Source organism: Mycena indigotica (assembly GCF_014461135.1).
Source record: "Mycena indigotica strain 171206Taipei chromosome Unknown Mind.scaff0013, whole genome shotgun sequence".
NCBI lineage: Eukaryota > Fungi > Basidiomycota > Agaricomycetes > Agaricales > Mycenaceae > Mycena > Mycena indigotica.
Window position 1 is genome coordinate 1,298,502 of NW_023503012.1, and position 55,614 is coordinate 1,354,115.

At 51.2% G+C, this 55,614-nt stretch overlaps 10 protein-coding genes across 10 annotated transcripts; 6 read left to right on the forward strand and 4 right to left on the reverse strand.

Moving 5' to 3' along the window:
• Nucleotides 1–15,532: 15,532 nt before the first annotated feature.
• MIND_01274300 (uncharacterized protein) lies at nucleotides 15,533–17,117 on the reverse strand (the record flags this gene model as incomplete). Its single annotated transcript, XM_037369219.1, has 7 exons — nucleotides 15,533–15,896; nucleotides 15,956–16,141; nucleotides 16,190–16,262; nucleotides 16,324–16,625; nucleotides 16,682–16,861; nucleotides 16,911–17,013; nucleotides 17,075–17,117. The coding sequence occupies 7 exons, from the start codon at nucleotides 17,115–17,117 to the stop codon at nucleotides 15,533–15,535; spliced, it is 1,251 nt and encodes a 416-aa protein (XP_037214425.1).
• Nucleotides 17,118–20,069: 2,952 nt separating this feature from the next.
• On the forward strand, nucleotides 20,070–21,553 carry MIND_01274400 (MYND-type domain-containing protein; the record flags this gene model as incomplete). The annotated part of the gene is made up of 2 exons (XM_037369220.1): nucleotides 20,070–20,072; nucleotides 20,117–21,553. The coding sequence occupies 2 exons, from the start codon at nucleotides 20,070–20,072 to the stop codon at nucleotides 21,551–21,553; spliced, it is 1,440 nt and encodes a 479-aa protein (XP_037214426.1).
• Nucleotides 21,554–21,732: 179 nt separating this feature from the next.
• On the reverse strand, nucleotides 21,733–23,188 carry MIND_01274500 (Serine/threonine-protein phosphatase; the record flags this gene model as incomplete). The annotated part of the gene is made up of 5 exons (XM_037369221.1): nucleotides 21,733–21,828; nucleotides 21,877–22,163; nucleotides 22,212–22,388; nucleotides 22,441–22,671; nucleotides 22,718–22,931. The coding sequence occupies 5 exons, from the start codon at nucleotides 22,929–22,931 to the stop codon at nucleotides 21,733–21,735; spliced, it is 1,005 nt and encodes a 334-aa protein (XP_037214427.1).
• A 345-nt stretch (nucleotides 23,189–23,533) lies between these two features.
• Nucleotides 23,534–24,780, forward strand: MIND_01274600 (uncharacterized protein; the record flags this gene model as incomplete). The annotated part of the gene is made up of 5 exons (XM_037369222.1): nucleotides 23,534–23,940; nucleotides 23,987–24,173; nucleotides 24,218–24,277; nucleotides 24,320–24,475; nucleotides 24,526–24,780. The coding sequence occupies 5 exons, from the start codon at nucleotides 23,534–23,536 to the stop codon at nucleotides 24,778–24,780; spliced, it is 1,065 nt and encodes a 354-aa protein (XP_037214428.1).
• A 2,743-nt stretch (nucleotides 24,781–27,523) lies between these two features.
• MIND_01274700 (uncharacterized protein) lies at nucleotides 27,524–30,278 on the reverse strand (the record flags this gene model as incomplete). Its single annotated transcript, XM_037369223.1, has 5 exons — nucleotides 27,524–27,698; nucleotides 27,746–27,860; nucleotides 27,912–28,200; nucleotides 28,256–29,478; nucleotides 29,525–30,278. The coding sequence occupies 5 exons, from the start codon at nucleotides 30,276–30,278 to the stop codon at nucleotides 27,524–27,526; spliced, it is 2,556 nt and encodes an 851-aa protein (XP_037214429.1).
• A 3,835-nt stretch (nucleotides 30,279–34,113) lies between these two features.
• MIND_01274900 (uncharacterized protein) lies at nucleotides 34,114–35,531 on the forward strand (the record flags this gene model as incomplete). The annotated part of the gene is made up of 3 exons (XM_037369224.1): nucleotides 34,114–34,525; nucleotides 34,569–34,714; nucleotides 34,761–35,531. The coding sequence occupies 3 exons, from the start codon at nucleotides 34,114–34,116 to the stop codon at nucleotides 35,529–35,531; spliced, it is 1,329 nt and encodes a 442-aa protein (XP_037214430.1).
• A 1,231-nt stretch (nucleotides 35,532–36,762) lies between these two features.
• MIND_01275000 (uncharacterized protein) lies at nucleotides 36,763–38,053 on the forward strand (the record flags this gene model as incomplete). The annotated part of the gene is made up of 2 exons (XM_037369225.1): nucleotides 36,763–37,543; nucleotides 37,599–38,053. 2 exons carry the CDS (start codon nucleotides 36,763–36,765, stop codon nucleotides 38,051–38,053), a joined length of 1,236 nt encoding a protein of 411 aa, XP_037214431.1.
• A 391-nt stretch (nucleotides 38,054–38,444) lies between these two features.
• Nucleotides 38,445–40,547, reverse strand: MIND_01275100 (Phosphotransferase; the record flags this gene model as incomplete). The annotated part of the gene is made up of 9 exons (XM_037369226.1): nucleotides 40,405–40,547; nucleotides 40,316–40,351; nucleotides 40,157–40,247; nucleotides 39,878–39,950; nucleotides 39,607–39,830; nucleotides 39,123–39,554; nucleotides 38,713–39,078; nucleotides 38,600–38,664; nucleotides 38,445–38,550 (listed from the first exon to the last, which is right to left on the reverse strand). The coding sequence occupies exons 1-9, from the start codon at nucleotides 40,512–40,514 to the stop codon at nucleotides 38,445–38,447; spliced, it is 1,503 nt and encodes a 500-aa protein (XP_037214432.1). The 5' UTR covers nucleotides 40,515–40,547.
• A 124-nt stretch (nucleotides 40,548–40,671) lies between these two features.
• Nucleotides 40,672–41,672, forward strand: MIND_01275200 (uncharacterized protein; the record flags this gene model as incomplete). The annotated part of the gene is made up of 6 exons (XM_037369227.1): nucleotides 40,672–40,880; nucleotides 40,932–41,207; nucleotides 41,258–41,350; nucleotides 41,416–41,462; nucleotides 41,535–41,554; nucleotides 41,613–41,672. 6 exons carry the CDS (start codon nucleotides 40,672–40,674, stop codon nucleotides 41,670–41,672), a joined length of 705 nt encoding a protein of 234 aa, XP_037214433.1.
• Nucleotides 41,673–42,634: 962 nt separating this feature from the next.
• MIND_01275300 (uncharacterized protein) lies at nucleotides 42,635–45,224 on the forward strand (the record flags this gene model as incomplete). Its single annotated transcript, XM_037369228.1, has 10 exons — nucleotides 42,635–42,773; nucleotides 42,838–42,910; nucleotides 42,988–43,106; nucleotides 43,153–43,511; nucleotides 43,558–43,743; nucleotides 43,789–43,899; nucleotides 43,952–44,055; nucleotides 44,102–44,622; nucleotides 44,673–44,803; nucleotides 44,850–45,224. The coding sequence occupies 10 exons, from the start codon at nucleotides 42,635–42,637 to the stop codon at nucleotides 45,222–45,224; spliced, it is 2,118 nt and encodes a 705-aa protein (XP_037214434.1).
• Between the last annotated feature and the right edge of the window lie 10,390 nt (nucleotides 45,225–55,614).

The window sequence follows — 55,614 nt, forward strand, 5'->3', positions numbered from 1 at the left end:
TCCGAGTTGCTCGTGGTCTTGGGTTTGGCGTACCAACAGGTCGGCCAGTACCGCGGAAAGCGCTGCGTTGCTGAGTGTCGGAATCGACGACTCCGCAGGCGTCTCCGCAGGTATTTCCTCCTCCTCCTCGACCGCTCTTGGCACCACTCGGACCTTCGATGGCCCCGCAGCCATCTTTTTCTTCACCTTCTCTTTTGTCATCCCGGCCTCCTTCTCGTCCTTGCGGAAACGTAGGGGCGGGGTGCCGTCTTCACAACGTGCTTTGAGCTTTCGGCACCTTTCACATGACATCTTGCCGTGCCAGGTGGTATTGGCCTTCGGCACGCGCCATACGCACGAGACGCCAGCCTTGACGCATTTGAGGCATTTCTCTGCCAAATCGGCTCAGGATTATATTTCAAAATCAATTTTGGCACTTACTTTCGCCTTCTTCATCTACTCCCGCAATCGACCCATCGGTCTGGGCTTCTTCGGGGTTCTCAGGATTCTCGCCTCGAGCCTCGACTTGGCTAATGATCTGGGCCTCGGCGGCCTCGCGATCACCACGTGTAAGTGGGCCTAGACCCGGCGTAGCCTAGCCTGTACTCGGCCTCGGGCTTGCTCGGCTCGGCGCCTCTGCTTCGCCGCTTTCGCTTCCTCTTTCTGTCTCCGCCTAGCCTCGGCCCGCTCCTGCTCCTCGGCTCGACGCTGATGCTCACGGTAACCCAGTGTTATCTGCTCGGCCATCTCTTCCTCGTTGTATTGCAACGGTGCCACGATTGATCCGCGCTCGGATGACGACTCCGATATACGCTCGTGGTTTGCAGGGTCTTTCGGGTCATACGCAAGCGACTCCCCGTCCTGTGTTGGTGGCACAGGGACTCTGTGTCTCGCGCGGTAACGAAGAACCTCGTTCTCTCTCCGGAGCGCATCCATCTGCTCCCGCATCTCTACCTGTGGGCCTAGCGTCCCATCAGGCAAGACGTCAGCCAGAGCCCGCCCAAACTCCACATCCACCCAAGCTCCTACCCTCTCTGTCTCCGAGATCGTCGATACCGCTTCGACATCTTCTTCGAATAGGTTATGGATCGAGGGAACGTCATCGCTGCTTTGCGACATGGTGGTGTAGGTAAAGATGAAGAGATTGATGTCAATGCGGTGACGTGCTTCTTGTCACCCCTTTCCTTTTCCGTCCATCTTGCTATTATCACGTTCTCACCGGCTTCCTCGGTGATCTCGGCCTTTCCGGCTTTCGACTCAAAATTTTCACAAGTCCAACTCTGACTCCGACTCTCTCTCTGATCAGCTCATATGGCTGCATCTATGCAAAAGATGTGGGTAGCATCCTAGGGGGGTAATGCAAAAGATGAGGGCAACTGCTTGGAAATTAAATTAAATAACACTGTTTTCTTGTTTGTGGCTGCTATATCAAGGTATCAGTGATGGGATCAATGGCAGCCAGGTATGTTGATCAATGTGGAACGATTTTTGATTGCCATCAGAGCTTTTGATGACTGCATCTTGCTACATCAACCTTACTTAATCGATTATTAATTTTTTGGTCCCTGGGCTTATAGGTCCCAAATATAATATTACGAATATTCGGCCCAAAGAAAAGGTGATTTATCTTCCTATATCTATTTTTATATTAGTCATATCTCTTGATTCCAGTGAGAAATTCATGAAATACATCTGTCATAACATCTTTTGCATTACCCCCTTGGGATGGTACCCACATCTTTTGCATAGATGCAGCTATATGTACTGCTCTGATTCCGACTTCTGCCTCTATGACCATTGCTCCTGTTTCTTGTGGGCGAGAAACGCAAGAGGGGGATACTGTTATATCCATGCCGACTCCGGCATCCGATTCCGATATCGACTCCGGTATTTGGTTTTTATGCAATGAAGATTTACTGAGCGTTTCCAATTACTCCGACTTATGATCTATGCAATCATCTATGCCTTGTTCCTCGTATGCAACTCCTCTTCTACTTTACTTGACTTTGTTCTAATCTTGTTACTTACTTTGTTATACCTTATTCCGTTTCCTTTACTTCTCGTACTATAAATACTTTGATGTATTATCACGTACTTCAGTTTGTAAATTAACGTTGCTGGTCTCTATCTTCCAGCGTCGTCTCGACTCCGCTCTTCTCTTCTTGTCTTGTCTTGGTCAACTGGAAGCCCCGGTCACCCAAACATCCTTCTGTGGTGTTCCGCCCCAAGTGCTCTACGATCTCGATTCCGTTTCCGACTTCGACTCCGTCTCCGTCTCCATCTCCGTCCCTTTGGTCGACACGGCACTGTAAGGGCAACCCCGGAGGCCTGAGATCAAGGTCCTAGCAGGGGAGGATCCAAAGAGTGAATAGAAGTAAGCAAATACAAGTGAGGCTGACCTAGCAGGGGAGGATCCAAAGAGAAGAAACTCTAAGGGTCCGCCTGCTAGGTAGCGGAACTATATACTGCGCTCTTGACGCGCCAAGGTTGATCGTTGCTCCGTGCAGTATGCCTGCGCCATGTCGCAGGCCAGGTCCCAGGGGGATCGCCAGGCGGGGGCGGCGATGCGCCTGACGGAGGCGGTGATGCGATCACCGGAGTCGGAACCGGAGTCGGACCGGAATCGGGATCGTCTCCGAGGGGCCGAAAGGGAGGTTCCCCTGACATCACCCCCCCCTTTGAATGCGGCGTCCCGACGCATAGACCGGAACGGAATCGAGTCGAAGGTTGCGGAGGCGATGTGCCGTGGTTTGCCAGGGTACTTACGGTAGAACTCCGCGATTTTGTCCGGGGCGAAGACGCGGTCGAAGCGGACCCACTGGTCGTGCGACGCGTCGTAGCCTTTCCATCTGACGAAGTAATTCAGCCGTTTATACCTCACCCTTGCGTCCAAGATCTCCTCTACTTCCCACTCCGGGACTCCGTCCTCGAGGTCCGGAGGGGGCTGGTCGTAGCCGGGGCGTCCGTCGAAGGGGTCGTCTTGGGCGAGCTCAAGCTTGACGACGGGGAAGACCGGGTGGAGCTTCGAGTAGCGCGGAGGGAGGTCGAGCTTGTAGGCACCTTTGCTGATCTCCGCGACTATCTTGAACGGACCGAGGCGGCGGTGGGAGAACTTCTCCGAGGGGCGAGTCGTCCTGATGTCAGAGGCATCCAGCCAAACACGGTCGCCAACCTTGAACTCCGGAGACGGAGTGCGTCTCCGGTCGTAGTAGCGCTTATACTCTTCCTTGGCCTTAGTGTGCGCGGCCTTGGCTTCGGCAACCCCAGTGGCAATTCGGTCGCGGAACTCGTTCACAGACTCCATAGCGGAACGGGCTCCGGGTTCAAAGCCCATGCGCGGAAGCCGTCCCGTGTCCGTCATGAAGGGGACTTGCTGCGTGGATGAGTGGATGTGGTTGTTGTAAGCGAACTCCGCGGCCGGAATCAGCTCATCCCAGTCGTCCTGCTGATAGTTGGTGAAGATCCGCAGGTACTGCTCCAACTCCTGGTTGACGCGCTCTGTCTGACCGTCCGTTTGCGGATGATACGCGGTGGACGTGGCTGGCTTGATGCCGATTAGACGCCAGAGTTCTCGGGTGAAGTCCGCGATGAACTGTGAGCCACGGTCGGAGACGTACTTCTCCGGAGTCCCGTGATGGCGCCAGACATTCCGGTAGTAGAGGCGGGCTGCTCCTACTGCGTCGACCGTGGTATGGCACTCGGAGAAGTGGGCTCGCTTCCCAAGGGTGTCCACGACGACCATGATCGCGTCGTACCCATGGGCCTCGGGGAGCTCGACAATGAAGTCGACGGAGACGGTATGCCAGCGCTCCGGGGGTGTTTCCGTCGGGTGTAGCTCTCCGTGGGGCAGTCTCCGGAGCGCCTTGGTGCGACAGCACAAGTCGCAGGTCGCGACGTACCGGCCGATATGGCGAGACATCTGAGGCCACCAGTAGTTCCGGGAGACCAACTCCAAGGTCTTGAAGTGACCGGCATGTCCGGCGACTCGAGTGTCATGGCAGAGCTCGATGATGCGCCTCCGGAGGTCCTTGTCCTTGGGCACGACAATCTTCCCACGAAAGTGGAGAAGACCACCGGAGACGGCCCACTCGTCGGAGCGTGAGGAGCGGGGGGGCCTCGAGCTTGACCTTGGACCTTTAGGAGTTGCCGGGCCGCTAGTGCGACGGGCTCCTCCAGGTCAGGCTCACCGGAGAGGGCATCGCGAATGTCGCGAAGAAGTTCGGAACCGGGACCGGAAACGGAAACACCCTCGAGTGCGCGGACGTGGAAGAGTTCGGGCCGCAGAAGGACGACGCCGGAGTTGTCGGAATCGATTCCGTGGTCGGGTCTCCGAGAGAGGGCGTCAGGTCGGCCCATGTCGCGACCGGGCTTGTGGTGCAGCGTGAAGTCGAACCGGGAGAGGTAGAGGGACCAGCGGGCCTGTCTCCGGTTGAGGTGCTGCGTCTTCCTGAAGTACTCCAAATTCTTATGGTCAGTCCAAATCTCGACGGGATGCGCGGCACCCTCGAGGAAGTGTCTATACTCCTCGAGTGCGCGGATGATCGCGAGCATCTCCTTGTCGTGGATTTCGTGAGTTGCGCTGGACATCATTTAAGCTTTTGGAATAGAATGCTACAGGGTGCCACTTCCCGTCCGGGGCGGATTGTGAAAGAACCGCCCCGTCGCATAATCAGAGCTGTCCGCCTCGAGTCGGAAAGGCCGTGCGTCGTCCGGAATTGCCAGGACCGGTTCCGAGGTGACCGCGTCCTTGATCGCTTGGAACGCGGAGGCCTCCGCGTCGCCCCAAGTCCATTGCTGGTCCTTCTTGGTGAGCGCAAAGAGAGGACGCGCGAGGGCCGAGAAGTCGCGAATGAACCTGCGGTAGAAATTAGCGAACCCAAGGAACTGCTGAACATCCTTCTTGTTTTCCGGAGTCGGCCAGGCGGAGACGCCTGCGACCTTGACGGGGTCCATTTCGACGTGGTTGTGGGAGATGATGACTCCGAGGTATTCGATTGACGATTTTTCAAGTCGCACTTCTCCGCTCGGAGGTACAACTTATGCTCTCGGAGTCGGCGCAAGACCTCCTGGACGATCTGTCGGTGTTTCCGGAGGTCGGAATGGGCGATCAGGATGTCGTCCAGGTAGATCAGACGTCTCCGGAAAGGATGAGGTCCTGGAAAATGTCATTCATCATCGTTTGGAACGTCGCGGGAGAGTTTGTCAGGCCGAAGTACATCACCAAGGGCTCGAACAGGCCTCGGTTAGTCCGGAAAGCTGCCTTCCACTCATCACCTTCTTTGATCCGGACGTTGTTGAAGCCCCAACGAACGCCGAGTTTGGTGAAGTAACGAGCGCCTTTGAGCCGGTTGATGAGGTCGTTGATCAGCGGAAGGGGGTACCGGTTTTTGACGGTCATCGCGTTGAGGGCCCGATAGTCCTGGACAAAGCGGAGTCCGCCGTCCTTCTTCTTGACGAAGAAGACCGGAGACGCCATCGGAGACTTGGGGGGCGAATCCGGCCCGTCGACAGCCCTTCCTCGATGAACGCGTCGAGCTCGCGTTGCTCAAGGGGCGAGATGGGGTACACCTTGCAGTTGGCCGGCTTAGCGTCGGGGACGAGTTCGATGGCGTGGTCCCAGGTTCTCCGTTCCGGGAGCGTGTCGAAAGACTCCTTGTTGAAGACGTCCTGGAACTCTTTAGCCCAGTCCGGGATCTCGGAGGGCGGGGAGCGGAGTTCCTGGCGAAGGCTTCAGCCAGGCGCTGCGAGACAGTACTGCCAGCCGCGTATCTCCTCCGAGGGACGGAACGAGGTGTAGAAGATGCGGTCACCATCTTCAAGCTGACCATCGTCATCGTCGTCGTCAGAGTCCGGCGTCAGATCAGGCAGGCCGGAGTCGTCGCCGGAGACGGAATCGTCTCCGTCATCAGACCCAGAAAGGTCCATGGCGCAGACCGAGGGGAACGGGCCGGAGCGGAGTCGCTTCTGGAGCAGCCGGAGTCGCCATAGCTCAGTCCGTTCAACGCGTTCTTCCTCGCGGCAAGTGGAGCAGCCGCGGGGGCACCGCGTCATCTTGACCTCCTTGGTTTCCCAATCGATCTCTGGGTTATGCTTCCGCAGCCAAGAGTACCCCAGGATGAGGTCTTGTTTACCGAGATGGGTGACGGCGAGTTGAACGCCCGGAATGGCCTTTGTAGCGTAGGACCAAGTCCGCGATCTGGTTGATGGAGCCAGCATCATTCGGAGTGCCATCGACGTTGAAGACCGGAATCGGCTGCGCCAGGGTGCGGACTGGAATGCCATTCCGAGCGCCGTAGTTCGTGTCGATGAAGTCGGAGGTGGCACCACAGTCAACAAGCCCAGAAAGGGAGAGCTTCAACGCACTGGTGGTGGACTCTAGCTCCAACGGGAGGTGGAGGGAGTTTACTCCAGGGGAGGCAGCGACAGTGTACTGCTTGGGCAATTTCTTTTCCCAGGCAGTGAGGCGGCGAAGGACGACAACCGGAGTCGGGCGGAGTCGGAGACGGAGTCGAAATGGGGGCAGGGGAGGGTATGTCTTTCGTTTCAGGCTCGTTGTAGGGCAAAGGAATTGATTTGTCATACAAACAAGCGAAACGATTTATGGACGCGAACGAGGGCACACCAGTCACTCGTCGCGGGGGACAAAATCCTCTCCGGCCATCGACTCCGCAGCCGTCTCCGGCAGCGCAGCTGTGTCCGAGTAGCGGGCGATCAACTCCGCTAACATCTCGTCACCGAGTTGTTGGATTACCTCGTCGAGGATGTCCATTGAGCGGACGTCCCAGGGGAGGGGGCAATCCCGGGCGAGATGGTTTGGGTCGCCGCACCTGAAGCAGGCGCGACGAGGGGCACCCCGAGCCCTAGTGCGATCCAACTCCATGGGGACGGGAGCTGGAGGCGCCGGAGCGGGGGCGCGGGCCGCGGGTGGCACGACCGGAGCCACCGGGCGGAAAGGGGCCGGAGCCGGGATGCGGTTGACCGGAAACGGAGTCCGAATCAAACCGCCAGGCGTCTTGGGGGCGGCTGACTTGATCAGCTTGGCCCGGACCAGGGCCTCGTATTGACGGAAGGCCCGGGTGCGCCAGCTAAGGTAGTCCCGGAGGTCCGGGGGGTTGTTCGAGGACGTGATTCCGTTGTTGATCAAGGGGTCAAGTCCGTGGCGGAACTTGGTCACCTTGACCAGGCGTCTTCGAATCCGGCGAGGTCCATCAGGTCCTCGAAGTCGTCGGTGTACTGGTAGACATCCTTCGTGCCCATGTGATAGGCGGAAGTCTCCAGCTTGGAGAGAGCGTGATCTTGCTCGTTCTCCTCGATGAACCGGAGTCGAAACTCGGAAACGAACGAGCCCCAGGACGGAAACGGAAACGGGGCTTTGCTTCCGTGGCGCTCCGCCCATTGCTGAGCGGGTCCTTCTGCCATAAACGACATGGCATAGCGGACGGCCTTTTCCTCACTCGCCTCTCCGTTGACCACAAAGGCCTCAGGGGCAAGGCGGGCGAGGTGCGGACCGCGTAAAGGAACGGCGGCCGCGTTTCCGATCGCCGTTGAAGGTGAACGGAGGGTTTGGTCGCAAGACCAATTTTGAGGCGAGGTTGATGTCGCCAAAGAGGGCTTCGGAATCGCCCTGAACCGGAGTCGGAGTCGGAATCGACGTCTCCGGGGGGTGGTGTTGTTTGGGGTCCGCCAGCAGTATTAGCGGCGGCAGCGGCAGCGGAAGCCTGGGTGGTGAGAAGAGTAAGGGCCTCAGTTAGGCGGTCGATTTTCGCCTCGAGTGCATCCAGCCGAGTGTCAGCGTCAGGAGTAGCTCCGGAAGGCATGACAGGTGCGGGGACGACAGGAGTGACAGAGGAGGAGGGGACAAGTGGTAGGGGCGGTGACGAGGGCGGAACGGACTCGTATTCCGAGCCTGAGTCAGCGCCGAACCTAGCAATCTTGTCCGGTTGATCCCGTAGAGAGTTTCTTCTGCTGTAAGGGCAACCCCGGAGGCCTGAGATCAAGGTCCTAGCAGGGGAGGATCCAAAGAGTGAATAGAAGTAAGCAAATACAAGTGAGGCTGACCTAGCAGGGGAGGATCCAAAGAGAAGAAACTCTAAGGGTCCGCCTGCTAGGTAGCGGAACTATATACTGCGCTCTTGACGCGCCAAGGTTGATCGTTGCTCCGTGCAGTATGCCTGCGCCATGTCGCAGGCCAGGTCCCAGGGGGATCGCCAGGCGGGGGCGGCGATGCGCCTGACGGAGGCGGTGATGCGATCACCGGAGTCGGAACCGGAGTCGGACCGGAATCGGGATCGTCTCCGAGGGGCCGAAAGGGAGGTTCCCCTGACAGGCACTTAACACCCAGTCTGCATCTGAGAATAAAGCTGGCTCAGAGAAGTTGGTGTGTAAGTCCATTTCGGCCAGAGAATTGGCTGAGTAAGTGATTCCCAGAGTTGGGGTCCCATGAAGATAGCAATAGACTTGCTTGACAGCAGTCAGATGTGCGGGTCCAGGGTTGGTGCTAAATTGGGAAAGAGTTTGGACAGCATATGCAATGTCAGGTCTGGTGGTGATGGCTGCATACATGAGTCCTCCAACCATTAACTGATAGGTTGGCTTGATGTCAGGGTGTGATTCATCAATAGAGAGCTTCTGAAGTTTCACATCTGGGTCCATAGGTGTGTGGACAATGTTGGCTGAGTCCATACTATGTTGGGTGATGATCTTGTTGATGTAGTTGGTCTGAGTGATCGTAATAGTGCCCTGTTCACAGTTCCGATGAACCTCCATTCCCAGAAGTTGAGTTGCATCACCAAGTCGAGTAATTTGGAAAGCGGATTCCAGCTGGTCCTCGGTTTCGGTGATCAACTCAGATTTAGAAGCATAGATGGACATGTCATCCACATGAACGGCTACAATGACAATACCATTGTCATCACGTTTAACAAAGACACAGCGGTCAGAGAGAAGACACTGAAATCCCATGTTGTTGAAGCGTGCATTGAGCTTCTCGTTCCAAACGCGGCCAGATTGTGGAAGTCCATACAGTGTCTTGCGCAGACGTAGGACACGATTAGTCCCATCAGAGAATCCTTCAGGCTGTTTCATGTAAACTTCCTCCTTTAATTCACCATTCAGGTAAGCACCCTTAACGTCGACAGTGCGAAATTCAAGATCATATTTCGATGCTAGGGCTAGTAGGAGTCGGTTTGTCTCGGCAAGGGCGACTGGAGATGAGATCTGGTCAGGGTCATAGTCAGTGCCAGGGATAGCATTGTTCCCTAAAATCACAAGCCTTGCTTTGTGATGTGTGATATCGCCTTCAGAATCAAATTTGTTGCGGTAAACCCATTTGCTGCCAAGTGCTCTACGGCCTGGAGGTAGACCTGTGAGTTCAAATGTTGCTAGGGAATCTAGCTGCTGAATTTCTTCCTCCATTGCCTTGCGCCAATCATCAGCACGTGGATGATTTACAGCTTGGCGATAATTTGCAGGCTCTGTGTGAAGTGCCATCTGTGCAAGATCGGGTTTAGCAGGGCGGCTAGCTGGGTTGTTGAGCAAACGCCAGTATCCAGAATTGGATGTGCCTTCAGTAGCTTTTGCGAGATTCACATTGTTCACGTGGTGGCATAGTGAGAATGTTTCGCTTAGCTGGTGCAGTAGGGGGTTCAGGTCCATCATTGGAGTTCAGATTTAAATCTGGAGTTTGGACCTTGGTTGAGGATGTTGGTGCTTTGGGAGTGCCTAGATTTGGCGGCTGAGCAGGCGCAGGCTTGCTATTCCCAGATGAATTACCAGAACTCTCCCCCTCGAGCTGCGACGGGTCAGGAGGTGTGTACTCCTCGAATGTACCATTTGACTTAATGAACACAACATTTTTCGAAGTGAGAATCTTGCGGGTTTGGCCAGTGTAGTAACGCCAGGCGCGTCCTTCCTCAGTGAGACCCATAAAGCGAAAAGGCTTTGAGCGTGGCTGCCATTTGGACATAATTTGTGCCTGGGTAAGCACCCAGCACTTGGTCCCAAATTCGTACATGTTGCTGACGTCAGGTTTACGTCCCCAGAAAGCTTCATACAGCATGACATGGGTTGCAAGAGAACGGGTAGGTGATCTGTTGATGATGTAGATTGCATAGTTGACAGCGGCGGGCCAGAGGAAAAGTGGGAGGTCTTGAGACATGAGCATGGCATGAGCACGCTTCTGAATAGTTCGATTAAGACGCTCCACAACACCATTCTGTTGTGGTGAATAACCAGCAGTTGGTTCCACAACAATTCCCTTTTCAGCTAACTTGTTGCGAAAGCTGGTGGAAAAATATTCACCTCCTAAGTCGAAGCGGAATGCCTTGCAGCGTTTTCCATGTTGGGTCATGATGAACTCGATATGGTTCATGACTTGCTGCTCAGCTTCGTCCTTTGTCTTGAGAAAGACAACACACTTGAATCGCTTTGCGCCATCCATAAATGTCATGAAATAGCGCTTGCCATTGATACCAGTAGTGTTCATTCAACTTCATTGGCCCACAAAGGTCTGTGTGTGTGATGTTCCCAATGTCTGTGTATTGCCTCTCTGCTTGTTTTGGAAAGGGCTCAACATGCTGTTTGGCCTGGATGCAGACCTCACATTGGGTATGGCTGGTGTCACCTGAGACTTTCAACCTATTGTGGTGGAGAAGCTCCTGCATTCCTGAGTGGCTGAGATGCCCATAGACCCTATGCCAGTCATCAAGACTGCGTGATGGTTCAGCTGTGAATGCAAGAAAGGTTTTGGCGGAAGTAGCGATGTTCGCTGCATGTGGTATGACCGGTGTGACGTTCCCTAGTGTATATACATCACCAATGTTATGACATATACCGAGTTGTTGGTTGTGAGAGTCACGGATACCAACGTCCAAAGAGTTGATTGGGAAGTCCAGATGATAGCCTGCACAATGGAGTTTACCCAGAGAAATCAGGTTGTGTGGGCTATTTGGGAGATAGAGCACCCTCTTGAGTGTGATGTAGTTGGAATGTGATCCAATTCCAAGTCTAAGTCTCACACTCCCTTCACCTTCAGCAGTTGAAGAACCAATTCCTATAACTGTATGGCTAGATAATGCCATGTAAGAGGTGAAATGGGATCTGTTGTTGGTGATGTGAACACTTGCTACACTGTCTAGAAGCCAAGAGTCTTTGGTGAGAGTAGGGGTAGCCATGAATGCAACATCATGGGCTTGCTCTGTAACTGTGTTTAACTTCATGACTTTGAGATTTAGGGGTTGAAACACCAAGGTTATATCAACTATCACTTGTAAGTTTGCATAACATGAATTAGTTACATATAATATGTACAATTTACTTATCAGCAGATTTTAGATCCCCTGTCATGAATCCTTTAAAACACTTAAAAATCATGATAACCTTGATAATAATTAATCTGTATGGTTAGTATAGTATAGTTACACAGCCAAGCTCCCAATACTTACTAGGATTAATCATGATCAATATGGCAATATTAGCTGAAAGTGGGTTGAGATCCTACTTGATAAGAAACAATATATTATAATAGACCTATAAGATATGATCAAACCTACTAGCAGTATATAAAAGCAATATTGGTGTAAAGTAAGTCTGGTTTGCTAGCTTCTTTCCTTTCTGGGCGCTTACTAATATAAAACCATAAAACAGGGGGTTTCCAGCCAGGCTGTTTATAAACATATAAAACAGGGGTGTTTATAAACCGGTTTACAAACACCCCTATATAAACCAAGCCCTACTGTGTGGGCCTTGGGTCCACTTGAAGATGTACCACCCTTGGTCTTGGATGAGAACTCGAAGTTGCGCTGCTTCTCCTTATCAGAGAATTCTTTGCCAGATTGCTTGGCTCTGCAGTCGTTAGCGCGATGGCCTAGCCGTCCACAATGGAAACAGGCGCCAGGTTGTGAGTTATCATGAGTGTGGGAGGATTTCGAACGATTGCCGAATTTGCCCTTGAATGCCGGAAGTGCTGTTGTGCTGGACTCAGCTTCAGGTTTGGCGGTGGGCTGCTTCGCATGCTGGATGATGCGAGCAATAAGGTCCTCAGGACTTGTGGGCTTGGTGAGATCGAAGTTCCCAGTCCAGTTGTCCCATGAATCAGGGAGTGATGTGAGGATAATGATGGCAAAGTCCGGATCCAAAATGACTGTCCCATAGGTTTCGAGATCAGTCCGAAGGGTAGTAAGAGTGTGGAGGTGCTCCTCAATAGGCTGCTCCTTGCCACATCGAAGTGCATACAACTTTGCGTCTCAAGTGTATGATCGTCATTGCGCCCTTGGGGGTATAGATGGAGTGTAGTTTGTCCCATGCTTCCTTTGCAGTCTTCGCGCCTTGAATATAAGCCATTGGTGTATCACCGAGGGAGTTGGATGATAGTGAGTGCCTTGGCTTGCTTTCGTTTCCAGTCCACATTGGCCTTGAACTCGGCACATTGGCGGGGTCGGTGACAGCCGGTTCAGCAGTGCTGGTTCCGAATACATAATCATCATAGTCCTGGTCAACGAGGATGTCTCGGACTTTCGTCTCCCATATTGGATAGCCAGCGGCGTCTTCCAAAAGCTTTACAGTAGTCCGGTAATGATCGGTCATTGTGTGCTTGTCCAGAGGAGGGATGATACAAAGAAGAAGAGAGAGAAGAGGAAGATCAAAGAAAAGAGGTGGAAGATCAGTGAGATCAACCAAAGATCAGAGGTTTGGGGTGAAGGATCAGAGGAATCGATCCAGAGATCAGAGAGATCAGGGAGAGAAGGCTCGATGTCAAGAGATGACAAAACAGGCGGAGGTTATGTAAGCGATATCCTAAGTTCAGTGACAGCCGGGGCCCATAACCTGTTGAAGAGTAAAAAGTGGGGGTAAAGGGGGTAAAGAGTCTATATCCTAAACTAGGTACATGAGCTTAATTTATAGTACTTGAGATGCGCAGCGCGCAGTCGGGCGCAGTCGGCGCAGTCCGCAGTGTGCAGCCGCAGTCCGCAGTCCGCAGTCCGCAGTCCGCAGTCCGTAGTCCGTAGTCCGGAGTCCGCACGTGATCAGTGCTCCGTCAACAATAAGTAAGTAATAGTGCCAGGATATAAACTAATAACATCCTAAATTGGGAGAATCACACCTATGGAGTTGACTATGAATTTGGCTCTTGAAAGTTGATTTAAAAGGTTTTAGGACAAAGTTTTTCTACTGAATGTAAGGGCAACCCCGGAGGCCTGAGATCAAGGTCCTAGCAGGGGAGGATCCAAAGCGTGAACATTGGTAAGCGAATACAAATGAAGCTGACCTAGCAGGGGAGGATCCAAAGAGAAGAAACTCTAAGGGTCCGCCTGCTAGGTAGCTTATATACTGCTTGTCCGTAGCTGCCGCTGTCGGGCACAGAAGGCTTGGGCGGTGTTGCAGGCAAGGTCCCAGGGTGATCGTCGGGAGGGCGTTGACGGATCGGTAATTGTGCGGGCAAGATGGAGGGTCGGACCGGAGTCGGAACCGGAGTCGGACCGGAATCGGATGCGTCTCCGAGGGGCAAGGGGGCTTCCCCTGACACTGAAAATAAATGGGTTTTATAAAGGGAAATTTAGTTGCAAAAAAATTATTTGATCAAAGCCAAAAATTTCATTCTAAGTTTTTTTAATAAACAAAGAATACCTTAGTATAAAAACTGAAGCTATTTTTTATCAAGTTTCTATACAAATACAAGGGGTCGCCAGCTTCGCGGTGCCTGCCAAACCTTGCTTTGGCATGTAGTTATTCACCATAAATAAAGATATAATTTGAACATGGCTTTAAATTATATTCTATGGTTTATTTGATGTATATACTTGATATTATATGACATGAATTTTTTAAATATTCACCTCTGCATTATGTTCATTATTTAATTCAAATGCTTAATATGGTTACTCACAGTGTCTCACACCATGGATTTGGGCAAAAAGGCGACCCAAAGTAGGATTTATACATGACAGATATGTCCAGATTGTTCATAAATAAGGAGGTAGGGCGACTGCCGTGGCGGCGCACAGTTGATTGGCTACAGCTACTTAATCTACCTTTAAGCAGGCTGAATTCTTGGACACGCTGAAGATTATCTTTTATAGTATCTAGCCAAATTTGACAAAGAAACATACACAATCAAAGGAGGGACAAGGATGGGTGTGCCGAGACATGTGACACTGTAACTATCAGATACCACTTTTGCACGCCATTAGCACAATCTCTTAAATTGATTGTGAATCACGACTCCATTTTTTTAGCATACAGCAGCGAATGTAACCTCTACTGATTGTGTCTATTTTTTATTGTTGTTGTCCTACCTTACAATATATGAGTGTAAGTCCCATTGCTGGTAGATTTGCATTTGTCATATATAATTCTCATCTCTGAACTTCTATAGTATATACCAACTCAGAAATGAGGATATAGTATAGTTACATTTTCAAGACATTATTTCTGGAAATATATATTTGGAAGTGAGCTCTAGAGCTGCTCCTTGATATGCTGAAAAAGTAAAAGAAACTCATTTGATTACTTACTGTCCTACCTCTAAATATATATTGTAGTATTTTAATCAGTTCATCAGGGGTTCGGCCGCGTGACACTCCTGACAAACTGAAGTTTTTGTCAGCGGTAGAGCTGCTGTGTGACTGACAAAGATATTTGTCACACGGAAGATGGCCCTGCAGGTCCGGCCTGAGCTGCCTTCAGCCAGGCCATTTCATCACGCTTGTTGGTACCCTGTGACTGACGATTCTTTTTTTTTTTGAGATCAGCTGGGGTGTGATGTATAACTGACGAAACAATTAAAATACTACAGTACTGTACTATTTAGATCAACTGTCTGTGTTATGTGTTACATTGAGCAAAAAAAACTCATTGTTAAAAATCACCTTAAATCAAAAGAAAATTTTTTTGGCTCTGAAAATCCAAAAAGGTGCAGACACTTGATCGAAATAGTACAGTATATATAAAAGTCAAGCATTGTTCTTCAAAAGTAGAAAGTCAATTAAAGGACTTAGCAGGACCAAGGCAGAGATCAACCTTGGCTCTACTGAGAACTGATTCAGGATTTATTCAAATCATTTAAAACTCAGTCAAATATACTAGGACTTTGATGGTCTCTACTGGCTTAGAAAGATTTTATTAATTAAATATAAATCCTGTATTCATGAGAACTGTATCAAAACACTTGATCATAATTATTGGTGGGATTAAAGTGGACGTTCATTAAGGGAATGTTAATTGGAGTCTGGCTGGGTGGCTGTGTGATGTGTTGTGGTTTATTTGTTTTTGGCAAGTGTTGAGCATTTAGGCTTGAGCGATCACAGAATGGTGATTGATGTGTTTGGCTGTGTTTGTTCTTGGCAAGCGAAGGGATTTAGGCCTCAAAGATCATAGAATGGTTGATGGAATTACTATAAAAGGGTAATTATGACCGTGGGGGACCTTGCCAATAGCGTAGGCCGGAAGGTCGAGGATGATTTGACATCATGTGTCGTCTTTGGCTGATGAGTCGGACACCAATATATATGGTCGCTACACTCATCGCTGATAACTAGTACACACTTTCGAAGTTCAGCTACATGAGCAAGCTAAGCATATTGGTGTAGATGGTCCAGCCCCCAGAGATTGAGAGTTTTGGAGACCCAAGCAGATTGTACGCTAATTGTGCCTGCACATCAAACTCATCCGAGACCCAACGAAAGCAATCCACCCGTGACTTTGGGAGCGTGTTGCGGAGTTCTCGAACAGCATGTATGTCGACCTTGATTCCCGCGTGATAGAGACCATAGTTCTGAGGATTGTCGAACACCTGGCGTGGGGAGACACCAGATGGAAGGTGCTTTGCAGATTGGCGACGTGTTTTGTGTGTGTTCCAGTAGATTTTGAACTGGTCAGTTGCCTGCTTGACAATGCGAGACCAAAGCCAGTGAAAAAGGTCACTGATTTGAAGTTCAGCTGGCGCAACTGAACCAAAGAAAAGGGAAGAAATTCAGCGCACATATGGATATCATTTGTAATATTCAGATAGTTCTTCTCTTTTCCCAACAAAATGACCGCCTTGAGGTCATGGCCAATGAATTTGAGTAGATAACTCCAAAGAGCTTCGATAGGAATGTTATCTGAGCTCTTCAGCGCCACGGTTGCTGGTGCTTCATCAATAGAAAGCTCGGGAGCAAACTGAGCTCTTCGAAGAAGTAAGTATGAGGTTGAGTAGTGGAATGGAAAGCCACACCGAAGTTGTTGGTGCAGTTGGAACATATAGTGAGTTTCTGTACCTCCATCGACAGTCACCTGAATAGGAATCTCTACAAAACACAATGTTCAGATTCGGACAAGTGGAGAAAGTGGAGAACTTGGGGTTCTTACCGCCCGTTTCCTCAACAAGGTCCAGATATAGATGGCCGACAGTAATACCACAACGGGCATTTGGGACAACATCAAGGAGAAGGACACTGCCACTACCGTGACAGCGGCCACCATACATATCAATTCCAGCACGGCCCATCTGCAATGCTTTGAAGTTCAGCTTCTCATGTCCGTCAAAGTGAAGTTCATAATAAACTCCAACATCGGTCAGTGTCGAGCGCTTCTTCGTCGGCTGCTTTGATGGGAATCGTCGTTCAGCACCATGAGGATCTAACGCTCGCATGGTCGATCGAACGACACGCCTGTGGTGCAAATATTTCAGATATATTATGTAACAAAACCCAGATGCATGACGAACCGAGAAAGTACAATACCATCGACAATAGCAACACGCTTCTGGATCGTATTGGGCCCATTAGTACCGGTGACATTCTCAGACATCTGCTTTGCAATAAGACTCGTGGCAATGTGTTCGGCTGGTGGCTTTCGTGCAGAAGTGACTTTATATTTTTTGTTCAATGCAATAAGTTTTGTGCGGCTGAAGATTGAGCTCAGCTTCAAATTCAAATGCAAGACAAGAACCATACCCAATAACATAGTTATGCTTTGCAGCCAATTGCTGAAGACGGCCCTCAAGAGGGATACCATCAATGGAAAATTGTGTGAGAATGGCAGACAAGTTGTCTGGTGCTGGTATAGCCAGTAACGGTGAGCCAGAATGATAAACTGAGGAAAGCAATAGGCAACATACGGGTGCCATTTTCATGTCCATTCCGTCCAAGAGGGTTGCTCATAACTCTGGCTCAAACTGTGACAGTGGTCGGACAGAACTTATGGAGGGGTACTCTTGCAGTTGCCAATTAAGGTTTATGCATGTGAAATCAGTGTTTTTTCAGGCTCCGGAGGGTCCTTGATGGCAATTTGACTATCGCAAAAAGAAATGAAGCGGGAAACTCTGTTTTCAGCAATCTTTGATGGGAAATCATGTCATGTGATCGCGATCTGGCTCAACTTCGATGCAAGTCCATGCTGCTTGCTCCCTGTTTGAGCTCAAACTTGACAACACCTATTATATTTTTTGTGTCAGATCATCCTGTTTGTGTGCTTACATTATCGTTACTTGCACGTCGAGATTATTCAGAATCCCTCTCTTTTCCGTTCTTGTTCCAATGGCAGAAGTGGATATGTCTACCTTGTGCACCAACCCTACAGACCCCCAGCTGTGCTGTGGTGCTCACTTTCCCTTCAAGTCTGCCTCGGGCACATGCTCCCGTTGCATTGCGCTTCAAGCAACAACAACAGATGAAGAGCGTAGCAAAATTTTGGTCTGTCCTTCATTTTTCTAATCTTTGCTCTCATGCTCCTCCTCAGACTATGCCTTACTGTCAAGGATGTAGTGCCATAATCGCATTTTTGGTTGGTGCCTACTGTGGCCTCTGCAAGACTAAACAAGACCGTACGCATTGCTAGTATACTTAAACCGACAGTTGCTTACTCTATGAGACAGGAATTTCTGCGCCACCCGGAGCCCCTGCACTTCCCCCTACACTGCCAATCCAGCAGTCTAGTGGTCAAATGATGCCCTTAAAAAACCTGAATAACACCGATCTTGCAGCCCTTACAGCTCAGCGAATGCGACAACGCCTTCCAACAGCAGCCAAGAATATTGTCCTAGACTCCGCAACGGTCCTCGGCACCCGTCAAATCTACGTATATATGGTTCTGGCCAAGGTTCATGGTCTTGCGGCAGTTCAAGCTCTTGGCCCTGCCGCAAAACACTTTCCTGATTCAATGGCCTTTGACGGTAATTTATCCTTTCACGATACTGTTCATCGCTGAGCCTAATCAACTTCAGAGGTGTTGTCCCTATTGCTCACCCGATGGAAGTCTGAATGGGAGAGTGGATGCTCAGAAAGCCTTGCACCGTATGTGGTGCAAACTAGTACTTGAGAATTAAAAGTAAACAGGTTATAGCGAGTTCTTACGCTTACGCTTTCACCAAAATTTCCCACCAGAATGTGACAGCCACCTCACAACCATTGGCGACTTCTACGATACTCATAATCGCTTGGACAACACAAGCCGTGGAAAATCCTTTGCACTTCCAGCAAATGTCAAGCTCAATCATCCGTATGTCTACTTGGAGGTGTCAATCCGCATCGAGGAGGTTTGCTCTCACTTGTCTCGCATGTCATGTGCTGATACAGTTCTAGTTTGAGCAGCACAAGAGCTGTCGTGTGCCGCTTTTCATGCTCAAACTTGCAGAGCAAAAGAAGAGAAAGCTCGACCTGTCAAACCTCGACTCGCAAGTTAAGAAGCTTCGAGGTATCAAGCATTCTCGGGTATCCGTCACAATATCTAACAAACTAGTAGCCGAAACATCTGTCTCTCGTCCTCTTGTCTCGACTTTCCGTCCCTCAGTTCTGAAGGCCACTGCCAAGATCACCATTGCATTTGGTAACCTGGTACTTGATGCAACCAACGGAACCGCAAATGTCTCTCTTCCAAATCTCTGTGACGAAAATCTGCAAACTGAGGTCTGTGAGATCGATGATGTCCGTACGGCCAAGGGCATGTCACAGTACGTTTACAAGGTACATTTGTGAATTAGACCTTCATCATTAGCGCTTATGAACTTCCCAGGCCACTCTGGGAACGAGTGCCTATGCATTTAAGCGGTTCTATCATATTGGAACTGGCAAAGATCGTGTTACGCTGGATGAGAATAGCGTGGAAGTGCAAAAGGAAGCAATGCGGTTATTGCAGATGGGCTGGTTCCTTGAGAAGTTCAAGGAGCGTGCAGAGGAATCTCAGGTTGCAATCGAAGATAGTAAGCACTCTGCCCCTTTGACTCGTCTCTTTTGACGGACAAATCCCATGGTAGATATCTGTGTCACAGAGTGTCGGATTATTTGCGAGGTCCCGAACGCCAATTTAGATGCGTCAAAAGCATCTGACTACTCTATCGATGATCTCAATAGTAGTGACGCTCCAATGGTTTGGCTTGTCGAGCCCTTCCGACTTGGACGTGCCGAAAAGTGGAGCGGGACTAATCAGCATCCGACACACATCAACAAACTTGGGGACACACTGACAGCTTTTGCCCATTTTGTCTACTTGCACAGCCTGAAAACAGTTGTCGTGGCTGATATACAGTGTATGTCCTCGCCGTTTACCATTCTGAGTTTTGTCTCACACTTCATTTCACACAGCCACTCGAGCACGGGTGAAAAACAAAATTTGTGAGGTCCTCTTTGATCTCACCACCCACACGGAAAATGGGTAAGTGTATACAACCACAACTGTTATAACTTTGTGCTCATCTCAACAAACAGGGACACTGGTGTCGGTGACCACGGTGCCTCCGGAATCCAAGCATTTGTCGAGCAACATCGATGCACAGCTCGGTGCAAGGCAATGGGATTGGCAGTGTTGAGTGAAGATTAGCCTGTAGAGTTGTACATACTGAGGTGAACAAGACTTGCTAAGTATGTCGCACCGACTTGTGCCTAAGGAACTCGATTTGCGTAGAAGTCATGTGCACATGACTTCTACGCAAATCGAGTTCACTGACAGTCAAAATCATCCTCGACCTTCCGGCCTACCCTATTGCCAAAGCAAGGTGACATGGTTTCTAAAAAAATATTCAGACGCCATCAGGCTGATTCAGGCAATCAGGCGCCCATCACCCGTGCCACGTGCCCTGCACAGCCTGGTCCCGACCCTCATCATCAATTACTACACCAATGGTGAACAGATTATTACTGCAGTGTGTCTTCCTCATGATGTCCAGACGTCACCTGCTTCTCGTCTGCGGGTCCAAATCTCCGACTTGGACGCAAAGATCGCGCTTTTAGAAGCCGAAATTGCGACACTGCAGCACCGCAAAGCGCAGGTCCAGAGCCAGCTCGCCCAGCTGGCGTATTCCATACAAAGGACGATCCCCCCGGAGATTATTCTGGAGGTGTTCGCGCATGTGCTTGCGACGGTCGCGCCGTTCCCCGCCCTCAAATATGAGGGGTTTTCGCCGTTCTATGCAAGCCTCACGCTGGCGAGCATCTGCAGCGACTGGCGGAGACTGGCGCTGGCCTCACCCTGGATGTGGAACTGCATCACGGTTGAGCTCACTGAGGGCGAGTCAAACGACGCGCCGCCGGCTGCCTTGTTGGAACTCTTCCTGTGTCGGTCTGGGGCAGCGCCGCTGGATATCTACGTTTCCACGGGAAAAAAAACATCCGAAACCACAATCGCAGCCGTTATCGAGCTCTTCTATAGATGCTCCCAGCGCTGGCGGACATTTCAACTTTGCGTCCACCCACTGGGTTCCTTGATGCTTTCAGCACTGCCCAAAAACCTGGCACAGCTGCAGTCCCTTTCTCTACACGGCACTATCTGTTACCCCGAAGATAGTGCGCCGGTCCTCGACAGGATCTCCAGCCCACTTCTGCAGTCTCTGTACATGTCTGTCTTCGACCCGCGACTCGCAGCAGCTTCATTGGACCAGCTCAGCGTTGTGAGCCTGTCGCGCGCTTCGCTTAATGGAGTGTACATTCACGACGTTTTGCAACTCCTACTCTTTGCTCCACAGCTCGAAGTCCTAACGGTAGCCTCTGTTCTCGACCAAGACAGGCCACACCCCGATATGCTCCGCGCCGACTGTCTTCATACCCTTGTATGCAACGGCCCGAAGCTCGACATCATCCGTTTCGCGACGCTCCCCGCGCTCCGGTCGCTCACGCTGCGCGAATTAACTGTGGATCACGTGCAGCGCGAGTCGCTAGATCGCTTCCTGCAGCGATCAGGCTGCCGCGTGACGCACATGCAGCTCCAAGACGTGTACGACTCGAATAGTGTCCTGTGGCCCTGCCTGCAGTCGTTTGTCCACGTGGAAGATCTCGTGCTGCAATTCGCGGGCCTCGGCTGGCCACGGGGGACACTGTCGGGGCTCGGCGAGTACGCGCGGGATAACGCCCAGCTGCTTCCTGCGCTGCGCAGGCTCACGCTACGCGGGCCGTCCAAGGAGGCCAATCTCGATGGGCTGGTTCGCCTGATGGAGAACCGTGCCACCAGCGCTACGATGAGCGACGTTCGCAAACTTGCGGTGCATTTTCAGGCCCCGCTGGATTTCTCGGCGGAGATCGCGGCGCTGAAGGCGCTGGACATCGAGGAGGTGGAGGTCAAGGATGTGCCTTTTGAGGAGTTGCTGAGTTTAGAGTATCCCATGAGCTAAGAGCATCACATGAGTTTGTATCGATGAGCACGGCAGGCCTATAATGTTATGCTCCCCTTCCCGTTGTTGGAACTAATAGGCTATCCAATAATATTAATATCTTCTGATCCTCTGAGAACGTCCAAAATTTATTTATGTGTAGTTTATCATTTTGGCTTGTCCCAACTTCAAGTTCCCCCTCAAGCCAAATTTGCTGCTTTCCATGAGAATATTTTCCTCGTCGGCGCCTCAGAGATGTTTATATTTTCCTTGCCCTGAATCATGGGCTTCAATATCTGGCTAGATGCATTAACACCCTGACTCCGCAACGTATGTGCACGCACCTTGAAAGAGCACACCATATCTTCGTCGACACTCATCATTGCTCCAGCGTTGTCGAACTCGCCGCAGTAGTTCGGTGCGGAGAACAGCGTCACGAGCCGGCGCGCGGCGAAGAACTCGAAGCCGTCCTCGACAACCTGATGCGCGCGGCAAACCAAATCGAGGTCGTGTCGCTTAGTGAATGCAGTGACGGCGTCCGCGCCAAACGCGAAGCCCGCACCACGGTCGTTTTCTTCCCAACCTGACAGGCCCGGCGTTGGGTCCGACCAGAGCAGGTCGGCAAGGAGGCCTATGCTTACGGTGAGATACTCGATAATTGTAACATGGAGTTGCTTACCGCTCTCCGGAACCTCTGTTGGCCTTGAGAGCATTCTTATCTGGTCGAGCGAATGCAGGTCGGGGCTGATCCCGCCATGCATCGCCAGTATTCGGTCGCCGATAAGCGCGGCGACAGGCAGGCAGTTAAACGTGTCGCCAAAGGCCTTCCATAATTTCACGCTGTACCGTCGTTTACCTGGAAAGTGTCAGAATTTTCTGTGGAAGTAACCTTGGAAAAAGCGGCGTACATTCGTCATAGAAGCCGTATATCCGGTTCACGGCCGCGCTCTCGTGGTTCCCGCGCAGGAGGAAGAAGTTTTCGGGGTACCGGATTTTATACGCGAGCAGGAGACAGATCGTCTCGAGCGACTGTCGCCCGCGGTCTACATAGTCTCCCAGGAAGAGATAGTTTGACTCCGGTGGGAAGCCGCCATACTCGAAGAGGCGAAGCAGGTCAGGGTATTGGCCGTGTATGTCGCCTGCAGAAAGTTAGATGCGAACAGTATGGTACGGAAGTTGACAGACCACAGACCCGTATTGGTGCCTCGAGCTCTAACAACATGGGCTGGCTCATGAAGACCTCCCTCGACCGCTGGCATAGGTACAGAATCTCGTACTCCTGCAGCTTCACCGTCTTTCCGGGACGGTTACCGCGTCCCTCAAGGAGGCGCTCGATGACGCTGTCGAGGTCGATCTCGATTTTGTGGCTCGGGCCGGGCACGGGTACAGGCATAATCATTCTCCGCTGTGGGCATCAGTCAGTCCGTGTGTCTACACAGGGAGAGGCAACAACGCACTGGGTAAGGTTACTTTGGGGTCAACTCGAAAGCTGTGTACGCGTGTGGCGCACTTAAGAGGGCGACGCGTGTCGGTATCGCGTTTATGACTCGATTTGTCACCTGCTAGCGCGATTGCGTGTGCTGATTGTCGATCTTTACCGGGGAAGTAATTGACTTGTGGAGTGCACGGGGCGTGGGGTGGCGGCCCGCGGCTCATGCGCAGCCCATAGATAGGCTGAGGAGATGCGGCGCCGTTGTCAAAGCGTCGAATCCCTGAAAGCTGTAGAGGACGTAAGATAGGGCAGGGCGAGCATCGAGGCGTTCATATGAATGCCCGGGCGTCGTGCCATTGGTGGCCGGTGTTTCGACGGGCGAGGTTGCCGTGCGGTCGTGGGTGGAAGAAGCAAAGACGGAATGCCGTGATTTTCGAGCGCCGCCAAGAAGATGGTGATGTGTGATGCGCCATCAAATGATTGTGACAATGACATGTCGCCCATGCCGGATGACGACGACCCGCTTGCCGCTCGCCAAACGACTTCATTAATGCGCAGCGTCCTCGTTCATGCCTTCTCTCTCTGTCGCTAGAAGCTCTGTCGCCGCCTTCCAGCCGGGCTATGTTCCCGTTGCCGTCTTCGTGGGGGGGACATCGGGCGTCGGGCAGGCCATGGCGGAGGCTCTCGTGCTCCAACTCAAAGGCCGCGTCCACATCGTACTCATTGGGCGGAATGAGGGCGCCGCGAGGAGGATTCTGGACGGGTTTCCGAAGCCAACTACGGGAGACGGCTGGAAGCACGAGTTTGTGCGATGCAATGTGGAGAGCATGAAGAGCGCAAGGGCGGTGTGCCACGAGCTCAAGGGGAGATTGGCTGCCCTCAACTTCTTGGTTGTCACTGCTGGGGGGCCAAGGGCAAACTCGCTCACCGAGGCAGGTGTTACGGAGGAGGGTCTGGACGACCATTTGGCAACGAGGTGAGTGTAGTACCCTCTTCTGTTACTAAGGCACTCAACTTGTCAGATATTTTGCTCGCTACTTATTCACGAAGGAGCTACTCCCTCTTCTCAAAACCGCCGAGGCCACGGGTCAGCACGCCCATGTTATGACGGTGCTCGGGGCTGGCTTCGGCTTCGGGATTGCGCGGGACGATCTCATGCTTGACCAAGCTCGGAAAGCGTCCTGGGCCTTCTTGCATGGTCTCACCATAGTGCGCTGCTCATTTGCTCCCATTTCGGCGTCTTACAATCACAGAAAATTGCCGCGATGAAAGCTATGATGCGCGGGGTGACCTACAACGACGGCCTCGTTGCAGTGAGCGTATATCTGCCGTGCCAGCCGTTTCTCATAACTTAGCACTTCGCCTCCGCCAACCCATCCATCGCGTTCACGCACATCATGCCGGGCCAAGTGTGGACGGAGGGGGCACAGTATGTCGACCTCGGCTGGGCGCTTTACCCGCTCGCCGTGCTCCTCAACGGCCTGCGCCGGACACTCATGGTGATTCCCCAGGTGCGTCTCCCGTTCATTCCATTTTTTATGTTGCTAATTCTGCTTCCTAGGAGGACTGCGCGCAATACATGCTGCACGCCCTGCTCTCTCCCGAGAACGATCGCGGAGGGGTGTTCATTCGCGGCGACCACGGGGACGTCATCGGCGCGCACGTTTTCCCGCCACACGTCCACAATACATGGGCGGAGGGAGATTCACGGACAGGTTATCTTCATGGCGTGAGGATCAAGGGGTATGGCGGAGCGGACGCGACGGTGGTCAAGCTTATTCGTTGGACAGAAGAGGTGCTGTCGGGGATTGAATGATTTGTCTTCAGTGAAAACTTCAAACTTGTGCTGAACTCAGTAGTATGATACCATTATTGGCGCCTGGTTTTTAATAGTCTTTGGGGTTCAAGTTATCTGGCAAACCTTTCGAGAGACTCGGAGACCAGGCCAACAAGCCAAAAATTGCCTTTCTTTTGGGAAGTAGATTTTGGTGTTTTGACTGGATTTCTTGTCAGAGTCATAGATGCAGACAGTACAGGCAGGGGGGAGTAAATGAACATCTAGGAGATATCGATGTTGTCACAGCAATAATGCAACCTATCTTGTACCTATCACAATACATAACTTGCCATATAATATGAATTGTATCAATGTTGTATTAAGATACTCCATATTGCAACTAGCATTTCCTACTAGTAGGCATTATTAAGTTCCTATAGAAAACAAGGGTTTATAAACTGGGTTATAAACATCCTTATATAAATATAAAACTATAAGGGCAACCCTGGAGACTCCAACGAAAGCCTAGCAGGAGAGGATCCAAAGCGTGAATAAACGCTACAGAAGTACACGGAGGGACCGACCTAGCAGGGGAGGATCCAAAGAGAAGAAACTCTTAAGGGTCTGCCTACTAGGGCACCAACTATAAACTGGTCATCCGTAACTGCCAGCGTAGAGCGTGGAAGGCCTGAGCGGTGTTGCAGGCTCTGTCCCAAGGTGATCGTTGGGAGGGTCTTGACGGATCAGTGATTATGCGGGCGAAGGAGGCCAAGGACGAGGGTCGGAGTAGGTTGGAGCATCCGAGGGGGCGCCGGTCGGATGCGCCTCAGATGCGCTCGGACGGTCCGAAGGAGGCTGAAGCAGGGGTTCCCCTGACAAAAACAGGCTCTAATTGCAATTAGTTTACAGATTGAATGGTTTTATGATTGGCTCCAATGATGATTTATCATTACAGTAGTGTTTTACTTATTATCAATCAAGGTCAAGAAAACTTTTAGCTTGAAGATTCTTAGACTTGATATTAAGTTGGACAACTATTTTTAAACCATTTAGAGCATTTGTTAAATTTTGTGTACAGGGTCAGGTAAAACCAGAAATGGTTTTAACCCGTAGTAGTAGTGTACAAATGTTTGTATAAGGAAATAGTTAGAAATTTTATGTAGGGCTGTAGACCGTACCGTATACAGCTACGGCCATGTACGGTACGGCCTCTGATGGCGCCAGGACGGCCCCACGCCATACCATAAGCCCTCGAGTTCAAGGTGCTTACGGTACGGGACGGCCCTTACATCAGGGAAAAAAAACAAGTCTAGATAGTACTCAGTAGTGGGAGTAGCTAAGGTAGTTGGGGAGACAAGTACCCCACTGGGTAGAGCTGGGTAGTACGGGCGTCACCAACGTCCCGTTGCCATACCATCAACTTGGTCCCTAAGGCACACTGTCAATATGTAAATTTAGGTTTTGCTTAAAATGTTACTTAATGAACTTGTTGAAGTGCTTCTTACAATGTTAGCTTCCAAGAGTGTTATAAGTTTTTCCTAAAGTTATTCTCTAAAGCACTGGTTTAAACATCTGTTTAAGCATGGACTTTATTGACTTTTTTAAGCAACATCCTACACAAATACTAAAAGGACTCATTTAAGCATCTTGTTGAAGATCTACCAAAAATTGAAGAAGTGACTTAAACTTCAATGGAGTGACTTAAAATTCAACAAGTATAAGTGTCCGTGCCTGTGGCATGGACTACAGTAATAACAAAGAATTTGCAGCGCCCACACGGCCGCTCGCCTGCGGCTCGCAACCGGCGGGCGGTATCCGAGGGGTGGCACGTGAATCTCACGTGTTTCACGTGCGTCCGCATGACTTTCTGTCAATGCCGGCACGGTAGTGTTTTCATATTCACCCCGAGGAATGGGAACAAAACTGGAGGATTTTTTTAAATTTTAATTAAGGTAATAATGACCCCAAAAAGGGACACCTTTATTTGTTGGGGAAAATGGATTTAAAAAGACCCAATAAGTAGAACAGCAATCTTATCAGAAAAAAAAGAATCAACATTGTTATACAAAAAAGCCTCTTATGCCCAGATATCTTCCATTTTTCCCACATATGCACCCTTTTTCTCCTACAATCTGAGAAACATTTTTCTGGTCAGATTTCCTTCCTATCTAGTTGACATTATTTAAACCTTTTTTTCTAATCAATAAAGGTCACCATTTTTTCAACCATTATTACCTTCATTAAAATTTAAAAAAATCCTCCCATTTTCTTCTCAGTTGTCAGGGTGATTATAGATTTTTGGTGGATCCTCAACAAGATTCTTAATTGAGTCCCTTCAGTATTGGTTTAGGATGTTGCTTAAAAGACTCAATAAGGTCCATGCTTAAACAGATGTTTAAACTAGTGGTTTAGGGAATAACTTTGGGAAAAACTTACAACACTGTTGTAAGCTAACATTGTAAGAAGCACTTCAACGAGTCAATTAGGTAACATTTTAAGCAGACTCTAAATTTGTATATTTACAGTGTGAGGGGCCTTACGGTACGGTTACGGTGCCGTATTACGGCCGGCCGTACGCCCTATATTACGGCGACGGCCTACAGCCCTAATTTTATGTGATAACGTGGAATAGCTCTTAATTGGTGTTAACACAACTGAAAGAGCCGCAGAAAAGATGAACCTTTAGCATACTAGATTAATATTATCACATGCAGCCATTTGTGCAAGCAGAAAGTATCAGTATAATCATGTCACGGTAGTTTTTTTCTCCAAACGCGCTGCCTCACACGCCCCCCGCCGCCAGCGCCTGTTTGCTCTCGAGGAACCACGCGCGGATCTGGGCGGCGTCCATCCCCGCCGTGCGGTCTACGACGACATCACAGCTCTGGCGATGGTACCCCTCAGAGTGCGCGGTGAGTTGGTTAATAGACGCGGAGAGGGGGAGGTCGAATAGATAACTAGAACCAGGCGTTGAGATATGAGGGAGGGAGACGGCAAGGCGCACCCGTTGAGTTTGCATTCGAGACAGAATAGCTTGTCCCCACGGACAGATGTGCACCAAAGAATTTCGTCGAGCTGTGCGCGGGAGAGGCGCGGCGGAGAGGGAATGGGTCGGGGATCTGGAAGATGTAAGGCCTGAACAGAGCTGAAATAGGGCAATGATAACACACCTAGCACAGGCTTCGGTTTCTTTACGGGCTGAAGCTTAAGCGGGCTCGAGGTGTCTGCCCATGGCTGAATAGGCACCAGACGGACCGGAGTTTTAGGGTCGACATTCGCCTCAGCAAGCCCACTGCCCATCTCGTCTTGCACAAGCCAACGAAGATAATAGTTCTTCAGTGCCATGATGATCCGATCGCGCTCCGTGGCGCTAACTTCTGCCACTGACGCTAAAGCAGGCCCATGTTGAGCAGCACGCTGAAGCTGGTCTAGTATACGTCCCCATGACTTGTCCGTAAGCTACGTGAGAATCGTGAGATTCTTGTGAGGGTTAGTGGGTATTGCGTTTGCGCACCTGTCTTCCTCCGCCTTGGTTCTCATGCTGCACCAGCAGTATTAAATGGCGCGTCTCGAACTCCGCATCCATGATCCTGAAGCGAGAAGACCTGACCGACGAAGTGGGGGCTTCCAAGTCCACGAGACGCTGCCGCATTTCATTCAACTCCACTGTGCGCTGATGTAATTCTCCTTGCAACGTAGTCTTCTCCTGTTGTAGATCGGCGATCACCTTATTTGCATCATCGGCCAACCGAAGCTTCTCGTCCTCCTTAGCTTGCAGGGCACTTTCGGTCTGCTGAAGGCGTGCCGCCAAGTCAGCGCTCAACGCATTTATGATGCTGCTATCTGCCGTCAACCGGGTGTGTTCGGCCTCGCGCTCCGTCACGTTCTTGCGCATGTCCTCCATTACCGACTGCAGCACCTGCGCGGCCCGGTCTTGTGCTTGTATCTTGTTCATCAGTTCGGTGTTTTGCTGCTGGAGCCCTGTTCGTGCCTCCTGCTGCGCCTCGAGTTCCTGCTGCTTCGCTTCGAAAGCCGCTTCTTGCGCCTGAACCATACGCTTGAGCTCCCCAGTTTCCCGTTCTCCATCGGCTAGGGCTTGTCGTGCAGTTTGCATGTCTTTTTCTTTCTCGTCCGCCATCACACGCAGCATAGCGACCTCCTCGGTCAGGGCATCATGCCCTGTAAGCAAATCGTGCGTCATTTCTGCTGCAGATGCCTTTTGCTCTTCCAGGGCCGCGTGCAACCGCCTAACCTCGCTCTCATCCGTTGTAAATCGATTACTCTCCAACTGCGTCTGCAAAGCCACCGCCTGTGCCCGACTGGCCTCCGCCTCGCCCCTCAGCATCGCTGCCTCCTGCTCTAACCGTGTCTTGTCCGCCATGGCCCCGCTGAGGACGGTGAGCACCTTGCGGACGTTGCCCACTTCATTGTCAGTCAGCTCGATCCCCTCGGGCAGGTCCAAATCGCGCAGGAGGGTGTCTATCTGGGACAGCTCCGCTTTAGTAGCAGCATATTGGGTTTCAAGTACTCCGTGGGCCGCCTTTAGGTGCGCAAGCTCGTCTTCGATGGGCCCCAACCCTGCCAGGAGGTCGCTGACAAGCTGGTCGTCTGCGGTGTTAAGCAGATGGGTGGTCGGAGCGCCAGTCCCACCAGTGATCATGAGCTGGGCTTGCAATTCGGTGTTTGTCGCCTCCAGCGTGTCGAGCTGGCCGCGGACAACGTCGCCCGTCGCGATGGCTGACGTTTTGTCAGTGCTAGTGGTCGTTAACAATGAAATTCGCACCTGCGTCCCTTTCCTGCGCCAGGCGCACATTTTCTGCTTTCAACCGCGCAACCTCTGATGTCGTCTCTAACTCCGACTCGGGCGATGGAGGCGTAATCATAGAGGTTGACTCGAAGGCGTTCAGGACATCTGAAGGTGGGTCCACATCCATCGCATCGTCGCCTGGCCCGGCCTCTAGTTGGGGTTGTGCCGCCTGCAGCCGCTCGACCTCTCTCCGCAAACCCGCGCTTTCCTCCTGGGCCTTGACCAACTGACTCCTCAACTGCGTGATTTCGTCCAGATTGCGCTGCCTGGTTGACGCGAGCATCGGCGGCTTCGGGCCAGGCTTCCTCCGCGGAGGCTTTCCGGTGCCGTCTGCTTGCGAAGCGGGTGGTTGGGAGGCGCCCGGGGTGTGCACATGCTGGGAGGCGCTTGCTGGGGGGACGGGGGCGGAAACAGACCGGGACTGTGTAGAAAACTGGCTGGCCGTACCAGCCAATTGGGGAGGGGCTTCTTTCCCAAACATGTAGTTCTTCACGACAATTGAGTCTGCATGTGGATTCGGCAGCGCGCTTGGAACTCGAAGATGGGCGGGCTGCGACGATGCGCCAACTGGAATTCGTGGGATGTCTAGCACGCCAATGAGCGGCGGCGGCGGCGGCAGTGCACTGTTGGACCCCGCTCTAGGACGTTTGGAGGTGTCGGTGCCTGTGTTGGGCGACGTCGCAGCGCGTTTGAGCGGGTTTGAGTTGCTCATGCTGGAGGGGCCGGACATCGGTGCCGAGGACAGTTCGGTCGTCCGCGGGCTTTGGGACTGCAGAGACGTGCTAGCACGGCTCAGAAGCGTGTGTACCTTGACTCTGCACCGGAAATTAGCCCCATGAACCGCAAAAGAATGTTGTTGTACGGCTTTTCACTGACGGGCCCGGGTACAGATTTTTCTGGGCGGTTGCGAAGTTATTGTGGTCGGATGGTTGAGATTGTAGGCACTAGGATCTTCAGTGACGACGTTCAGATGCGCGTTGCAGCGAAATTGTGGTGGAGAGAGTAAGTAACCGGTTACTGGGAGAGGAGTGTGTCACGCCCGCGTGATCGTGACTGATATTTTGATTGGCAGACAACATGTGTAAACAACAGATGATCCGATTAAAATTTGCATCCTGGACCTAGTACTTAATGATTCGAGAGACCATTGGAACGCCAGTTCAAGTCTTCAAGCCATTCGTGGCAACATATCAGTGACTTTATGCATGCTAATTTAGAGTCCGAGGGCCCCCCGATTATTCGATGGTCTAAATTACTTCCTCCAAGCGTGCCTTACGATCGCCGACGCTGGCATCGTCTGTGTAGGCATCCACCGGCCCGGGTGCCACTTTCCCCAACGTGTCCATGCGCGTCGCGCGTTCCCGCTCCCGTTGGCCACCCGCAGTGCCAGCGGCGGTGCTCCGCCCCGCGAAGCTGATGCTCACGTGGTCGTGGTCATGGTCGGTGCCGTCGTCGGTCGAGTCGCCCGCGGCGCCGAAGCGGCGCGTGGTGAGGTTGAACAGGAGCGTGCAGCCGTAGAGCCGGCCGAGGAAGAAGCCCGGCGTGAGCGAGATGGTCGTGCGGGGGTAGCGAGCGAAAAGGATGACCATGATCGTCGCGACGAGCGCCGTTGCGCTGCCTGTCTGTACCGCACTGACGGTGAGGCGGTGGATCATGCTGCGTCACGTGAGGAGCGTCAGATTAGATGTTGATTAGATAATGCTCGAGCACGCACGAGCGGGTCCGCTTGAAAGTCGCGCGGTAAGAGCGGAGTTGGTAAACGAGAGCTGCGGCGATGGCGATGTCGGTGACGGCGGAAGAGATGAGCCAGACCCTGCCGCACAAGTCAACAAGGAAACGCGCCACAACCGAGCGTGGGACGCACATGGAGATGGGGACGATTTTTTCGCGCTCTAGGACGCTCTTGTGGATGACGGAGACGATGCCGGTGCCGAATCCGCCCGCGACGGCCGTCGTAGAGCACACCACGAGAACGGCGCAAACAACGTAGTTTTTAGAGCTGGGTGGGTCAGGCGGAGCACGTGGGCGGCGCTGATCATGACGTACAGTCTGCCGTAGCGCCATATGAGGTAGAGTTGCACGATGAACCCGCTCGCGCCGGAAGTAAACGCCTAGTCCAAGTCAAGGGTCAGACGTCAGGAAGGGCGCCAAGACGACGACGCACGTAGATGGTACCAGGCCATGGGTTCCACATCAGGAACTCGGGGTCGCCCCAGTGAGTGACGAGGAACTGCGCAGTCAGTGGAGAGAAGTCCAAGTCAGGCAAGCAGCGCACCAGGTAAGTGTAGGCAGATACCCCAATCGTGCCAATCGTATCATTGAGCAATTCCAGCGCGACGACTCCGCGTACAAGTGTTGTGTTGGCACCGGGAGAGCGCACTGTCAATGCACAAACTAATCAGCAGCGGGCCACTTCCCGGCGCAGACACACACACAGTTGGTAGTTGAGAAGAACTGGTACGCGAGGAGCAGCTCCAACATGTAAAACATCGCATTGAACCATGTACCAACCAGCAGCGGCCTGGTCGTTTGTCTTCAGCCGTCGTCAGTGAGGGGAGCGAGGACTCACGCAAAGATGTTCTCCAGCGACGCAGCCAGAGTCGTCGCCATGGTGGAGGCAGGGGCGACTGCCATCCACTGCGTGAACTATATATACTTATATTGGTTCCTTTTTTTCGAAGCCTGCATCATGATCCCCTGAATGCAAGCGTCTGACGTCGCTAACCGCGGCCGCCACCTTACGGCCCGCCGAGTTGTGCACTGTGTGCTGTTCTGCAGCTTGGGCGCGTGGCGGACCCAGCGCGCCAGCGAAATCAACAGAAGAGAAGCCGATATGCTCCGATATGTGTTCAGGGCTGGGTAGTGGCCTTTGCTACTCGATCCAGCGTAAAAGGGGCTGTTGGCGGATTTGCAGATCTGCGGTGGCGGAGGCAGTTCATCACCGCTAATGTCATCCCCGTGAGATTTGCCATCGAGTTCTCAAACTGGCCCATTTACAACCCAAAATTTGCTAGGGAATACTGAGGCAATCGAAAATTTCATGGCTGTAGCAAACAAAAAAGTTGCTACAGTCGAACCCCTCTTAAGTCATACCTCTTGGTGGAAGGGTCAAATCATGACTTTTGAGAGGTTATGACTTTGGAGGGTTAGCCAAAAAAAATTAATGAATTTATTTTTTCCTTTTTTTAAATGATATCATAGCCGTTTTACTTGTAGGAAATCTGTGACATATGACCATTGCATGTACATATACTGTACTATATGTAGTCAAGACCTTTTTTGTCTAATTTTGGGATAAAATCAACAGATTTATAAGTATTGATGTCATCAAAACCATCAGAAATGCCCTCTTTTGGATGGAATCATGACTTGTTCCACCTGATTTGGGTATAAGTTATGCCTTTTCATAGACCTATGACTTTTCCCTGCAAACGGAGCTGGTGGAAGCTAAAAATCATGATATTAAAGGGGTTATGCCTTTTGAGAGGCATGACTTAAGAGGGGTTTGACTGTAATATAGATATCCCTAAGTTTGTGTCCAATTTTGATAAAACCAGATAAAACTACATTTGATCTCCAGATTTGCTTCAGACTGTGGCACACCACAGATTTACAGGCCAAGGGGGAAGCATGATGGCATCAATGCCGGTCGGTAGGTCCCCCAGTGGGCCTTAAACTTTTTTTTGTAGTGAATTTTTTTCAAGTATTAGGCATTAATCAATAAGTGTAAGGAGATGTTTCCATAGGTTCTCAGTGTAATATGAGGCTGTACATACAATTCTCTGCATCTCATCAATGAACTTCATTCACATATCTGGATTCTAAGTCTATGGACAAAAGTCAAATCCTATTCTTTCCTTATAGGAGCTATAATGAGTGGCTAGATATAGTACAACAGTTTATAAGTATTATTTCCAGATGAGTCAATCACATGATCCTGTGAAATACCTGCCTAAATAGGCAATTGTCACGCATGTCACGGTCGGTTGGTCCAGCTGTGAGCCCTTAAATTTGTTTTAGTGTGTATGTTCCTTAAATTTGTTTTCCCTCCCCCTTGGGACAATTTTAGCAATTATGAAGACATCAATATCATTTGATGCACCTGTGTTCTGTTTATAATCGACAATATTAATCTTATGACGACTCAGACCTTTGACTGAACAACAGTGTAGTATGGTACCAAATGTAGTATAAGTAGAGCACAAGGATTGGATGTTACGCAGATATCTTCTTCGACTGACGGGTCAGACGGGACACTGGGAACTGAGCGCCTGTAGGCCACGTGTCCACGGTCACGCGGCATGACGCATGGCGCTGACGGCACGCCACCAACGCTGACTTGCGCTCGATTCTTGCACTCATCTCATCTCCGGCTACAATTCATCCCACTCTCGCCAACGGAGACAGTACTTATCTTCACGGCGAGGTAAAGCTATAGTTTCGTGCGTCCCTGGCTGACTCCTGATTGCGCAGCAGATCTTGAAGAAGGCGAAGAAGCGGCCTCGTGTGCCTATCGATTCTGATTGCCCACTGCCCCTTGACGGGATACCACGACTACCACGACGATGCAGCCGCCAATAGACGACGCAGACGACCCGCCCCCTTTCCAGGCCCCGACCGCACTGCCTATGCCTCCGGAGATGGAGTCCACGGGCAACGAGCTGAGCACATCCGCTTCCACCATCCGCACCCTCCCCCCACGATCCCCCCTCCAATCTCGTCCAACACTTCCCCCAACTCTCCCCCACTCTGCAGCCCCACCGCCGAGCCCGACGCCGTCCTCAGCGTCGGGCACAAGCAGCTCTTCGCTGCTGTCGCTGGAGGGCGAGTACGATTCAGGGATGGAACTCGACTCCGTGTCGAGCAGTTTCTTCTTTAGTTCTGCCGCTGCGAGCCCGCCGCAAGCGCATCATCACGGCCACGACCATGCGACCGAGCTGGTGATACCGTCGTTGACGTTGCCCGGCGCCGCTGCTTGTGAGGGAGAGGAAGAACAAGCGCAGAAGGCGGCCCCCACAAGCGCGGATGTTGGTTATGGGTGCGGATTCTGTGGAGCAGGTGTTGCCGGAAGGCTGGAGAGTGGAAGACGAAGAATGCGACCCGGATTGCAGGCGGGTGTGGCTTACCAAGGAGGAGGAGGGAATGGAGCTGGTATTCGTGAATACAGTGCGTTAAGATGTCCTGTCTGTCCTCTGCTGACTGATTTATTCAGGCGACGACTTCTACCTTGATATCGTTCATCCTCGACCCATTCCGCGCACTCGTCCGCGTGCTGACGCTGCCCGAAAACGATCTACAAGCGGAAGAGAACAAGCTGCTGCTTTTGGATCTGTTGGCCTCCGAAGGCTCGCCGACCTATGCCGCGCTGCTCGTTGTGCCTGGTTACGAGCTTGCTGTGGAAGAGGCGATTCGGCGGCTAGTGCCCGTTGTCGTGCTGCAGTCAAAGCAGATGAACGTAGACCCCACCATGACGGTCACTGTGCTGTCCCCTGCCGCAACTGAGCTGTTCGTATTTGACCCGTTGGAGAATATCCCCGAGGAGCCCGAGCCGTTGACCGCAGTACCCCAGCCACCTCACTTCAACCTACCTACCCCCCCGCAGCTACTGACCCTGAAGACACAGGCCGCGGCGCTCTTCCTAGACTGGTGGGCAGCTGCGCGTCGACCGTCGTCACGGTACCATCGCCATTTACCCCAACTACCACCACCCTCCCGTTCATCGTCAGCATCACGACCTCGGAGAGCCAAACGCAAGGACACAGCAGGGTCAGATTCACATACGCCTTTCGGGTATACGCATGCGCCAGTCAGCCTCGCAGACCCGCTACACCTACCCAGCCTTGCGCGCCTTGTCAGAGACGTCGTCGCTGCCCGCTTGGGATTCCCGGAGCTCGGCACGGTTAGCGGTATGTTGCTGGGCTTGGGGGTTGGGGTTGTGTTGGGGGCGTGGCTTGCTGGCGGGTATACCAGGGTCGGGGGATGAGGATGCGACTGGTTTGACTCAGTGGATGCATACTTTTGTGTCTTTTGTGTATCTTACTGTAATGCTGTATCTATCTTGCACTCTTTTCTGTTGTCTTGTTCTGGAACTTCGATGCTGATCAATCGACAGTGTTATCGTCCCCCCCTAGGCCCCATGCCCACCACTCCATGCCTGCCATGCAGAACTCCAAAAGCTCCTCCTGTTCATCGCTGTATTCCTCCCGCACCGCGATCTTCTCCCTCAAATTACGGACTTCGCACTGCGCCATGTCGCGTTGGTTCTTGTACATCTGAGCCCGCACTTCGAGCTCTGCAACCTGGCGGTCTTTGACGTTTGCTTCCATGTCGCTCGCGGCTGGGGACGGCTCGCGTTGCTGAATCTCGAGTTCCATCTGAGGAGTCGCGGATGGTTTTTCGTCGTGCTTCTCAGGCAACTTGAACGCCACAGTAGAGTAGTGGTGAGATTTTACTGATTTAGATGAAGAGCACCCAGCACGCACCATTTTTTGCAGGGCCTGATTCAGATGATTCCTCGGGACACTTTATCGCCGTCATGCGTGCGCCGTGCAGTTAGGTCTGAACGTTGAACCTAGGCCTTGGTCTGAACTGGGGTGCTGGAGAGGATAGCGATATAGAAGGAAGGGATCTAGAGGGGAATATGGTGGTCGACAGGCAAGTGAGCGCTCTAAATACAGAAACCACACACCCACAGTGCCGTACTGTGCTGAATGGAGATGCGATTTCTTGCGTGTTGCGTGTTGCGCATGACGTGGTGCAGATCTCATCATCTGGTATCATGCTGACGCGCTGGTCATTACGCCATCAAGACGACATGTCCAAGGGAGTAGCTCGTGGGAGTGTAAGTACGAAGAATACACTGTCGTCGTCTGCCGAGAGCGAATCGTCGTCAATCGATCTAACTTTAATCCATCGTCCCAACGCCGGGCACTACTTGAATGCCCGACTCTACTTCATTTGCAATTTGGCTTACGAGGATCTGCCAACTTGATTCTTGAAGGTCTGTGACTCGCCAGTAATTGTATGCTATCTTTCTGCGACTTCTCATTGTAGTCAAACAACGCCCAAATGTAGAGATCGCAGACAGTCGCAGACCAGAAATTGTTCTCTGAGTCATGTCATACTTAATTGTCATTGCGTCACGGGATGATCACGCGATGACAGCCTCAGCCTGTTGACAGTGCCACCAATAACTTGAAGCTTCACCCACAACCATGAGCACAACACTTCCCATCGAACTCATCGACGCAGTGCTGGACAACATGCATGATATCCCCTCGATGAAGGCTCTTTCGCTCGCCGCATGGTCTTTCGTCGGCCCCTGCCAGCGCCGTTTTATGCACACCGTCGGGCTTAGTGACGCCAATGTCCTCCCCGTGCTCTCCCTCGTGAGGGAATCACCCCATGTTGTCAAGAGCGTCCGACGACTACACATATGCCCGCAGCAGCGCGTCCTCGTCCTCCCCGCGAAGCTGGAGGCTATGGTGACGCTCCTCAACTTGCTTCCTCCGCTCGACGGCTGTGTTATTGATGGCAAGAGCTGGGGCGGGGGCTGCTTTCTGTGGACGGATGTTCCGGAAGAAGTTGCTTCGGCCATCGGCGCGCTCCTCTCTAAGAGTCCCGGTGCCGTGCTTCATCTGCACAACATATCCGCGTGGACGCTCCCTTCGATGCCCTGGCTCTTCCAGGTGCGGTTTCTCAGCTTTCGGTCGACGACTAGCGATCCGGTCCGGCTATCCGGAGTCAATGCCACCGCGCACCACGGCGCTCAGGCTGCTAATAGTTTACTCCGGCATCTCTTTCTCTGCCCTTCGTCTGGGTCTGTGGCGCAGAGTATGACAGAATCACCCGCCTTCACACATATATACCAAAGACTGGAGCATATCTCGTGTTATCTTGGCTCGCACACGCTCAGATTAATTGTGCTCACGACACGGACCCTGAGGACTCTACATCTCTCTATGGACAATTCCTTGCGCGGAGCCAATCTCACCGGTGTGTTAAGTGCTACATCCGTATCCCGTTCTCCCATGCTTAGACTCCTATACAGCGTCATTGCCGGAGTTTCCTGTATTGCAACGCCTGACAATCGAGCCACTCACAGGACAGAGTGCGGATTTGGGTGGTGTCGACGTCATTTCCCGCATCCTCAATCCAAAGATCTCCCCCGTGCTTGCGGAATGCCGCGTTATATGGGCCCGCGTGCAAGCGGGGACGGATTCTGAGACTGCTGCTGGTCCCACTATTGTCACCGCCTCGCCGTCCTGGCATACCCGCTTCGTTCGCATCACGGCTGCGCTAGCGCTCCATCCAGCGACACCGCAGGTGACTTGGGTCCTTCAGCCCGCTCTGGATGTCCAAGTCGATGCAGACGTCTTCGCTGAGCGACTTCGGCTTGACTCTTCAGAGCTCGACGGGAATGGCAGACTCGGCTTCGAATACAAAAACTTGCCTTCTGTGCCACATATGTTTACTGGATGGCCCCAGGTTTCACTCAACTCGTGATATAAGCCTGAGGCTTTGTGTCAGTATTTACTCGGATGGCTGCTTTGAATTCTACTAGTAGGGCGAATACTTACTTACTTACATCATCTACTCGTAGTTACTCCCAAGTAATAATACCCTTTGAAGCTGAAGAAGTTTGTTCTACTCGCTTAAAGTCTCGTCGTATGTCATCGAGCTCCCCAATTTTCGTAACCAGCTCGCCTTACTAGTATTAAAATATTCATTGTGCATGTCATCTCCCAACCCTCAACGCAAGGTGTTCCTCTGAAAGGAGGATTGCAATAGCATCTAAAAAGTACAATGGCTTACAATACGTCCTTCGTTATACTCTTTCAATTTACCTCTTTTGTCCTTGGGTTTGCCTACTCCTGGTCTCAATCCCCACTCCCTATCACAGGTCGACATAGATTCCAGCGTCCTTACGCGCCTTGGTCATCGCAGCGATGATAGCGCTACCAACACCGCTCCCGTCTTCGGCATGGTGCGTCACAATGTTCCTACGCCAATGACTGAGTGCAAGAATAGATGGTGGAGATAACATCTTACCGCCCCTTGTCGCCGAAGACATCCTGCAAGCCTTCATGAACTCGGTCCGCGAATCCGGGGTATTTCTACGCAAAGCATCAGTGAGACAGAAAGAGAAGATGAGAGAAACTTACATTATACAAGGACCCGTCCGCACCCACGGAGCATCCCTCCTCTAAATAGCCCATCTTGCTCACGATCGCCGCAATCCCACACGCACTCAGTCTTGCGGCCCTCCTCCCAATGAGCTTCGCAAGAGCGCGGAAGAACTGCCGCTCCGCAAGCGTGGTCTCCAGTGCGAAGAAGTGGGTGAATATGCCGATGGCCATAAGTAGTTCGTCTGTCGGGTCCGACTCCAAGAGCGACAAGAAGGCTGTGTCGAAGGCATACGGGACTTCAAGTTTATATGTATTTTGGCCAAGGAAGAGGACACCCTCGTCAATGAGCTCGCACAGAACGAGGCGAAGAATTTCACCGAGGTATCGACCAGAGATAAGTTTCTATCTCGATATCAGCTTTACCATTCAAAAGACCGGAAACATACTTCGAAAGCCTGCTCTCCTGGCTTGTTCGATGTCTCGTCCACTATCTGGTCGTACTTCGTTCTGGGTAGGTGCTCATGCTCGAATGAGTCAAACGCTCCCCACTCGCAGTTTATTGCCATCTGCCCATCCAGGCCAATCCCTACGTCGTGGATTTTGGGTATATCCTTCACGTACTCCATATAAGCGGCATTACAACCCGTCCCAAATATGACGGCAATCTTGTTTTTGGGATTGACATAGTTAGACGCGATAAGGGTGCCGGTTGTGTCATTGATGAGCGCCGTTAACTCAATGGGTAGCTCGAATTTCTCCAGAGAGGCACGGAACATGGCTGCGACATCATGACCTTCAGTGTTGGGAGCCCCAAAGCCCTTGGTCCATCGAATAAGCTCTCCATGGTCAATACGCTCCTGCGTGCAAGGATACGAGAACTACTCCGCTCGATCATTTTTTCTTGAACGTGAAGAGACACCAGACACGCACCGTGAACCCCAAAGGTAGTTTCTCCCCTGGCTGCAGTTTAAGACCGCTGTTCTCGTCCTGCAGATTCGTATCGACGAACGTCTTCAAACATTCGGCGCAAAAGTCGAAAAGCTTTTGACCCTCCTCCTGCTTTTGCTCCTCCGTCAGTCGGTACTTGGTTTGTGTAACCTCGAATTTGCCCTCTCCCTCGAGGGTAACAAGACAGACACGCAGGTTGGTACCGCCTTGGTTGAAGGTGAGTAGTTTTAAGTGCGTATAGATTATGACGCACCAAGGTCGACGGAGAGATAGTCGCCCTTTTCCTGTCCAGTTGGCCAGCCGAATACATAGGTGGGTATCATGGGCTACAGATAGTGTTAACATGAGGAAAGAAAAGAATGCAAATGGAAAGAATGGAGGGAGAACAAGCAGGGTGCGGTCGAAAGCAGGATCCCAGAAGCATTCCAATAGATAGTGCTGACGCCGCGAAGAAATATGATACGCGTCTGGCTGAAGATGACAGCAAGAAGGGATGGGGAACAGAAAGGGAAAAGTAGTATAGGTCACATACCACAGTCTGCTTGTGCTTCGACAGACCCAACTCAAGCGTGTCTTTGAACGCCTCGACAATCATCCGCATCCGCTGCGGGGTCAGAGTAAATCTGCATTCACGCAACAAAAGACAGACATCAGTGCACATCGCGCGCCAAGGGCAGGTCGGACCACGCACAGACTCTCGTATTTGCGTAGATGGTCGGCCATCGTCCTAGCCAGTAAGGTGAGACATGAAGAGCAGCCGTTGTAAGAAAGGTAACGCACTTTTTGGTTGCATGAGGAAGGTCTTCCTCATCATGGGTGCGGGTATGCATCGCCATCGTCTGCCCTGAAGGCAGCACGATACTGCCGCTGCCGCGTCGCGAGGCTGGCATGGCTGGTCTTGCGTGCGATGAGGAGAAGTGGGGTTTGGTGCGTGACGTCACCGTGAGAGATGTTGATGATTTGATCCGACCATTCAATTTCGTGTGGTCAACAGCTTTCCCTTCCCTAGCAATTCAAGGCAGATGATACCGGCAGACAACTTGGCCCATGCCCCCACTTGCCCGCTACCCAACGAACACCAGTATTCGCAGCTGGTGGTCAGACAGCAACCCCGCTGGCGCAACTATCAACCTTCATACCTTGGCGAAACCCCTTCTGCGGGTCATGTACGACCGGGAGGTCAGAAAGTTGCTGAAGCTTGGTCCGGGAAACGAGAACTCGGGAGAAACGGTCGCTCTACTCATGCGGTATCTTGGGTATGTCAAAAACCCGTGTCTTCAGTTGGATTTATGTGAAAACCCTGCCAGAGCACGATATGTGGCGGCATCCACCAAAATCGTCATTCTCGGCAGGCTATCTCGAGTTGTGCCGGAATATCGTGAGGCTCTCTTGGAGTATAGGGATTGTATCACCACACTCCTCCACACAATCGACACTCGAAACTTGAGTGTTGACACGCCAAACAACCGGGAATTTCTGCGCACAATCTGCCTCATTGGTTTTCCGCCTCTGCCTCCGCTTAGTGTTGCCGACTGTGCTCTAGCGCTCCTTACGCGTGCGCCAAGTGCCAGCGAGAGACCCATGTGAGTGTCCGCATGTTCGGCTTTCGGGTTTACCTCAAGCTAGTTACCAGGAAAGCCAATCGGTGGGGCAATCTTGTCGAGTTCTCTCTCTGCGCTACGGACGGTGAACCAAATGGGGGCATTTTCGTGTGGACAGAAGACCTGTGAGTGCCTTTTTTGACTACGCAGCGGAATGGATATTAACAACGAATCAATAATTCTACTATAGCGTGGAGCCTGAAAACTCATCCGGCACCCAAAACTATTTGCTCAGCGGTCAGCAAAACCCACAATTCCTCTCTGTACCACTCGATGATACGTTGCTCCCCATGTACGAATGAGTTGCAGGCGTCGATGTGACCTTGGAGGTGAATACATTCAGCAGACAGTGATGTAACCCTGATTTGAAGTTTTTGAATGATATAGCTACGTCGTATCGAGCAATCTCTGTACGAACTTCCGCGAGCCTGTGGGGGGAAAGGGTGAAGTTGGAGCACAGGGCAGCTCGGACGGCGTCGGTGTTATCCGTTATCCGCAGAGGGAATCAGCTGGCGAAGAGGCAACGCGCGCGATTGGCCATAGGAGATACGAACAAAAGAAGGCTGAAGGGAGACTTGATGAGCAATACTTACCCATGGGTGTAGAGAACTAAATCTTCATGAGTAGATATGTTCGGACTGCGGAGAACTTAGCCAAATGGACCTAACTTCAACCCCAAGTTAACTGATGATCGAGGTGATGCTTTTCTACAGCACTTACTACAGTAAAATTGCTCGCCTCGTTGTTTCGGCATACCGCCTGTCCACTTCTGAACCTTAATTCATTACGACTTTCACTCGGTCCGAGTAAGCGGGTCTGATGTACTGGTGTAAGTATAATGTCTTCAATAAGTCTATTTCGGCACTCACACATAGCTGCAGTCGCTGCAAGGGACAAGAGCCTGGGACATCACCCAGAGTCACTCGGAACAACTGCTTAACACCATTGTTGAATGTGGGCGCCTGAATGGAACCCGTTGTGGTCAACTCACCCCAAAAGTACGGACTTAACAGCACGACCACGAAGTCGTTTTGCATTCCCACCGGCGGCCGGCGGGGCTCCGTGTCCATAAATGGCAGGCAACCTTCCAAAATAGAGCGATCCGGGTGATTGACGGCCGCAATCACCGATCGGCAGCCCGGCCCCGAGGAGTGTTACGGCAGCTAAGCTGTATCGACTCATCCAATCCTTTGGGGACATGAGTCTGACTGACGCCAGCGAGTCATTCAGACGCCCGTAGGCGGTTAGATTACGCGTCGCTTCCTCCTTCCTCTCTTCTCTCTACCACCACCACCCCACTTCTCACCATATCGTCTCCCCGTCCTATCCCCACGACCACTCGTCGACCTCTACGACGACCTCGACTCCACTGGGAACCACCACCTATAGCGACCACGTAGAGCCAGACCATGGATGCATTGCGCTCCCTCGTCCAGCCTCTCGTCAGCGGGTCGTCTATGATGGACGGCATGAAGCTCGTTGTCCTTGGGGGCACTGTCGAGACAGCCCGTCGCGTCAGCAGCTCTGCCTGGAACCACTTCGTCAACTGTAAGTTGCTGTTTACCCGCCACGTTGCACGTCCTATAAACAGCCGCTGACGTTACTTGCCCAGCGTTCTTCCTCACCGCCCACTTCTCAGAAGAAGACAGCCCGTATGATTGGCTCATGCTCTGGCTTTCGCGGCGGTATGTGGGCCGTTCTTCTCATTATTTCCCATGTCCCCCCGCGAAACTTTACCAGCTGACGCGTTTGGTGTGTGCAGCCCCGAATGGCAACGCTCCCGAGAATTCGAGACGACAACACGGGCAGCGCATGCGGGACAAGTCAGTGGCTGGGAGGACGACCCCGACCTGGGTGCTGAGTTCGACCAGAGCAACGGTGGTGCGTATCTCCTATTTCCCGTTTTGCTGTCTCATTGTCTACCTAGACGCCCCTCCCTCTAAAACACGTGTCATATTCCAGCCCACCTTTGACACCACCCACACCATATACTGGCGCGGCCACTGGCTGCGTGTCCGTCGTTCACGTGGCACAGACGGTTGTGAGGTCCTGAGTGTCAGCGTTGTCGCCAGGAGCAACACCATCCTCAAAGCCCTCGTCTTGCACGCCAAACGGGAGTACGAGGCCGAGGCCGTCCACCGAATCAATATCTACTTTGCCGACCCGCATGGCAGCTGGCGGTGGGCTGATGCCAGGCACAAGCGACCGCTTGGGACTATTGTGCTCGAGCCAGGGGTAAAGGAAATGCTACTGGGTGATGCGAGGGACTTTTTGGCGAGCGAAAAGGTGTGTGTCTTGCTTATCCAAGTCCTTTTCTAACCTGTCTTCATAGTGGTATTCGGACCGTGGTGTGCCGTGGCGACGAGGTTATCTTCTGCATGGTGTTCCTGGCTCGGGAAAGTCATCCCTCATACACGCACTGGCGGGCGAGCTCATGCTCGATATCTATGTTGTGTCGCTTTCGAGCGCCTGGATAAACGATAGTGTGCTTTTAGGGCTCATGGGGCGTGTTCCAAAAGTAAGTCTTTTGCTCGCTACTTATATGATGACTCATTACATTTAGGGTGCAATGCTGCTTCTGGAAGATTTGGATGCTGCCTTTACGCGTTCCGTCCAGCGACGCGCTGACGCCGAGGACAAGCAAGGCAAGGAACAAGACGGCAAGAAGAAGAAGGTTCGTTGGCCATATCGCGTTTTTGTCATTACTCAGCTTGAATGCCTTGCAGGAGGGTCGCGACAAGGACTTGAGCGACCTCAATACGCTCAGTTTGAGTGGTTTGCTAAACGCGTTGGATGGGGTTGCTGCTGCTGAAGGAAGGATTCTCTTCGCGTATGTGTCGGTCGTTTCGCATGACAATCTTCTTACTCTTTTGCAGGACAACAAATCATCTTGAAAAACTTGACCCTGCGCTCTCCCGCCCTGGTCGAATGGATGTTTGGGTCGAGTTCCGAAATGCGAGCAAGTGGCAAGCAGAAGCGCTATTCAGGAATTTCTTCCCCAGTTCCGACCCCGAGCCCGAGGAGGAAATAGACGAGGCTGCCCTCGCCGAGATCGACATTCCAACAACGCCTTCAAGCCTGCGCTCGTCATCGAGCTTATGGTCTTCCTTTGGTGGATCAAGCACATCCATTGCGGACATGACCATTCCCTCTTCCTCAGAGTCGTCAGCGCCCTCGACATCTTCCCGGAAAGGCAAACAAGAGCCCGCGATACCGCTTGACCTCCCTCAATTTGGGGCTTCCAATACCGCATATATACCGCCCGCGCCCGCGCCCGAGATCGTTGCGGCGCATCAGGGCCTCCGCCCGCTCGATGGCAAGACGTTGGCGCGGTTGGCGAAACGCTTTGCGGATGCCATTCCAGACGGCGAATTCAGTGTCGCCGCTCTACAAGGATGTCAGTCGTGTTTTTCTTCGTTCTTTGCCATGCTGACTCCGTTTATCAAGACCTTCTCAAGAACAAGTCGCGACCTGAAGCTGCAGCGGAGGAGGCTGGTTCCTGGGTTGTTGCGGAGCGGGAGATTCGGGAGCGACTGCTGAAGGAACGACAGGCAAAGGAGATCAGGGAAAAGATCGAGGTAAGATGATCGTATTTGCATTTGCGCAACTAATTTGCTCCATTAGCGCGAGAAGAGGAAAGAGCAGAAGCGCGAAAAGAAGGCCAAGGAGAAGGCTGAAAAGGAGAAAGCCGAGAAAGAGAAAGCGGAAAGAGAGAAGAAAGAGCAAGAGGAGAAGCAGAAGCAGGAGGAGATCAAGACGGCGGAGACAGAGACCAAGGCCGACTCTTCGGATACCACATCTGAAGCAGACTCGGCTGTCGTTGTCGAGAGCCCGAAGGAAGAACCTGCGGCTGTCGCGGAGGATAGCTCGTCGGAAAGCAGCGATGACGACTCGGAAGAGAGTGATGGGGAGGTGCAGAAGCAGACGAGGCCGACCATGAGTGCACGGGATCAGGCGCGGGCCCAGGGCCAATCATGGGGCAGACAAGTGCCCATATGACTCGCTGAAGAGGATGAGTCCTACTTTCCTGACGAGGGGCTTAACGTTGATTTCCCGGTCTCGCCTTCATCTGCTGCAGACAATTCGGTTTCTTTCGTTGATACCGGTGCCCAAACTACAACTGCACTATCACGCTATACGTATAGTCAGTTTCTTCACGCATATGCATATCTCACCCATCTGTACATACTCCTTCTGCATCTCGTCACCTCTACGTATCTACTCTCGGGTTAGCTAGCCATACCTACATACACACATTGCTCTTGGTTCTGAATGAAACACTCATCTTTGACAGGGGTGGCATGGCGCTGAGTACGTGCGGCAGCAGCAAGGTGGGAGTTAAGACAAGTCGTGGCCATGGAAAGGCACGTGATGCGGTGTCAGCAGGTGATGTCAGCGCGTTTCTTCAAACTTTCTTGCAGGAGACCACCACCACCACCACCACCACCACCACCACCGCAGACCGCGTATGCGGAGATACTCATTAACGGCTCTCGCCCGCGCTGGCCATGGTTTTGCTACTATAATCTCGCCACGCGATCAACCCGCAATTGCAGTTTCTCGAGAGTAAGGCCAAAGAGCTGAGTATCTTCCCGAAGACTCACAAAGTCGGTAGCGCTTTGAAATTTCGAGCAATGGCTGGCCCATGCATGAGTCGCAAAATCAAAGCTCAGATGAGCTCGCAGGCACGTTTCCGCGCATTGTCAGCCTGCGGCCCAAGCGCCGCCAATGCCACAGACAGGCGTATGTCGAGTATAAAAGCGTGCTTCGGGATGAGGTGTGGTCTACCACATCTCTTTCTCTCATCTTGCATACTCTCCATACACCAACCTTTAGGCCTGCTTCGGATTTTTATTCGGAAAACACCACCATACAAAGACTACAGTACTGAAAACGTGAAAACATGAACGCATTTTCCGTCCTTCCAAACGAACTCCTCGTCGAAATTGCGCGTGCGACACCGCAGGCGGACCTCGCTGCGCTCGCGCTGGCCAACTGGCGCCTCCGCGAAACAGTCAGTGGCGAATTGTACCGCCATATCGTGCTCCCCAGCGAGGCTGCACTTGTCAAGTACTGTGCCACCCTTGAGACCCGGCCAGAACTCGCTTTGCTGGCGCGGAGCCTCAATGTGTAGGTTTTTCTCTTTTCCATGGGAGGACATGGGAGCTGAGTGTGCCACAGAGACTTCAACGATGAAATGGACATTTATCGGGATGACTTTGTGCCAAGTGTACAGCGCTTCGGCACATACGGCGCAACACTAGAGGGGCTTGTCAACTTGCGCGCACTGCGCTCGTCCTGCCAGGGCCTCCCGACGCTTTTCCCACGTGGCGCGGAGGCTTTCCCAATCCTACAAATTTTGGAAACGCGCTTCTTCTACAATATCACCGAGTTCGTCGCCGGAAGAGGCACACTCCAGGAACTCATTATCCTCGGCGGGGACATGCTCTGTCTCGACGCGTGTTTTCAGCTCCCCCCGACGGCCCGCGCTGGGCCGCTCTGTCCGAGGTTACAGGTGTTCAACGGGCCGAGTAACCTTGCTTCCGCAGTGCTGCCTGGATCACAGGTTTCACATCCGTGCATTGCGTGGCCGCGCCGCCCTCGAGTGTACCTCCCTTTCGATGAAACGAACGACGCAGATTTCCTGGCATATGTCGTTGATCCGCAGGACCCCGAGCAACAGTTTTTTGACGCCGAAGTCGAGCGGTCGTTGCGCGCCGTCGCTGCAGCAGCCGTTCCCGTTGTTCAGCTAACCGCCGTCGTTGGTGAATGGGCTGTGCTTGACCCGGCTGTTCTCGCGCGCTGTCTTCCGCATCTCCGCTATCTCTTCATCGGCAATGCCGGGGCGGACTCCACATCCGACGAGGTGATTAGTCTAGAGTTCGCTATACACCCAGCTGAATAAATATTGATTATCTCTCGCAGGACGCTCTCCTCCAAAAGCTGAACGACGTGCTTCCGAGCCTGTGCGAGCTCCGCGTCGTAGTTGTCGCACACGACCCCTATGTCCCATCTGACGCGTGGGAGTGCGCAGAGTTCGGTGCGGAGTATGAGGCCGCGCTACGCCGCGTGTGCCCCACGCTTGAGGAGTACATCGTCTCGCGCAGCGCAACACCGGAGCCCGCGGTCGAGGAGGAAGAAGAGGACGTTCGTATGAGCAATGTCTGTTGAGGAGCTGGACTTCAACTCAAAAATTGGACAATCTTTATGGGTAGTACATATGACTTATGCAACTATGCTTACTATGCTTTTATGTATTTTACATTTACAAACTTAACCTGTTCAGCTTGAGCAGGCAGAGATAACATTTTAATTTTTCTGCTGCAAGGCCTTTCCCCTACTCTTGGGAAATTTATATTTAGGTGTGGGGCCTTGATATACTACCCTCATGCCCTTTGGGTAGTTCAGCCATGTGTGATCAATGCATCGGCTTTGAGCTGAGTCTAGTCCAACCCTTTCCATTTTAAATATTTACAAATGGTAATAAACATTTGAATGCCCATTTTATTTCTGAGCTTGGGACATAAATTAAATAAATAAATAGTTTAAATGGTTTTCATTCCAAACATTATCAGGGGAACCCCTGCTTCGGCCTCCTTCGGACCGTCCGAGTGCATCTGAGGCACATCCGACCGGCGCCCCCTCGGACGCTCCGACCCACCCCGACCATCGTCCACGGCCTCCTTCGCCCGCACAATCACCAATCCGTCAAGACCCTCCCAACGATCACCTTGGGACAGAGCCTGCGACGCCGCCCAGGCCTTCTGCACTCTACGTCGGCAGTTATGGACGACCAGTATATAGTTGGCGCCCTAGCAGGCGGCCCCTTAGAGTTTTTTCTCTTTGGATCCTCCCCTGCTAGGTCGGTCCCTCTGTGTATTTCCATAGCTTTTATTCACGCTTTGGATCCTCCCCTGCTAGGCTTTCGTCAGAGTCTCCAGGGTTGCCCTTACAAACATACTCAAATCAATATTAATAGTGTGCTTCAAGTACTGTTATTTTTACTCAGTTCAAATGTCACATGTCACACTCACTATAAAATTCGAATTTTTCCGCATGTCACACCATTTTGCCTGAATTTAGGAAATAATTCGAATTCAAAATTTTGTATCAATTGTTACACCATTTTTGGCATTCAGATTGAGTAAAACTAGTACTACATTATTTCTGAAGCTTAGAAACATTTGCACCCATTTTAGAACCAAGATTTCATTACTATGAAGTTTATATTATATCTCCTTAGCACTGAGCTGCACTTTATCTTCCATAATTTGGCAATACAATCAATAGGAAGTATACTTTTGATATCTATTTTGCATTGAAAGGGACTATTACAGCTTAAATGAACATGTCTCTTGCTGGTAGATGCATATGGGTCATAAAGACTTGAGACCAGTTTAAAAAAATGTTGGCACTGCTGATCAGTCACAGTACCTGGACTTCTTTTCTCCTTCTTTTTTTAAAAAGAAAACTCTATTAAGTATGTATCTACTGACTCAAAAGTCAGCTACAAATGCAGACAAATTACAATCAAAGCTGTCAACCCCTGAAAACTTACATTGTGGACCAGCCCTTACTACTATGAAGAATCTGAGTTCAGATTTAGATTTGGGGAGGGGGTGGAGATCTGAGATACTTAGTATTTTATATAATTTTCCCACATCATCAAAGAGGTGTTACTGTAGTATTTTACTCAGTTCGCATGTCACGCGTCACACTTGCCCTAAAATTCGAATTTTTTTCGCATGTCACACTGTTTTGCTCAAATTTGTGTCCCAACAAGGCAATTTATGACGTTGCTGGGCGCCTCCGGTGCCAAGAACTTCCTAATTAGGCAATAATTCAAATTCAAATCTTCGTATCAAATGTCACGCCATTTTTGGCATTCGAATTGAGTAAAATACTACAGTAAATCTTTTTGGACCTGCTGACTGAAACTTTTACATGCCTTTTTGCCTCACTGAAAATGGAATCTAATACTAGAAAAATAGGTATATGCTTCTGCCTTCTCTAGCTCTGTGAAAATTATACTATGGGCATCATCTCTATCTGTATGAACTGTATAGAGATATAGCTTTGACTCCAAGGTTTTTGTTATTGGGAAGAGAATCCTCATTATCCCAATTAAAATCATCTCCTTCTTTATCATCTGTATCTATCTCAGAAAGATATCCTGACTCAATCTGCAGGGAGCTTTCAGCACTACAGTCATCAATTGAACACCAAAAGAATCTGAATATGCCCACAGAGGAGGGTGGGGATTTTGTCGGGGTAGGACAATGTCAAAAAGATTAATTTCTAGCATGGGACACAGTGCACATATTGACACAAAAACTCATGTGTGTATTCATAGGATGCTACCCAATAATAAATATTTTTTTGGGGGCTGCAGGATTGTGATTGAGGGTCAAAAAGCTGCACATCAATCAGGTGTACCAAAACGGGGGGGTGTACCATTGGCCGGTAGATGACTGTAGTGCCACTAGTACTGTACTATTTTAATCAATTCGTCACCTGCCAACCTGCGTGACATGTGCGACGAACTTAAACTTTCGTCAGGCCTTCCCCATTAGGGAATTTCGGCGCCAGAGGCGCCGGATCGGACGGAAAATTACCATATATGGACCAATTTAGGGCCAATTTCTGCCGGATATGCGTGACTGACGAAAAAATTTTCGTCGGCTTGAGCCCTGTGTGACGCGTGACTGACGAACTGATTAAAATACTACAGTACTGTAGTATTTTACTCAGTTTGCAGATCACATGTCACAGTGCTGATTTTTACAGAATTTCTTCACATGTCACACACAAATTTGAGCAAAAAAAATGTCCAAAAAGGGTAAATCATAACATTTCCAGGTGCATCCAGCACCAAGAGTTACTTGATCAAATAATCCCAGTTGAAACTTTTATATTAGAGGTCACACCAAAAATGACATTTGAATTGAGTTAAATACTCTAGTATTGATAGTAAACATAGCTGGGGTTTGTTGCCACCCTCTCAAGCCAGAGATATTATTGTAGTATTTTACTCCAAGTCAATCTGAATGTCATTTTCTTAGTGTGATATTGCATACAGAATTTATATGATGGTGGCATCAAATTGCTTAATTAGGTAAAACTATTGATCATTCCTAAAGATAGCTGTCTTGGACCAAAACCTTTTAAATTTCTACTATATCTTATTAATATTTTTATCCAATCAGAGAGACTGATAATTGTCCTTCAGTCCCAGCAATAGATGTTGTACTTGACTGCCAGCTAACTTCCAGCCTGAGATTGGTGGCGGTTTTTTTTGGCCTGCACCCCCATCATCGGCGACGGCACGCTCGGCAAGAGCTGTCACATCGCTTAATTCCCAACTCCATTGTCCGCCCAATTGGCAACATGCTTGTGTAAGACCAACTTTGCCACTCTGCACACACCACTGTTGAACAGGGAGGAAATGGGAGGGGAAAAGAGGACAATTTGACATTGGGAAGTAACTACTTTATGTACACATGAAGTACAATAGTATCTAAATGTAGCTATTGAAGGGCATGAGCAATTCAGGCATAAAGTAGAACATCATAAAAGGCACTGTCAAATGGGGGAACAAGCGCCGTGTCCGGGTGGCTGTGCATGCCGCCGGATTGAAAGTCCAACAACCACCACCATCGCTACCTGACCCACCAACACTACCCGACCCGTTGAGCACGTCTCCATCGCCGCGACACTGGCACTTTATTCACAATGCCTGGTATGCCCAAGGACCACGCTGACTGTTGCAACCACCCCCACAGCAGCCTTGGCAGACGATATTCGGGACGTCGGTGCTGGCAGATGGGGATAATGATGGGGATGCAACGAGTGAGAGTGGGGACAAGAATGCTGCGAGCAAAGGGTCAGAGGATGTTGAGACAACCACCCCTTCCTCCAAACATTCGACAAGATGCTGTGGTCACGCGTCCGCCAAACACCTGAGCGTGCCGACGATGAACGCACTCAGTAGTAGCCACCTTTGTTTTCTTAGATTTATTGTTTTTTCTGCCAATAGACCTGAATTGATTTAAAGATTTTTCTCTATTTCTTGCTGCGCCCTCATCCCGCCTCCCGCCTCCCGCCTCCCGCCTCCCGCCTTCCACCTCCAGTCTGAGTCACGGTAACACCAGGCATCTCTCTCACACACACTCCGGAGGCCGACTGACAGTGCGGAGGGAACCCAGTCAAAGCACTTGCCGGCCGGGCAGCCGAGACGTGCCGTGACATGATGGGGGTGCAAGCCAGAACGCCATTGGTGGCCTATGACAGGAGAAATGCTGTATTTAACCAGTTTGGATGTCACATGTCACCGTGACACTGGCTTTAAAATTCGAAATTTTTTGCATGTCACACCATTTTGCTTAAAATCAAATTCATATTTTTGTATCAAATGTCATGCTACTTTTTGGCATTTGAATTGAATAAAATACCACAGTAATACTTAAGGTCTCATGACAAGAGGATTGGATATCTTTGGACTTTAACAGCAGTAACATCAAAATCATGATGGTCCCCATCATAAATGGGGAGCAAATGAATTGCTAAAGAGAGGTAAACACCTGCATATATTTGCACAATATTTGCTTGATAATTAAGGTAGGAAAAAAAGATGCAGAAGTAAGTTATACAACTTGACACTCTGTTATGAAGAATAGTGTGCACTGTGTGGACCACACAGTGCACAGTGTGGTGAGCCTCAGGTTGTAGTAATGTTTTCATTGACCTATAGAAAGCTCAAACACTGACACAGATAAATGCCCCTTTATCAGCATCCCATTGACTACGCATCGGCACGCGACAATGCACACGCTCCGCACCAGCTGAATTCATGCCAATGATGGTGTCTGGCCCCGTCCCGCCCTCAACCCAGTCGACAAGCGCAAGAAGTGCATTGTGCGCCGAGTCATTCACCGCATTTGAGTTGGCTGCTGTGCCCTGTCCGAATCGCGTCGCCGCGCTTACTACACCGCCGCCGCAATGGCCCATGCCGGGTATGCCGAAAAGCCGGTAGAAACCGTCCATCTGGGGCGGCGCGAGCCGCAGCGTCTCCTGAATCAGCGCGTAGAAGCGCTTGGAGTTGGTTATCGGGATGCGCGGGTCGCGCGCGCCGTGGTACGCGAGGAACTTGCCGCCGCCGCGCGCGAAAGGCGGAGAGGTCGCCGGAAAACGTGCGGATCCCGCCGGCGTTGATCCGCTCCATCAACGCGACGTCCGCGAGCGAGAAGTTGGTAAAATCGTGTGACGTGACGTTGAGGGTTGCGAACATTTCCCATTCCTGGTGGTGTTCACAATCAGACTGCGTGTGGGGAGGGATTTGAATATTACCTGTGTAAACTCGAAGAACGGCCCGCCGAGTTTGAGTGTGCGTTGTGAGTCTGCCTCAGAGCCCGGGGCGTAGCGTGGATACAACAACTTGCCGTGCTCTGAGAACATTGGGGTGTACACATTCTTCACTGTCTGCACCTGGGTTGCCGTCAAGCATCCGGTGGTATTGCCGTTGCCAGTGGGGCACTCCAGGGCATCAATGTCGAACTCGCACTCGTCCGGATCGCTGACAATCCCATCGACCAAACCGTCTAAGCCGTCACAGGCGGCCAGTATCGCCGCGCTCACGGTGGCCCAGTCGGCCGTCTGAAGGAATTTCGGGTTACCTTGGAAGTTGGGGGAGCCGACAAAATGCGAGAGTAGCCCGGACCAGCCTTGTAGATGGTTCCAGTCAATCGCCGCCGAGCCGCCCAATATTCCATCAAAGTCATCGGGGAACACAAGCGCTGCCTGTGCCGCCTGTCTGCCGCCAGTGGAGCAGCCCTCGAAGTATGATTTAGTCACTGTAGAGCCGTAGTACATGGCAGCGAGCTGTTTGCCGATGACGGCCTCGACATGCACTGCGCGGAACGCAAAGTCGTTGATCACCTCTGGGGCGTTCAAGAACACGGAGCCGGAGTTGCCGTCGTGCCCGTTATCAGATCCGACGGAAGCGAAATGCAGCGAGGTGCCGTACGCGAGGCCAGTGTAATCGATGCCTGGAACAGTGCTACAGTCTCTGGTATGGCGCAATGTGATGAGCACGTACATCCGCCGAAACCGCCATTGCCGAGCCCGAGGAGCCGCCCAAACCATGTGTCCGGGAGCCAGGCCTCGGCGTGCACGGCAGACGTTGCGGTTGTATTGACGACGAAGCCTATCCGGCAGAACGGCGCGGACCCCGTGGGAACTGATGCCGACGACTGGCACATGCCGGGAGTAGAGATCGTCGATGCCGCGGCTACATATGAGACGGACAGGATTGTAGTGTTCTCGAGGGAGCCCGGAAGAGAGGATGCGAGGGCGAGACACTTGGCCTGCGAGCCCTGTGCGGCCACGGCGCTCGCGCAGACGACAGCGAGCAGGGAGGAGAGAAGGAGGGGTGTCCGCATGGCGAGTCTGGACTTCGGACAAGGGCTGGCGCGTATTTGTGTGCTCGAAGGACCGGTACAGCCTCCGATCAGCAAAGAACCAGGTGACCGCGCCGCGACCGACGCCGTCGCACGTCACACAGGAAATCGTTTGACTTCACTCCTGACACAACACACTAAGCCTGACCTTTGTGCTGACTGAGTCAGTCGGGTGTTGAAACCTAACATGTCTAGCAGCACTGGCAGTGCCTCAAGAAATTTATTATATCACACCTCAAACAAATTAAACTTTACCACTATCTACTACAAAACGTAAATAACACTCTATTTTCGGGCAGCTTCATGGCTTCCCGGTTGAGCTCCACACGCTGATGACCGATGGTCCACTGAGTCGGTGTGAGCTCAGAGAGTGGGGGAGTAATTATAAGCAAATGTTAAAAGTTAAAACAAAATAATCAGGACAACAACCAGAATGTTTAAACATTAAGTATTGCCAAGGCAGACAGTGCCAGTGAGTATGCCCCAGGACTGAATTTCACTGAGTAACATTTGAAAAAAAAAGGATTATGTTTATTGATTAGTTAGCATTCTGTTTCCCTCTGTTTTCCTCTTTTTGAGTAGTCTGTCTTTTTGTTTTTGGTCTTCATGAAACTGGAGAAATTCAAGTTGTGAAAGTGCAAATTTTGATATCCCTGATTTTTTTTTGCACATACATAATATTATCCTGAAAATAGACAAAGTACTGCCATGCTGATGAGCCATCAATTGTTAACTCAATGCCAAAAATTACTTCCCTATGTTAAAGAGTTTCAGAAGCTTTGAAGCTGACTCCAGATAGTCACCTACTGGTAGTCACCCACAGCCTTTAAAGAAACCTATAGTTACTTATGAAGGCCAATCCTAGCTATAGCTAGGATAGACAATAATAGGCTACTACAAGTGATGCTGACAAGTTTTTCAGAAAATTTCTGGTAATTTCTTCCTCTGGTCTACTGCATATTACAAGTAGTTTCAACCCTACTAGTACTGTATTACTTGCAGTCTTACACTATGGAATCTCTGGTTATTCAGAACAGTAGGATTTGAACAGTCAACTTTATAAACTAACTGTAAACTGAGAAGAACAGCTGAGGCATTTAGGGCAATAATTATGTTTGTTGAAACTGAAGTAGCAATACAATGAGATTACAGAAGTTATAGCTTGATAATATAACCACTTAACTATGTTGCTTGTAGTGTCCTACTATGAAAGAAGTACATCACAACACTATGATGATATTCATTATATAAGACAATAATATAATATAATAATAAAATGATAAAATAGAATAATTATCGGATATTGTAATTATATATTATTATGTAAATTATAATATGATATAATAAGATATTATTGTATTTTAGTTACCTTATGATATTAGAAAATGCACATTTAAGATATGAATTATTTATAGACAATATATGCATATAAGTAGGTATGTATATGCTATTCAGAAAGTTTATGATATCCTAGACATATATCTATACTGTACTATTTTGTTCAATTTGGCCAGATCTGTAAGGGCAACCCTGGAGACTCCGACGAAAGCCTAGCAGGGGAGGATCCAAAGCGTGAATAAAAGCTACGGAAATACACGGAGGGACCGACCTAGCAGGGGAGGATCCAAAGAGAAGAAACTCTAAGGGTCCGCCTGCGAGGGCGCCAACTATATACTGGTCGTCCGTAACTGCCGACGTAGAGCGCAGAAGGCCTGAGCGGCGTCGCAGGCTCTGTCCCAAGGTGATTATTGGGAGGGTCTTGACGGATCGGTGATTGTGCGGGCGAAGGAGGCCGTGGACGATGGTCGGGGTTGGTCGGAGCGTCCGGCGGGGGGGCGCCTGTCGGATGTGCCTCGGATGCACTCGGACGGTCCGAAGGAGGCCAAAGCAGGGGTTCCCCTGACAAGATCACCGGTTTTTTAATGGAATCAAAA